Source organism: Molossus molossus, unplaced genomic scaffold (assembly GCF_014108415.1).
Source record: "Molossus molossus isolate mMolMol1 unplaced genomic scaffold, mMolMol1.p scaffold_m16_p_22, whole genome shotgun sequence".
NCBI classification, from domain to species: Eukaryota; Metazoa; Chordata; class Mammalia; order Chiroptera; family Molossidae; genus Molossus; species Molossus molossus.
Genome location: NW_023425358.1, coordinates 33,936,625 through 33,994,539, shown reverse-complemented (window position 1 = coordinate 33,994,539; position 57,915 = coordinate 33,936,625). Strand labels below are relative to the sequence as shown.

At 40.8% G+C, this 57,915-nt stretch overlaps 5 protein-coding genes and 1 non-coding gene across 8 annotated transcripts; 2 read left to right on the top strand and 4 right to left on the bottom strand.

Moving 5' to 3' along the window:
• Nucleotides 1-1,605: 1,605 nt before the first annotated feature.
• On the bottom strand, nucleotides 1,606-13,765 carry ARPC3 (actin related protein 2/3 complex subunit 3). Its single transcript, XM_036277162.1, has 7 exons — nucleotides 13,663-13,765; nucleotides 9,984-10,083; nucleotides 6,403-6,479; nucleotides 3,799-3,867; nucleotides 2,849-2,975; nucleotides 2,400-2,494; nucleotides 1,606-1,907 (listed from the first exon to the last, which is right to left on the bottom strand). Exons 1-7 carry the CDS (start codon nucleotides 13,666-13,668, stop codon nucleotides 1,845-1,847), a joined length of 537 nt encoding a protein of 178 aa, XP_036133055.1. The 5' UTR covers nucleotides 13,669-13,765; the 3' UTR covers nucleotides 1,606-1,844.
• Nucleotides 13,766-15,107: 1,342 nt separating this feature from the next.
• GPN3 (GPN-loop GTPase 3) lies at nucleotides 15,108-19,884 on the bottom strand. The gene is made up of 8 exons (XM_036277189.1): nucleotides 19,785-19,884; nucleotides 19,171-19,279; nucleotides 18,889-19,056; nucleotides 17,839-17,963; nucleotides 17,146-17,261; nucleotides 16,898-16,994; nucleotides 16,263-16,391; nucleotides 15,108-15,426 (listed from the first exon to the last, which is right to left on the bottom strand). Exons 1-8 carry the CDS (start codon nucleotides 19,830-19,832, stop codon nucleotides 15,364-15,366), a joined length of 855 nt encoding a protein of 284 aa, XP_036133082.1. The 5' UTR covers nucleotides 19,833-19,884; the 3' UTR covers nucleotides 15,108-15,363.
• A 308-nt stretch (nucleotides 19,885-20,192) lies between these two features.
• Nucleotides 20,193-29,947, top strand: FAM216A (family with sequence similarity 216 member A). The gene is made up of 7 exons (XM_036277191.1): nucleotides 20,193-20,685; nucleotides 22,350-22,390; nucleotides 24,766-24,887; nucleotides 26,923-27,052; nucleotides 27,132-27,315; nucleotides 28,219-28,301; nucleotides 29,594-29,947. The coding sequence occupies exons 1-7, from the start codon at nucleotides 20,594-20,596 to the stop codon at nucleotides 29,707-29,709; spliced, it is 768 nt and encodes a 255-aa protein (XP_036133084.1). The 5' UTR covers nucleotides 20,193-20,593; the 3' UTR covers nucleotides 29,710-29,947.
• A 1,266-nt stretch (nucleotides 29,948-31,213) lies between these two features.
• Nucleotides 31,214-39,852, bottom strand: VPS29 (VPS29 retromer complex component). 2 transcript variants are annotated; one of them, XM_036277158.1, is made up of 5 exons: nucleotides 39,760-39,852; nucleotides 37,713-37,724; nucleotides 34,521-34,712; nucleotides 31,581-31,816; nucleotides 31,214-31,334 (listed from the first exon to the last, which is right to left on the bottom strand). In XM_036277158.1, the coding sequence occupies exons 1-5, from the start codon at nucleotides 39,760-39,762 to the stop codon at nucleotides 31,217-31,219; spliced, it is 561 nt and encodes a 186-aa protein (XP_036133051.1). In that variant the 5' UTR covers nucleotides 39,763-39,852; the 3' UTR covers nucleotides 31,214-31,216. The 2 variants fall into 2 exon arrangements, with proteins under 2 accessions (XP_036133051.1, XP_036133052.1); XM_036277159.1 differs by lacking the exon at nucleotides 37,713-37,724 and having other exon boundaries at nucleotides 39,760-39,821.
• Nucleotides 39,853-40,428: 576 nt separating this feature from the next.
• Nucleotides 40,429-57,264, top strand: RAD9B (RAD9 checkpoint clamp component B). Of its 2 annotated transcripts, none has more exons than XM_036276884.1 (9): nucleotides 40,429-40,541; nucleotides 42,958-43,107; nucleotides 43,315-43,429; nucleotides 47,175-47,274; nucleotides 50,211-50,317; nucleotides 54,547-54,653; nucleotides 54,740-54,804; nucleotides 55,641-55,763; nucleotides 56,788-57,264. In XM_036276884.1, the coding sequence occupies exons 2-9, from the start codon at nucleotides 43,057-43,059 to the stop codon at nucleotides 57,041-57,043; spliced, it is 924 nt and encodes a 307-aa protein (XP_036132777.1). In that variant the 5' UTR covers nucleotides 40,429-40,541; nucleotides 42,958-43,056; the 3' UTR covers nucleotides 57,044-57,264. The 2 variants fall into 2 exon arrangements, with proteins under 2 accessions (XP_036132777.1, XP_036132776.1); XM_036276883.1 differs by having other exon boundaries at nucleotides 40,469-40,539; nucleotides 43,335-43,429.
• LOC118640446 lies at nucleotides 44,382-44,489 on the bottom strand. The gene has a single exon (XR_004961369.1). It is a non-coding gene; the product is annotated as a U6 spliceosomal RNA (small nuclear RNA).
• Nucleotides 57,265-57,915: the final 651 nt, after the last annotated feature.

Here is a 57,915-nt window from a genome sequence, read left to right as displayed (position 1 = left end):
AATATTTTCATAACAACCAAAAAGCAGAACCACCCAGATGTCCATCAACTGATGGATAAGGGCACGTAACTCGGTTGCAGTTTGTCCCCGGCCCTGGTTGGTCGTGCAGGTGGCAGCCACTCGATGTGTCCCTTCACGTCGATGTTTCTCTCTCTCTCTCTTCCTCTCTCTCCCTCCCGCTCTATCTGTACAAAAAATGGAAAAATGTCCTCGGGTGAGGATAAAAAAAAAAGGACAAAGGATTTGAACAAACATTTATCTAAAGAAGCTATACAAATGAACAATATCCATATGAAAAGATGGTCAACATTAGTCACTAGGGAAATGCAAATGAAAACTACAATGAGATACTGCTTCAAACAGACTAGAATGGTTATAAGCAAATAACAAGTGTTGGTGAGGATGTGAAGAAATTAGAACCCTCACAGCCACAGTGCAAAAAACAGTCCGGCAATTCTTCAGAAAGTTACACATAGTTACCATGACTCAACAATTCCACCTGTCGGTATACAACCAAGAGAAATGGAAACATATGTCCACACAAAAATGGGTACATGAATGTTCTTGGCAATATTTTCATAACAACCAAAAAGCAGAACCACCCAGATGTCCATAAACTGATGGATAAACAAAATGTGCTCTATTCACGCAATGGACTATTCAGTCTGATACCTGCTACGGCACAGATGAAGCTCTGAAGACATTATGCTAAATTAAAGAAGCCAGACACAAAAGGACAAATCTTGTTTGATTTCAATTATGTGAGGTGCCAGGCATAGGCAAATTCAAAAATTGAAAGATTAGAGGTTATCAGGAGTTGGGTTACAATCACCAGGGGTTTAGTGATCAGAGTTTCCATTTGGGGTAGTAAAGTTTTGGAAATAAATAGAAGTGATGGTTGTACATTATGAATGGAATGAATGGAATATAATTAATGCCAGTGAACTAACTGTATACTTAAAAATGGTTTGGCTCAGTGGTTAGAGTGATGGCCCGTGGACCTGAGAGTCTCGGGTTTGATTCTGGTCAACAGCATGTACTTCAGTTGAGGTTTGATCCTGGGCCCTGGTTGGGGTTGTGTGGAAGGCAACCAATCAGTGTTTCTCTCTCTCCCTCCCTCCCATTCTGTCTGAAAATCAATGGAATAGCTTTGGGTGAGGATTTGGAAAAAAAAAAAAGGTTAAAATGGTAAATGTTATGTGTATTTTACCACAATAAAAAAAAAAAAAAAGGAATGAAGTTATAACATGGATAGATTTTGAAAACATTATTCTAAGTGAAAGAAACCAGACATAAAGTCCACATGTTATATGATTCCATTTATGGTGAAATGTCCAAAATAGGCAAATCCAGAGACAGAAAGAAGGTCAGTGGATGCCAGGGACTAGGAGGAATGGGTTGGAGAGCAATGGGGATGGGGGGGGGGGGGAGGCGGGACACACAGGTACATCTTTTTGGGGTGGTGAAATATTCTGGAATTAGTGGCAATGGTTGCAAAACTTTGTGTGTATACTAAAAAGTGAATTTACACTTTAAGAGGGTGAATATTATCTCACGGAAATTAAGTGAATGCCAAAGATAAGGAATAATGCTTTCTCGACAAACTGTTAGAAATTTCTTTATTATTATTTATTAAGCACCAGCTTAATAATGCAGAAAATTTCAAATCACCCTTTGACAATTCATTCTCCCCCTCACAAATTCTTGATAATGAACTTTTCAAGTAAAGACACATTCTCTTCTCTCTTCTGTATAAAACTTTATGAATTAAAGGCAAAGAACTGTGTACATCTTGCTGTAAAATGCTGCCAACGGCTGTGAAAACAGCGTCTGCCCAGTTCTCCTTATTGTCCTGGTCCTGAAAGACTCTTGTTCATGAACTGTCTCTTCACAAAGCAAGTCCACCACTAACGAGAGAGGACAAAACAGAATGAACAGTGGCGGTCAAATACAATGCGAGTTCAAGATAAGGCCAGAATAATTTAACATTAAAATTTAATATTAGTATGGCAGCCCTTATGTTATACACACTCCTTGGAAGCATGTAAAAATGTAAAATTCTTTTTTTTTTTTTAGTGACTTATACGTTACTCAAAATTACAAAGACAAAACAGATGTAACACATTCAAGATATATCATGCAAAAAAAAAAAAAGTGTTCTATGAGGTTTACAATGCCCTGATATAAGAACAAACCAAAATTTTTTATTATATGCAATCGTTATTCACTGTGATTCAGTGAACTCTTAGTATATATACAATGCACATGCTCAAAGTTTGCAACACTGCGACGCAGAAACTAAAAGTTTTCTTGCAATGAATGACCTTAGTGTTTCATTTAATGGAGGTTATAGGATAAAAGGTGACTTATCAACTAAACAGGCAAAGAAGAGGTCTTACCTTGCTGGGTTTATCATTCTGAGGGTCAAAAACTTTCTCACAAAGTCTCACTCCAGTCTCTTGCCTTAGCTGCTGTAAATAGGCCCTCATCACTTCTAAAATAGGGAGCAGGTAGAACAATACAAAAAAACTGAATTTGAGAACGCACCACAAACGTGCCCATTGCTGATCTGGACACTGACGTTCGTAACATATTTCTATATCTTCCAACAGGGTAAGAAATAGAAATGACAGTCTGAAGGATTTTATAAGTACATTCATTTTGATCCAAAAGATTCTCTAACATGTTATACTTGTTACCAAGAATCTTTTGTGAGAGTGGCTAATAAGATAATGTATGTACTACTCATTCCACTCTCAGTATTATACCAATCAGGCAGGAAGAGGAGGGGATACAACGTCAAGTGGAGAAGCCTTGTGCCAGAGAGAGGCAGAGCCCCTGTCCTTACCGTCTTCCTGTTTGTTTGCAGGTTTCGCATAAATCGCGTTAAGTGGAAAACCAGGCTCTCCAGGAATGGGAAAATTAGTAATTCCCAGAGTATACATTTCTTTCTCGCCTTGGCTTTTGGAATTGCACTGAAAAAAAAAAAAAATTATGCACACACATGTATTTTACGGGGAAAATAATAATATCCAATTTGTGAATTTTTAGTCTAAATAGCTATGGCTGGGGTTAATGTTTCTGATGACCCTTGGCAATCTGGTGAAGCCTGTAGGCCCTTCTCCGAATAATGTTTTAAATAAATAAATAAATAAATAAATAAATACATAGAATTACAAAAGAAACCAATTATACTGAAACATAATAATTATAATTGTAATAGTGAAAAAACAAATGTATGTTATAGTCATACATGTGCTTCTCTATTCATGCACTAAATACAAGATCTTGCAGTGGTCCTAACTAACTAAATTCTGAAGTAGAAATGATTGTAAACAATATTGCAAAACATCTTCCACTCTAAATGCAAAGTAGTGTGATTTCTATTGGTGAAAAGTCACAACTTTTCACACTGTGGGTTGTTGTTCATGTTAATAAAAAAATAAGTACTAAATTTCAGTTACAGGTTAGTAAAAAGAAAGATGGAATCTTTTCCCACTCAAGTTCATGGACCCCCTGAATTCTATCCTTGCAGACTCCCAAATTAAGAACCTTTGAGCCAAGAGCTCAAAAAGGAATTTTTTGCTCAATATTTCTATCTTGGGAAAATACAGGCAAAGCGTATCCTCTGATTAGTCAACTACACTGTTAAGTTTAGAGATTCATATTCAGATATTTCTCTCAGGTCCATGCTCTAAGTCAGAGGAAATATTTTCTGCTTGCCCTTAGAGTCTCACCAAGTCCCAATACCTATTAGCAATTTTTTTTCCTGGGAGATGATCATCCAAGTTTAATTACCTTTTGGAGTTTCTTTAGACACTCGGAAATATAGAGAGTTATGTATATCAAGGTTCTATCAGCTTCATTCTACAGGGGGGAAAACAACACTTAAAAACAGTCCTGAACAAACATAACAATTATGTTCAATAAATGAATTCAGTCTTTGTCTTTTGATTATCAACTGAAAACTGCATAAGTATAGTTCTTATAGCATCAAAAATTCCCATTTCGGTGAGCTCTCCCTGCCCAGAGCAGCCCACCCGAGCCTTTCCTGTCCTTCTCGTCTTTCCCCACAGGTGTGCATCTCCTAAACTCTAAGGGACCCTAACAGACTGCAACTAGGGGAGCAGTGGGCAGCAGCAGCTCGTCCTGGGCTAAACTCCTGAACGGTCTCCAAGGGCCCCCTTTCTCTGACTTTCCCGTGAGCTGACAGTAGCCCCACCTTAGCTCACTTCTTTCCTGTAACATCTCTCGAGAGCCAAAGCAGCCCTGCCCACGCTCCTGTTGCTTCGTCTATCCTAGGCTTTTCCTAGTTTCAAAATGAAACTAGGAAAAAAATTAAAAAAAAAAAAAAAATCCCCACTCTCCAAATTCAGTCTTCTCAAGCCCACTTTCTGTCCACCCTGAGCTGTGTGGCTACTTCTGTTGTTTCCGGCTCCTCTTGTCCCTGGGTTCCCAAGGATCTGTGCTAACAGCCCTCACTCTGTGTAGGAAGCAGAATTCACTGAGCTGCCGGGGAAATCTGAGGTGCACCATATGGTTGGCTACTCTTTAAGAAACTCTTTCACTTTAGGAACTCTGCCGAGAACAAATCATTCATGACTCTAAAAGAGGAAGCAATTATTTCATGTGGCGTGTTCTTGAAGAGCTCCGTAAGTCCGACTCTTAACCTAACCAAAAGGAAAATGTGGAAAAGGCCAATGGGTGTTGATCAAATGTGGCATGTACTTCAGGTCAAACAGATTTTTAGAGTTTAAAAACAAACTACACATTTCCCTCTATTTAAGATCATATGTGATATTCAAGAAAGAATGAAATGTGGCAGAATTCTAATATTTATTTACACCTATAACAAATACACCATTTCGACCATGTATTAGATACAGGAAACACTCTGCTAATATCACAGGATGTTTAGACTATTTGTAGACCAAGAGTCTAAATAAAAATTTCAGACCGTTTGATTCCAAAGTCAAAGTTGGGCAAGGAGTTCTAGAATATTATCCACAAAATATGTTGACATTTCTTTTTTTTTCTTTATCCTCATCCGAGGACATTTTTTCATTTTTTGTTCAGATAGAGCGGGAGGGAGAGGAAGAGAAAGAGAGAGAGAGAAACATTGACGTGAAAGGGACACATCGAGTGGCTGCAACCCACACGACCAAACCAGGGCCGGGGACAAACTGCAACTGAGATACATGCCCTTAGTGGGAACTGAACCCGGGTCTCTCTGGACTGCAGGCCGACGCTCCAACCGCTGAGCCAAACCAGCCAGGGCGACGTTTCTTACAGCTTGCTCATAGCGAGAGTTCTGAAACTTCTTTCCACTTCCCTCCTCCTTCTCTGCCGCCTTTCCCTCTACCTGATCCCTACCAAGAACTAAGAGAAGGGGAGAAATGGTGCTTGAAGGAAGGGTCAGGGTTGTTGAAGTTTCTTTATTTCTCCAGCTCAGGTCCAGGACACAGAAGTATATAAAAAATAACACTGCACATAGGATTTTTAGTTTTAGACAGGCATGTAGCAGGTGCTTAGCTAATGTTGAATAAAGAAAAAAGGACCAGGCCTGGCCAGTTTTGCTCAGCGGTTAGAGCATCAGCCTGTGGTCCAGAGAGACCCGGGTTCAGTTCCCGCTAAGGGCGTGTACCTCGGTTGCAGTTTGTCCCCGGCCCTGGTTGGATTGTGCGGTGGCAGCCACTTGATGTGTCCCTTTCACGTCGATGTTTCTCTCTCTCCCTCCTACTCTATCTGAACAAAAAAATGGAAAAATGTCCTAGAGTGAGAATAAAAAAAAGAAAAAGAAAAAAGGATCAGATAATAAATATTTCAGGCTTTGCAGGCTGTACAGTTTTTTCTTTATTGATTTTTAGAGACAGAGGAAAGAAGAGGGAGAGAGATAGAAACATCAGTGAGAAAGAACATCAACTGGCTGCCTCCTGCATGCACCTCACTGGGGATCGGGCCCACAACCTGGGCATTTGCCCTGACCAGGAATTGAACCGGCGACCTCTTGGTGCATGGGTTGATGCTCAACCACTGAGCCACACCTGCTGGGCCAGGCTGTATAGTTTTTATTACAACTGCTAAACTTGGCTATTGTGGTGTGAAAGCAGCGATAGACAATATATAAACAAATGTATGTGTCTGTGTTCCAATAAAACTTTATTTACAAAAAGAGGTGGTAGGCCAGATTTGGCCCTCTGGCTGTTGTTTGCCAACCCCTGGTGTAGACTTTGGAGGAGAATAAGACATTGATATCGCTATAAAGTCTAACATTAAGTGCTGTTTTGGATTTTTTAAAGTACATAATCTCATTCTATATACTCCTTGGGGCAACCTTGACTGCCAGCTAGAAATTTTTCCAATCGGAAAATTAATTAGATATTAAAAAGCTCTGTACTTTACCTTAATTTCATAGTTTTTGAAGAAGACATTGGCCTTGAAGTAATAGATGGCTTCATCCACAATATCTGTATCTTTTGCTAAGCAGGACACAAGGGGAGGGGGCAGAGATCATTAGCTTGATGCAAAACATAACATCTAAAAGAGGTATAAAGAAAAATAATATCCCAGCTCAATGGTAAGGAGATTTGGAGTTGAATAAAATAAAATTAGGCCACTAAAATATAAAGTCTTTAGAAACAATTTCTAGAAAAATATATATTCTTATATCTTTATTGTTTTTATAAAAATTATACATGCTCAGCCCTGGCCGGTTTGGCTCAGTGGTTAGAGTGTCAGCACGTGGTCCAGAGAGACCCGGGTTTGGTTCCCGCTAAGGGCACATGCCTCGGTTGCAGTTTGTCCCTAGCCCCAGTTGGGGTTGTGCAGGAGGCAGCCACTTGATGTGTCCTTTTCACCTCGATGTTTCTCTTTCTCTCTCTCTTCATCTCTCTCCCTCCCACTCTATCTGAACAAAAATGGAAAAATGTCCTCGGGTGAGGATAAAAAAAAAAAATTATACATGCTCATTAGAAAAATTAATTAATCAATACCAAAAATTTTTAATTGTTACCCTAATCTCACTTCCCAGAAATAACTACTGTTAACACTTGGAAAACATCGTTCCAGACATCTCTCATGCATTTATAAATTATAGAATGGGACACAAACAGACTAAATTCAACAAAATGATTTAAAAAGTATTCGATACAATTTTATTTGAATCTATACACTAAGTTGCAGGGGGGAAAACCTCTCAATTGTCATTTAGGAACCCATTGGGGTTTTCATACACATCTTTCTGTTTATAAAAACTATGACTTCAGATGTATTTGTACAAGCTGTTCTAGGTGGCTAGAGACTGAAAAAAGCCAGAAATACTGTTGTGACAAAGATAGATCTCATTACACAATTTCTTTGGCAATTTTTGTTTTCCTTTTTTTATTTTAAAAAGGTCACAATCCCATGGTCTTGGTATCCGGCAGCTGGTTTCAGCAACCCACAGACAGTGATTTATATTTCTTGTCCATGACTGCGATCCCTCTCACACAGCAGAAACGTAAAGTAATCCTGAAGTTTTAATATGCTGTAATTCAGTTGTCTTTACCCCTGCTCATTCCTCCGCTAAAGAATTTCAACAGAATTTGCACTCTAGACTTGTGTTCCTTGATCTATTTTCCTATCTGCATATAGGAAACTTCCTCAAAGGATTCAACAAAAACCAGCTAGTTCTTTTAAATGTCACCATAGGTGTATGTGTGGTGGGGAGGCTACAGGATTCAGAATCTAGAAGTGTGTATGGCACATAAAATGTGTTCAAAAGACGTGTTGGGCCCTGGCTGGTTTGGCTCAGCGGTTAGAGCGTAGGCCTGTGGTCCAGAGAGACCCGGGTTCGGTTCCCGCTAAGGGCACGTACCTCGGTTGCAGTTTGTCCCCGGCCCTGGTTGGTCGTGTGGGAAGCAGCCATTCGATGTGTCCCTTTCATGTTGATGTTTCTCTCTCTCTCCCACTCTATCTGAACAAAAAAAATGGAAAAATGTCCTCGGGTGAGGATTAAAAAAAAAAAAAGAATTATAAAGTGGTAATTAGATTTACTCCTTGGTCAATTGCATCTTCTGATACACCATATGGTATTTCGCAATGATCTGAAAAGGGTTCTTCTCAAGGAATCTGAGCCAACATTGACTCATTTTTTTCTTTGCACTGTAATTCTTTTACATCATTTTTCTTCCCTTTGTTCTGCTTTTCCACCTATCTGTTCCTTTTTCTTCATCTCAGAATCAAGTAAAGACTGTAGTGACTCATCAGATTTATTAAGTTTATTAAGCTTTCAAATGACATTAAATACAAAATTAAATTTAAAAAGGTCAAGTCAGGCAGTCTGGCAAAGGAACGAAGATGGCCTCAATACAAAATCGTTAATTAAAACCACAGTCGTGGAAACCATGAGTGGAACTCAGTGCAGACCCCTTCTGGGTGCAGGAAACCATGTCTAATATAATACAAATTACACTGTTGGCAGAATATCTCAGAATGTGTCAGAAGAGTCTCAGATAATATCTGGAAAGAATGGGGCTTTCTGAACAGTAAAAAGTGGTTCCCAAAAAAAAGAGTGTGAGTACAGCCCTGGCTGGTTTGGCTCAGCGGTTGGAGCGTCGGCCCATGGAACGAGTCTCACGTTTGATTCCGGTCAAAGGCACGTACCTCAGTTGCAGTTCGTCCCTGGCCCTGGTCGGGGTCGTGTGGGAGGAAGCCAGTTGCTGTGTCCCTCACATCGATATTTCTCTCTCTCACTCTAACTGAAGATAAATAGAAAAATATCCTCGAGTGAGGATTAAAATAAATAATGTGAGTACCAAGAAAGAATGCAAAGATATAAAACTCAGAATTAGTGGCTCAGTTGGTTGGGTGTCCTCCCATGAACCTAAAGGTTGCCAGTTTCATTCTCTGTCAGGGCACATGCCCAGGTTGTGGCTTGATCCCTGGTAGGGGGTGTGCAGGAGGCAGCCGACTGATGTTCTTTTCCCACATCAATGTTTCTCTCTCTCTCTACAAATCAATAAAAATCTTTTTAAAAAAAGATTTAAGCCCTAACTGGTTTGGCTCATCAGTTAGAGCGTTGGCCTGTGGTCCAGAGAGACTCGGCTTCGGTCCCCACTAAGGGCACGTATCTCGGTTGCAGTTTGTCCCTTGCTCTGGTTGGGTCGTGCGGGTGACAACCACTCGATGTGTCCCTTTCACGTCGATGTTTTTCTCTCTTTCTCTCTCTCTCCCCCTCCCACTCTATATGAACAAAAAATGGAAAAATGTCCTTGGGTGAGGATAAAAAAAAAAAGATTTAAGATTGCTAAAAATGAAATTCACAAAGAATGGATAAAGTAGATTTATATGGGGAAGAGGTTAAAATGTTTTTTTCCAGCTTGGTAACAGAGAAGGGGTGGGGAAATGGCATTCTATAGAAGTAGTTGCATTAGATTGGTTTGTAAGAACTGACAGTGACGATAGAAAGAGTGTCAAGCCCTGGCCAGTTTGGCTCAGCGGTTAGAGCGTCGGCCTGCAGTCCAGAGAGACCCGGGTTCGGTTCCCGCTAAGGGCACGTACTTCGGTTGCAGTTTGTCCCCGGCCCTGGTTGGTCGTGCGGGTGGCAGCCACTCGATGTGTCCCTTCACGTAGATGTTTCTCACTCTCTCTCCCTTCCACTCTATCTGTACAAAAAAAAAAAAAAAAAGGAAAAATATCCTTGGGTGAGGATTAAAAAAAAAAAAAAGAGAAAAGAAAGAGTGTCAAGATTTAAGCACATTTTCTCTTTCCCCTCAACAAAATAGCCTGGAGAAATTAGTAGCAATAATATAACTTCCTATTAGATACAACACGTACTCGTGATCTTGAAAGGTTTAAAAAGCAATATCCACCAAGTAAACAAAATACAAGAGCAACCAGAGGCAGAGGACTGAACTAAGAATTTCCCCAACTTGATAATGTCAGAGGGTTGCTAAATGTTTCATACCAAAATCTGAAAATAATGGAAAGGGGTTTCGACTTACTCTCTCTAGGGGCGGGTCCTTTGAACTGACTTCTGATGGGCAACAGTGCCATGTTTCCAATGAGTTTGGTGTCCGGGTCCATGAGAGAAGAGTGGTAAGCCTGTAGTGGCAAGGTGAGAATTCAGAAACAGAAGGAGAACAAATGTCAGTGGGCCAGACAAGTCTATTTCTCCAAAGGAAAAAAAGAGTAACCTACCCAAGATTAACTAGGGAATGTTAAATTTTCAGGAATTTTGAAAATTTTTGAGCCAAGCTGGTTGTTGAACACAGTCATTATTAAAACTTAAATTATATAAATTTGTAATCAATTATATTAAAAATAAAGGTAATCAAGTCTCAAAATTCATTACTTCCTATTTTTAAAAATTATTTTACTCTTGTCTATGATCTTAAGGTTATTTATGTCTTTTGTATCTTTACGGTGGAAATACTCCATAATGGGGTGTTACTGTGCATCTCTTCCAATTCCATGTTCAGTGACACTACACTGGTGATGGGTGGGTGTATTTACACTACAGAAAAAGGCAAATACTGCCCAACTGGTGTGGCTCAGTGGATTGAGTGTCATCCCATGGACTGAGTGGTCCTGGTTCGATTTCAGTCAGGGCACATGCCCAGGTTTGGGGCTCGATCCCCAGTAGGGGGCATGCAGGAGGCAGCCGATCGCTGTATCGCCCTCACAAAGATGTTTTTATCTCTCCCCCTTCCTCTCTCTCTAAAAAAAAATAAAAAATATATATATTTAAAAAAAATAAAGAGCCTTGACTGATTTGGCTCAGCGGTTAGAGCGTCAGCTCGCAGACCCAAGAGTCCAGGGTTCGGTTCCCGCTAAGGGCACGTACCTGGGTTGCAGTTTGTCCCCGGCCCTGGATGGGTCGTGTGGGAGGCAGCCACTCAATGTGTACCTTTCACACTGATTTCTCTCTCTCTCTCTCTTCCTCTCTCTCCCACTCTGTCTGAACAAAAAATGGAAAAATGTCCTCGGGTGAGGATAAAAATAATAATAAAAATAAAGAAAAAGGCAAACACTATAAAAACCAGGGGTACCCACCCCTCAGATGTTGTTAAGCCAGAACCCAAGCACTGGTTTTTCAGTTCTGCCACTTCCTGGCTTTATATCTTTGACCAAGACATCACTTTTCTCATCTTAGCCTGTTTTCAATTTTGTGAAATGAAAAGATATATACTGCCTTCAGTGGGTAGGTGTGAGTTAAAGGATTGGGGGGGGGGGTCACATTTATGAGAACAATTTGTATGAGTCCTAGTTCTGCCTTTTATACAAATGTCTGGCTTTTTGTAAGACAATATAGGCCCCATTCATATATTCATTCATTCACCAAACAATAACTAAGCCCCTTCTAAGTGCAAGGCATAGTGATCTAAAGGTCAAGACCAGTATAATCTCCATCCCTCAGGAACTTTCAGGCTGATGGACAAGACAGATATTGCCCGGTTGGTGTGGCTCAGTGGTTGAGCGTCGACCCATGTACCAAGAGGTCACCAGTTCCATTCCCGGTCAGGGCCCAGACTGTAGGCCCGACTCCCAGTGAGGGGCATGCAGGAGACATCCAATCGATGTTCTCTCTCATTGATGTTTCTATCTCTCTCTCTCCCTCTCCCTTCCTCTCCCTCTAACGTCAATAAATAAAAAGATAAAGACATATTAAATAAGTAATCACAGGGAAAATCCAGGGTGTTCTATGTCCAACTGAAATCAGCACAAAGCTATAGAGTCCTGGCTTAAAGCCTGGCTTACCAAGGCAAAGCTTTTGCATTAGTGTGCAATCTTGGGCAAATTATTTAACTTCTCTCAGCCTGTTTCCTCCTCTGAAAAATGAGAAAACAATAACATATCTACTACTTCATAGGGTCTTGTTCCCCATTTATTTCCTTCATAGCATTTGTCACTACCAGAAATAATCTCCTTTATTTTATTTACATTTACATGTTTATTGCCTGCCTCTCCATTAGAATGTAAACTCCTTTTTTTTAAAAAATTATTAATTTTTGTTACAGATGTTTCTCCTTTTCCCCCCACTGATTCCCCCCTCCCCCTGCCTAGAATGTAAACTCCTTAAGAGCACGGATTTGGCCCTGGCTGATTTGGCTCAGCAGTTAGAGTGTCAGCCTGCAACTGAAGGGTAATGGGGTGGATTCTGGTCAAGAAGATGTAGCTGGGTTACAGGTTTGATCCCCAGCCCCAGTCAGGGTTGTGCAGGAGGCAACCAATCGATGTGTCTCTCTCACATTGATGTTCATCTCTCTTTCCCCTTCCCTCTCTTCCACTCTATCAGAATTAATGGAAAAATATTCTCAGGTAAGGATTAACAAACAAAAAAAGAGCAGGGATTTGCTGGCCTCATTCACTGTTGTAACCATGCTTACTTGGCATGCAGTAGGTGCTCAGTGATGTCTGTTTTTGTTTTTAAATCCTCACCTGGGATATTTTCCCATTTATCTTCAGATAGAGTGGGAGGGTGGGGGAGAGAGAGAGAGAGAGAGAGAGAGAGAGAAACATCAATGTGAGAGAGACACATAGATTGGCAGCCTCCAGCCCGGCCCTGGTTCGAGGATGAACCTCAACCGAAGTATGTGCCCTTGGCTGGAATCAAACCGGCAACTCCTTGGTCTGTGCGCTGACGCTCTAACTGCTGAGCCAAACTAGCCAGGGCTGATGTTTGTTTTTGAATAATTCCATGTTGTTGAACCTCCTTTTCTAATTTGCAAAATGGAGTCCTACCACGATGGTGATAAATTTACTCCACAGACTGGCTTTCAGAAATTAAGAGAGCCTGGCTGGTGTGGCTCAGTAGATTCAGCCTGGTCCCATGGACTGAGAGGTCCCGGTTTGATTCCCAGTCAGGGCACAGGCCCGGTTTCAGGCTCCATCCCCAGTAGGGGGCATGCAGGAGGCAGCCGATTATTGTTTCTCACATGGATGCTTCTATCTCTCTCTCCCTTCCTCTTTTGCTAAAAAAACAACAACAAAGAAACAAAATAACAAAAACCTATTTTTTAAAAAACTGGAATGGCCATATTAAAAAAAAAAAAGGAAAGAAATTAAGAGAAACCAGACCACCACTAATTTTATTCCTATTCTGATGCACAATAAAATAGGAGCATTTGGAAACCAGGCGCCGACCTTGAGTTTGCCTTGGGGCCCCAAACCCAGCGGCTCAGGGGTGGCCGCCAAAGCGGGGGCCACAAGGGAGAAGGTGAGGTCTGACAGATGACAAGAAGCGGAAGGAACCCGCCCGCTGGGGCGCAGAAGGAAGTGAGACTTCACAAAGAAGCCGGACCCTCGACTTGAAAAATTAAAAACAAATAAAAATAAAAAGCGCAGCCCTTGGCTTCGCGGCTCTATTGAGGCTTTGGGGACCCTGCCGGAGTCGGGGGGTGCAGAAAGGGCAAAGACGGGCCAGGAACTGGAAGAAGGGGCCAGAGGGCCGAGGCAGCCTGTTCTGCACGCCCACTCTGACCTACTCCGCTGCTCCCCGCCCCCGTGGCCGACACCCCCGGGCCGCCCCAATCCTACGAGAACTGGCTCCCTCCTCTTCCCTACGCTAGATCCCGCTTTCCCTCCGATCAGCTTGGCCCGCTCCGCTCCGCGCACGCACAGTTTCGCACCGCTCTCCCCAATTCTCGCCATCACCCCACACCCCTGACTCGGGCTCCTTACCGGCATCTTGATGGTCCCCGAGTTTCAACTCGATGAGCAGGATCCGGTTAAAGAGCAAGAGAGCGGCTGGTCTGGCGCTCGGGCGGGGCAGGCGGAAGTGAACCGGAAGAGGCGGGCGAGGGGAGGACGTGCGCTTCCGGTCTTGCGGGTCGGCCGCGCGCCGCCGCGTCTGCGCGGTTCCGACGGGGCGCCGAGGGGCGTGCCAGCCCGGCGTGGGGCCTGAGTGTCGCGCGCGCGTGAGGCGTGGAGCGGGCGCTGGGTCTTCGGGTTACAAACCCCCGGGGGAGCATTCCACGGGTCACACTGTTTTCAATTCATCCCCATTCCACCCGCGTGGCTCATCCTTCCTTCCCTCTTATGTATCTTTTACTTAAGTTGACTTTTGGTGTGTATCATCCCATTCGTGGGACCATCAAAAAGGAGGGGATCGTTGTCCGTTTTGTTTACTGCTGTGTCACAACCCCCTCAGCCCCCAGGTCTAAAAAGGTGATGGCACAAAATGAGCATCAATACATTTTTGCTAAGTGAATGAACCCAACTGGACTCCGGGTTTGAATTCCAGCCCTTCACACTCTGGCTGTGCAATTTGGGGCTGGAGTACTTTGTCCTGTGTTCCCACAACTGATTTCTCATTTAGGTCTCTGGCCAGACAGCACCTTTTAGGAAGAGCCGTCTTTGATAACGACTTCAAAGCTGCCCGTTACCACTTTCCCTTTCATTACTGTTTCTTCCTCCCATTCCTTTTCTGGTGCCCTTGTCTATGGTTAATCTCAAGGGCCTCATCAAGGCCGCTCCGTGAGCATAAGGTTTTGTCTGTCCTGCACATCCATTTTATCTCGGGGCCAGGCACCCACCAGCAAATTGAGCAATGTCAAGCTCTCCTATTTGGGAAAAGTTATTAATTCCAAAATTTGCCCTGGGTATTTCAAATTCTGAATGGAAAACATAAGTGTAATGAAAGTTTGGTGCTATTTCTTTTATTTATATACATACATATCTTAAAACAGTCATTTTCCAGTTTGTAATTATACAAATAATACATTTTCAATGTAAGAAAATTGGAAGACAGATAAATAATGATCTATATCCTGGCGGATTTTTATCTTTGGACACATATATGTAGTTTTGTTACAGTAATTCCTGTACCTCCAAAAACATTAAAAAATAACAAAAACCAAACAGAAAAAATAAAGGTAGACTGGTCTTAACTGTTCCACAGGTACTAATTTACATTATATACAAATCTATGTGCTTTCATTTCTTTTTTTTTTCTTTATTGATTTTAGAGAGGGAGAGAGAGAAACATCGATGAGAGAGAACACTGATTGGCCGCCTCCTGCATGCCCCACACTGGGGATTGGGCCCACAACCTAGGCATGTATCCTGACCAGGAATCGAACCACTGATCTCTTGGTGCATGGGTCGATGCTCAACCACTGGAGCCACACTGGCCAGACTATGTGCTTTCATTTCAATTCCAATTTTAAAATCTAAATTGATACTGTAAAAATATAACACTAAAACATTCCACTTTAAACAGCAGCAGCTTCAGAATAACTAAGTTGATTGAGGTGTGCTGCAGATAAAACGCCAAATATTTGTTCATTAAAATACACAGCTTTCTAGTACTGCATCCTTTGAGAAAAATGTTTTGCTGGTTCAGCCACAAGCTCTTCATGTATATATTTTTTAATAAACTTTTTATTCATTCTGATGTTCTTGAAAATACTCATCAAACATTGACGATGACTCATCTTCATGTTCCTGACAGAGGAAACAAAATAGAAAATAATTGACTTTCCCCTCAGTTAGACCTAGTATGTGTTTACTTTTCAGGGAATGCTGTACAAGGAGCTAACACCCAGCATCAGCTCCTGGTGTTGCTCATAGGTAACAGTTAATAGTAACAAAAGGCATGACTGATAGAATATTTCCAGACAAATGATAAAGTGCTTACATCTCATTAGAAGCATTCCTTTCTTTTTTAAAAAATCCTCACCTGAGGACATTTTAATTGATTTTTAGAGAGAGGGGCAGGGAGAGGAACAGAGAGAGAGAGAGAGAGAACCATCCATGTGACAGAGAAACATCGATCAATTGCCTCCTGTACAGGCGCTCTGGGGATCGAACCTAAAACCTAGGTATGTGCCCTGATCGGGAATTGAACCTGGGACCCTTCTGTGCACAGGGCAACGCTCCCACCAACTAAGCCACACTGGCCAGGGCTAGAAGCATTTCTTATGTGACTTTACACTTATGCCAATTCTCAGCTAAGTTACTGTGATAGTACCCTACTGACAACTATCATTAGTGTTTCCTGACATATGTAAGGGCAGCCCAAATTTAATTGGATTTTACCTCCTTTTAGCATCTGAGTACAAAGAAACATAAATCAGTAACATTGCCTCGATAAAAGGTAGAGTAAAACTGATACTGCTCATTGAGTTCAGGTGTCAATTTCAGAGATCACCCAGAAAAACCCAGGTTACTGCCACTGCTAAGACAAAAATTAATTTGAGTTCCCAGGATTATGCAGGAGACCAAGAAGTGCTGAAAAACATTTTTACCAAAGCCAATAAATACCCTAAACCAGAAATTACCTTGGGTTCTTTAAATTCCAAGTCTTCTCCATACTGAATGGCAAAATCAATATGCTGTAATACAATGTTCATGCTTTCTTCATCTGACTGATCGTAAGGCAAAAATCGAACCATGCTGTAGTCGTCAATCTATAAGTTGGGGATTTCAGAAAGGGTCATTCTGAAATTGTGCAACATGCTTAATTTTCAACTTATACTGAATTTTATAACCATTACTACTGATTAATCCATTTGTAGGGGGTTAGGGATAGATAGAGACAGAACAGAAAATCGGTATTCATTGTTAGGGTCTAACTTAATAGAACACTTACTAAGTAATAAGTAAATAACTTACTACTTAACTAGATACTGTTTCATAGACATTTATCTGAATTCAACAACCACTGAAAATTTCAACAAGGCACAGATAATTCTGAACTCACAAAATGACTTGGAATTATGGACATTTCAATTAATTTACTGGTTATTGCTAATAACTGTTTCTAAATTAAACGGCTAACTGGTCAGCTCACAGCCTCTTATCACCATCTCTCCCCTTTGCAAGGAAATATGTGCTTCCCATAATGGTGGCCACTGACCGGACATCAGTGAACACCTGACCAGGTGATTAAAAACAAAAAACTTAATAAGCTTACCAGTCCACAAATAGCTTTCGTCAATTTTTTGAATTTTTTACTTCTTAAGTCACTTGTAGAATCATCTAATAAAGAATACATGTCTGGATCCAGAAACCTTTAAAAATGAGAGAAACTGATGAATAAAAGGAATAATAAATCAGGAAACTAGATCAACAGACAGACAGAACCTCACATGTAAATAAGTAAAGCTTAGAAAATTTATCTCTGAAATTGAGATCTGATGATAATGGATGATGTGAACTCACTTCTCAATTTCCTTTTTAGCTTTCTTACTCAGCAGGTCCATTTTTGTCATGATGTTAACTTGTGGAATTTCTAGAGAGATCATAGCGCTCAGGGCTGCCAAAATGCCAGAAATAAACTGGAGGAGGAAACAGGAAAGGGAAAATGAATCAATAGGTGCCAACAAAGTTCCCTGGTCTCTGAATGAAAGAGAGGGTTCTGCACCTCACTGGGGAATTGGCCTAAATCAAAGAAACAATAATCCTAAAGAAAAGACAGTCCACTAATCAGATGATTGACTTTTGGTTTCCAAAGGTGAGAAAAATGATAATGTAGATTTAATCTACAGTAATCACAAATCTCAACTGAGATAATATCTTTAACCTGCCTTCCCAATGAAAATTCTTTAAGAGCTATTAATGAGAAATAAAGTTTTAGATAGTTCATAAACTAGACAAATGGTGCCCCAATACTTCTCCAAAATCTATATATCATAATTTACCATTTGAATTAAAAATAGATTATAATACTTCTCCAAAATCTATATATCATAATTTACCATTTGAATTAAAAATAGATTATAATTTAATAATAAGGAATACTAAATAACTCTAAAGTACAGTTTGTGAAATGTTCAAAATTGTACAATAACTAAAGGAGATTGTCATCTGCTTGTACCTATGACTGAAATAGCAACAATGGATTTATCCTCGAACCTTGAACGACTCCACCATAAACTGGGAATCAACCAGGAAAACTCCACAGACTCGGAACTCCCACTGTTCTAGTTGCTGGATTAGTTGTTTCATCACAGGCAGGTGCGTATACAACTCAATCTGACCTACAAGAAGAACATTACAAGACTATTACAATTAGGAAAAATATTAAATCATCAAATTACAGAAAAAAGTTTCCGTATAAAACGGTTAAAAAAAACAAAAGTCAACCCCTGCAAGTAATACATTCAGTTTTAAGGGGTCCTACAGCCTCTTGGAGCAATTACAAAACCATGAGGTTCACCACACTTTAGTTTTTGCCCATCAAAAGTGTGTGCTCCAAAGGTGTTGCAGTTTGGGAATGTTCATTAAGCTCTACCCTTATGACATCTGCACCTTTCTGTGGGTGTGTTCAATTCAAAGCAAGGGGGAAAAGTGAGAGCCACAAATGTCCAAGTTAGGTTAAGCTCAAGTTTAAAATTCACAATTTGGCTTAAGAAGTCATGTGCAATTATCTGTCCCCTACCCTCTTTTCACATTTCTCTTTGTGCACTGTGTGCTTCAGCCACACCAACATTTTTGGTGCCTCAAACTCATCTCATTCCTTCCTGACCCTAGGCCTGCAGCATGCTGTGACTTCTGCCTGGACCACGGTCTCCCTCCCCTTCACGGCCCAGCTTACAGGCCGCTGGATCAGAAGCCTCCTCTAGCCTCCGGGCTGTGGGATGGTCTGTGTTACTCCTGTGGGGCACCAGTCACAAATGAATATTAAATAACATTTGGGTGATTTTTGATTATACTGTCTAGCACTGGCACTTGACTATGAGCTCCATGAGGGCAGACCATGGCTGCCTGGCTCTCTATGGTATTCCCAGTGTACAAAGTTAAGCATTCAGTAAACTCAACAAATGAATTAGAGCCAGTAAATAAGAGCTTTTTACCTTACCGCAATCTGTCTAGAGAGCTCGGAATGCTCACTCTACTTTCTCTCACTGAGGACAGAACCCACATAGCTTCAAGGAAAACGACACATTCAAATTGCTGACCTACCTGGACAGTCAAAAAGGATGTAGTCGTCCTCTACGTGGCCAAGACAGTTCTCTAGCCAGTCAAAGTTATTGGCAAAGTACTCCATGCAAAATACTAATCCTCCATTGGGACCGAATCGCAGAGAATCGTCCTCCATCACGTCATCCACCTCGATCAGTTCCCGGATGTCTGAAACGGACAGGCATGACCCAGAATAGAAAAGCATCCATTTGAAAATTGTTATCCTCACTAGTGATGATTAACAATCATGTAAGAAGGGGGAAGGCTCTTCTCAGGACTCACCAGCCATCACGGAGTAGTTGAAGTGTTCTGCTGCAGGATCAAGGTTCACAACTTGAACAGAACGATTGAGGGCTTCACAGTGCTGTACCATGGTGGCACAGTAAGTGCTCTGTAATGTCACAACAAAGGGCGACAGCAAAATAGTATTACCTCTTGCATCCCCAGAAGGACTTTACACCCCTTGGGCTGTGTCTACTAAGAACAAAACTAGGCCTTCATCGACCCCTGGAGCTAGACAGGGCCTGATTCTCGAATTAGACAAAACTGGATTTCAGCCACCACTTACGGGCTGTGATAATAGGCACAGAACCTTTCTGTGTCTCATTTTCCTTTTCTGTAAAATGGGAATAATAGGGCTTATTCTAGAGCTGTTGTGGAACTAAATGAGGCTTTCAGCACAGTGTCTGGGGCATAAACATACAATAAATATTAGCAACTGTCATTACTCCCTTTCAAAACAACAACAAACGGCACTGAAGCCCAGACTGCAGAAGCAGCTGCCCAGGATCTCAGAGTCCCCAAGACAAACAGCCGCCGGTCCCCTCCTCAGGACCCGAACCTCCCTGCCTCCCACGAACTCCGACTTTTCCCTCCTTCTTCCGCCAAAGCCTCACCTTCCCGCTGCCTGCGGGGCCCATGACCAGCTGCGCATACCGAGGCATGTCGGCTCCAGGTCCCGGGCCGGCGCCGGCGCCGCGCTGCAGCTACTGAGAATCCGACTGCCACGCTCCCGTCAGCTTTCTCGCGACGCCCTGAGTCCCGCGAGCACGAGGTGCAAACCAATCACAATCCACATTCCGTTTACATTTCTCTTCTGCCACACCTCCGACTACGGAGTATCCCGCAGGTCAAATCCCGTGTGAAACGCGTCCGCAGAAAACGCCAGGGAGGAAGGGATGTCGTTCGCGCGTGCGCAGAGGGAGTCGGCGGCAATCGGTGCTGGGAAGAGGGGCGGAGCCTGGTTGCCGTGGTGATAACTGTTTATGGATAACGTCTAACACTCGGCATTCCTGCGCCGGGTGATTTGGTCCTTGGTTTGTGTACTGACGTTTGACATTTATGGTGACACTCGAGATTTGCATATTGCTGAGGGTCTGGAATACTGAGGTGTAAGGCACCTCCTGTTTTAGGGTCTTTCCTTTCCGTGACGCATCCGTTCCACAAAAAGATGCAAAAGAGCAAACGTGCAGTCAACCGAAAGACTCCCGCTCCTCCCCCCGTGTAACTCCGGGATTGTGGATGTGCCCTGCCCGCTCTCCCGAAGCTATTCGGGCAGGGTCCGGGGCGCAGCGGAGGGGGCTACCAGCCGGCATCCGCCTCTTCGCCCCCAGTATCGCCCGACCTGACGCAAGCGTGCCGACCCCGGGGGGGAAGCGGGGAGAGCTTCCCGCACCCAGCTCGCCGTGCCAGCACCAGGGAGGCGATGCTCGGCCAGGGCCCGGTGTCCGCCTGGCCGGACTGCAGCTCTTCTGCCGAGCCGCCTGCAGTGGCCAGGACCGAGGGTGGAGGCGGCGGGTGAGGCTGCGGGCACGGAGGGGTCCGGGAGGATGGCGACCGCCCCGGGTGGGGATCCCCCTTGCAGAGGAGGGGTTGGGAGCTGGCTGCTCCAATCGACTGGTCCCCAGTGCACTGAAGTGAGAGAAGGGGAGAACCTTTGTTGTGGCGGAGATGGGAAATATGGAAGCCGACTCACCGTTTCGGGGAAGGGTTTCTGAGGAGGAGGGTTTGGGGCAATGACAACGCGGTGACTGCGGCAGTCGCCTGCGTGCATCTTGCTGCCCCGAGGGGGCGCTGCGAAACCTGCTAGAAAAGCGGTCTGGCCCCGGACCTCCACCTAAACCCGGCTGAGGGAGAGGGGGACACTGCGGGAACAGTCCTTGGCTCAACCGAGGGCTTCCACGTCAATAGATCGGTTCCGTGTGTGTGTGTGTGTGTGTGTGTGTGTGTGTGTGTGTGTGTGTGTGTGTGTGTGTGTGTGTGTGTGAGATTAGCTACCTTTATGTCAAATGGGGATTCATAATCGTAATGAAACTGATGGCCGAATATTCGAAGCCCTTGATCTGGACGTTTTCTTCACACAGAAGTTCCTTTCTTCATAAATCCATTTTATTTTGAGCAGGTTGTTACTAATATTTTCTGGATGCTGAAGACAATTAGTTGCTGAAGTTACTGCTGAAGGCTGTCCCTTTCCCTTCATCCGTTTCATCAATGATTCCCTTAAACAGAGAGCTGCCGGCTGTCCCTCTCCTGCTGTAGCCCTGGCCTTTTTTAAACAAAAAAGGTGGTGGATGGAAGACAAAGATGGGATGGGGTCCTGTGTTTCTTTTCTGTTCATCACAGTGCTTCGTGCCGTGCTGGATCTTAGTATATCAGGAGAGGAATGAACTCCTGCTCACTGAATAAATAGAAGGAGGAAGGAAGGGTTTTTGCCTTAATTTGAGAAACGAAAAAGAACTTGTGCCCTGGCCGGTTTGGCTCAGCGATTGGAGCGTAGGCCTGCGGTCCAGAGAGACCCGGGTTCGGTTCCGCCAAGGGCGCGTGCCTCGGTTGCAGTTTGTCCTCGGACCTGGTTGGTCGTGTGGGTGGCAGCCACTCGATGTGTCCCTTTCACGTGGATGTTTCTCTCTCTCTCTCTCTCCCTCCCACTCTGAACAAAAAAGGGAAGAATGTCCTTGGGTGAGGATAAAGAAAAAAGAAAAAGAAAAAGAACTTGTACAAAATTAGAAATATTCCAAACCAATTTAGTTCTAGTACACTTTGACTACATACAATCAAAACAAGATAGCCTTTTCCATAGACATAACTTTATTAAAAATAAAGAGAACAAGAAAATATTATGGATAGCAAAGAAGCCCAAACTACTTTATTAAACTCAATGCAGGAATTAGATTAGGAGGCTATAAAACTAAGACCAAATCTGGCTTAAAGTAAGTCCTGTCTAATATGGTAAAAATCTCATATAACTCACTTTGAATAAGTCTGGAGCCATTAGGATATAACCAGAATTACAAGAGAAAATTTGCAAGACATCTGTCTGATGGAAACATAGAAAGTATAAAGCATATGCAATACTGTCCTTTTTTCATTTAAAATACTTTCTCTTTAATGCTTATAAAGCTGTAAATTATTACCTACTATTTACATCTTTTTTTTTTTTTTTTTTTTTTTTTTTTTAACAGATCAGCTGGACAGTCTCATTACCAGAATTCCAAAGGTACTGGTGAGTTGAGCATATAAAACACATAATACCTAAAAATAACATGGTTCAGAGAAGCCAATTTTGTTATAACTACTCACACAATGGAGTTTTAAAAATAGACTTTAATAGCCTCTTTGGTGAGCTTAGTCTTTAAGATTTTTCAGAGCAGGTTCTTTGTCCCCCGTTAAGTTATCTTACATCAATCATTTTAAAACAGTACTTCAAAATAGCAATGAATCTGAAAACTGTGTTTATAACTGATGTTGGTTGAAAAGCACAGAGCACTGCCTGGAGTTTATACACAGATTGAAGGAAAAATTTTAAATTAAACAACTTCAAAGAACATAAAATATTTCTTAATGCTGCTATTTTCCTCTCCCTTGGAGTAAGGGATAGAGCTGCTGCAGTTAAGAGGGTGAGACGGGCCCCCAAAGGTGTCTCATTAATTTTTGGGAGAGAACAATTTCAATTCAATGATATATAAAACTGTATTCACTTTGTTTTTTCTTGGAAATTTAATAGCCCTGACAGTTTAGGAAAAACACATTATCTGTATATATGTAGATATAAACACACAAACACACACACACACACACACACAAATAATGTGGTTTTTAAGTGGAACTGCTGAATTATATCTCCATTCTATGCTTAATATTTTAAGGAACTGCTACACTGTTTCTATAGCAGCTGCACATTTTACATTCCCACCAGCAATACACTGGGTTCCAATTTCTCCACATCCTTGCTAACACTTACTTTCTGCTTGTTTGTTTTTTAATCCTCACCCGAGGATATTTTTCATTTATCTTCCAAAGAGAAACAAGAAACATCAATGTGAAAGAGACACATCGATTGGTTGCCTCCCGCGTGACCCCAATCAAGGCAAGGGACCAAACCACAACCGAGGTATGTGCCCTTGACTGGAATGGAACTCTCGACTCTTTGGTCCTTAGGCCAATGCACTAACGGTTGAGTCAAACTGGCCAGGGCTGCTTTCGTTTTTTTTTTTTTATGATAGGCATCCTTATGGGTATCTCCGAGAGATTTTGATTTTGATTTCCCTAATGATAAGTGATAGCATCTTTTCATGAGCTTATTGACCATCTGTGTGTCTTCTTTGGAGACATCTAAAATCTATTCATGTCCTTTGCCCATATTTCAGTTGGGTTGTTTGTTGTTGAGTTTAACTATTATTTTTATTTATTATTATTATTTTTTAATATTTAATTTTCTGTAAAGAAATGTATCATGCTTTTGAGAAATTAAATTTTAGACCAGGCTATCATATGCATCTCAGAAATATTTTTTATTTTTCTTGTTTTTTTTCCAGAATATTTATTAGCAGGAATACAAAAGATATATTCTTAGATAATTAGTCCACATTTATGACTAGAGAAATAATTTTTTAAAATAACTTTTGAAGTGTTGAACTAGTATTCATTTTATTATTACAGTTTCCAAATTATGGTTTAAGGGTCATAAAAACAATTTCCAGATGATTTTCTATTTGTTGGCAAACTGGTTAGTCTTTCAGTATGCCATATCTGATTTGCCCAAATCTTAAATAACTAAATTTAAAGTTTAATATGTAAAATTATAGTGGTTTTTATAATCAACAATATTAAAACAAAATGGTGCATATTTAATTCACTAAGTAAAAACTTTTAACTTAAAATCTGTTCTGCCAGCTTTATTGATAATAGCCCCAAACTGAAAACAACCCAAATGTCCATTAACAGGTGGGTATATAATCAATTAGTGGTTTATACATACATGCAATGGAATATAACCCAACAACAAAAAAACTATTGTTATACTTACATGGATGGATTAAAAAAAATTTTTTTTCTTGCCCTGGCCTGTTTGGCTCAGTGGTTAGAGCATTGGCCCACCAACCAGTTGGTTGGAGTGTCGTACAGTACACCAAAAAGTGGTTGGTTTGATTCCTGGTCAGGGCACATACCCAAATTGCATGCAGGAGGCAAGCATCCAATGTTTCTCTGTCACACTCTCTCTTCCTCTCTCTAAAATCAATTTTTAAAAAAATTGAGACTCATGCTACTACTACAGAATAATCACTGACACGTGTAAATACATAGATCTTTTCTTTTTCTTTATTGATTTTAGAGAGAGAGGAAAGGAGAGGAAGAGAGAGATAGAAACATCGATGAGCGAGAACATCAATTGGCTGCCTCCTGCATGCCCCCCACGGGGATTGGGCCCACAACCTGGGCATGTGCCCTGACCAGGAATCAAACTGGCGACCTCCTAGTGCATGGGTCGACGCTCAACCACTGAGCCACACTGGCTTGGCTAAATACATAGATCTTAATAATTAATTTGTTGAACTGATCTTTCTCATGAAATTCACATAATAATGTCCTTGCCTACAGATGGAATCAAAGATGGACACAAAATGAACTCACACGTAGCCAAGCTACAAGAGTTATGGAAAACTCCTCAAATTCAAACAATTCACATCCCTAAACCAATGACAGATGTGTCCTTTCTAAAGGTATGCCAACTACCTACCAATACTTTATTTAAATACCAATACTCTTTGTATTCCAAGCTGAACTTTTTATTGAAGATAAGCTACTTAGAGCAGTGATTTTCAACCTTTTTCATCTCAAGGTACATATAAACTAATTACTAAAATTCTGCAGCACACCGAAAAATATATTTTTTGCTGATCTAACAAAAAAAAATAGGTATAATTTTGATTCAGTCACATCAGAAGGCTAATGTTGTATATAGGCTGTTGTCGTTTTTTAATTTAACAGTTTAAGGGAAAAGAGGTCAAGCCCTGGTGGGGTAGCTTAGTTCGTTAGAGCATGGTCCCAATACTCCAAGGTTGTGGGTTGGATCCCGGGTCAAGAATCAACCAATGAATGCATAAATAAGTGGAACAATAAATTGATGTCTCCTTCCCCGCCCCTCAAATCAATAAATAAAAATTAAAAAAAAAAGAAAAGAGGTCAGTGCCCCCAACTAAATAGTCAGATATTGCACATTTTAAAAATTCTTGCGGCACAGTGGTTGAAAATTGCTGACTTAGAGGGTAAGGTAGAAGACAAAGTACACCCAGCTTATTATATATATCTGTTGGGTAAACCCATGAATGAATGCAAGAATTTTATCATTATAGATTCCTTATCATAAGAGTGCTTTCAGGACTTTATGACCTTCAGATCTGAGTTAACTTTAAGCAGGAAACTCAACACCCTATATTACCCATTAAAGATAATAGCTGGCCCTGGCCGGTTTGGCTCAGCGGTTAGAGCATCAGCCCGTGGACCAATGAGTCGTGGGTTCGACTCCAGTCAAGGGCACATACCTCGGTTGCACTTCATCCCCGGCCCTGGTTGGGGTCATGTGGGAGGCAACCAGTCAATGTGTCCCTTTCATATCAATGTTCCTCTCTCTCCCTCTCTCCCTCCCTCCCGCTCTATCTGAAGCTAAATGGAAAAATGTCTTCGGATGAGGATAAAACAAGAAAAGAAAAGATGATAAAAGATCATAGCTGCCAGAGTATGCTCTCCAGAGCAATGCAAATTAGGCTTACTAAAGAAAACTGGTAGTTTCCTGGCCAACCTTTTGAATTTCCTCTGGATTATTACCCATCCAGTTCAGTAAATCCTGTGTGTGTGTATATACATATACATGCATATGTAATGGACTCTTGCATTTTAGGTAAGTGTTAACTTCTAAACATCAGCAAATACAGTAAAAATCTTAGTCTAAATTACTTATATCAGAGACCATCAGACTATCGCTCAGTCTGTCCCACACAGTTGCTTTTCTGGTCCTAGAAAAGACTTTATTTAGTTAAACTAAGTAGAGTAATTGGGTTTCTTTTAGATACTACATCGCATGGAAAGCGAGATGCCCACACTCACTGAGAAGCATGTGGGAATTAAGACTCCCTGACTGGCCCTGGCCAGTTTGACTCAGCGGTAGAGCATTGGCGGCAGACCAATGAGTCACGGGGTTTAATTCTGGCCAAGGGCACATACCTCAATTGTGGTTTGTCCCTGGCCCTGGTTGGGGTGGTGCGGGAGGCAACCAATCAATGTGTCCCTCTCACGATGTGTCCCTCTCACGTCGATGTTTCTCTCTCCCTCCCTCCCACTCTAAACATAAATAGAAAAATATCCTCGGGTGAGAAAAAAAAAGATACAATATAATATACAGATGATGTATTATAGAATTGTACACCTCAAACCTATGTAATTTTATTAACCAATGTCACCCCAATAAATCCAATAAAAAAGAAAAAAAAGCACCATAGCCAAAGACTCACTGACAACAGCGAGTTCATATTTTCCTTATTCTTCTAGGGCAGTGGTCCTCAAACCTCACTGGGCATCTGACTCACACGTGGAAATGGCAAGCAGAGTCACTTGTACTATTTAAATGGCCATTTCTGTCTCTCTGTTCTTGGCCAAATTAACATAGTTGAATTTGCTTAAGTAGTGTACAGATGGTACTACTCTGCTGAACATTCATCCTTTCAGATAAAAGCCTATAAATCTTGTTCTGTCTTTTAGCATCCAGACCTCACCATAGGCCAGAAGCATAATCTGCGCAGCATTGCTAAGATCTGTAATGTGAACTATCTGAGGGTGTTAATGAAGAGGCAGTACATGCATATGATCCAGCACAACTCTCACAAGCCAGGCAGGTGCACCTGCAATTAGTTTAACTAGTTGCCACAAGAATAGAGAAGGTCCTCTAACTGAGGCAATTTGTGTGACAGGTGTCCTCGTTCATCACAGGAGCCACCTCAGTTCTTGTCACTCCCAGAAGCAGCATTACCCCTGCACTACATGGCGACACCAACTGGAGAGAGGGGACTCGGGGTCTTCCAACACCACAGCTGCATCTGCACCTGAAATGATCATACAGCACTCCCTTTGGCGACCAGTGAGAAACAAAGGAGGGTCTGTTTCTTATTGTTTAAATGGAGGAAAATGCACCCCAATTTTATCTGAAGGGTGGCTAAATGATGTTAAAGCTTGTGTTCCCTAATACATTCATTTTGCTAAGTTCAGAATAGGTTGGACAAAAAGCACAAAAAGATGTTATGGTCTCTTTACTGAGCTGACTGAGATATGCCAGATCTTTTATTTTATTTTATTTATTTATTTATTTGGTATGTGCCCCTAGCGAGGGCCGAACCCAGGAATCTCTGGTCCACAGGTCAACGCTCCAACTGCTGAGCCAAACCGGCCAGGGCTATGTCACATCTTTTAGAACTTATTTTGTGGAATTGTCAACATTTCTTGATCAGCTAGAGCTATGGAAGACTACCGTTTTCAGTGATTGCCACTCAAATTCAAAATAATACAAACACTTGCAAAAGGAGAAGCATATGGTTGCTTCTGCATAGGGGGGGAATACTATAAACAAAAAAGGAGGTTAAAAAGAGATAAGAATCTGCCTGGCCAGTGTGGCTCAGTGGTTGAGCGTCAACCCATGCACCAAAAGGTCGCCGGTTTGATTCCTGGTCAGCCCACAAGCCCAGGTTGTGGGCCAAATCCCCAGTGAGGGGCATGCAGGAGGTGGCCAATAGATATTCTCTCTCATCAATGTTTCTATCTCCTCTTCTCCCTTCCTCTCTCTCAAAAAATCAATAAAGAAAAAAACTGTTTCTTAAAGAGAAAAGAATCTTAATTATTCAACATGCACAATAGTTAGCTTTGCATTTCAGGAGAATTCAGGGGCTGAAAGGGTCTCTTTGGTGATGCTGGCAACTTAATAAAGAGAATTCGTGTAGTCTTCCGTATGCATTAGGCAGCTGTTCACTTTGCTGGTTCCAATTAAGATGCTTCTTTTTCTTATAGTTTAAAAACTGGATATGCGTCTAAAACAAGATGTAAGTCGCTGAAGATTTTTAGAAAACCAGGCAGACTGTTCATGCAATCAGGTAAATGTGGAATTTAAAAAACTATGCATTTTTAAAGATCTTATGCTTAAATAATATCAAACCCAACTAGATTAATTTCTATTACAGAAGACATTGAAAACTTAGAATGTGATTTGCTTTTATTGCTCCAAATAAAACTAAACATGAAATATAGTTCTTGTTTTATTTAAAAGAAACACTGCTCAAAGGAGTAACATTCAAGGTATTTCTAATTCTAAATAAAAATGTAATAACAAGGTCAGAGACTTAATAGAGCATTTATCAGGCCCCAGATTCACAAAAACATGACTTTTTAAAGCCATAGCACTTATTTTATGAGTTAGTGCCATTTTTGGATAGACAGCATAGTTTGTATAGCATCAAGTAGTTCATAAAGGGCTAATATCGCCGATACCATTTTAATATTATTCAATAAACTAGTGGGAAGCAGCCAAGCAGGTGACAGAGCAACTCAGACAAACCCAGACTTGGTAAGAATTGGCATAAAGGATCCTTCTACCACAATTGTAGAATAGCACAAAATGGCCCTGGCTGGTTTGGCTCAGTGGTTGAGTGTTGGCCAACGGATAAACGGGTCTTGGTTTCCATTCCTGGTCAAGGGCATGTACCTGGTTTGCAGGTTCGATTCCCGGCCTCAGTTGGGGTCAGTGGGAGGCAACCAATCGATGTGTCTCTCTCACATTGATGTTCTTTCTCTCTCCCTCCCTCCCTCCCTTCCACTCTATCTAAAAAAATCAATGTAATAATATCCTCGGGTGAGGATTAACCAAAAAAACAAAAAAGCAAAGGGAAAATAGGACTTAGTACCAGGGAATTTGCTATACAATAACTCAGCTAGAATACAGAACTGGGTATCTTATTTTAAAAAGTAAGAGATTTGGCCCTGGCTAGTTTGCTCAGTGGTTAGAGTGTGGGCCTGAGGACCAAAGAGTCTCGAGTTAGATTCTGGTCAAGGGCATGTACCTTGGTTGCGGTTCGATCCCTGGCCCTGGTTGGGGCCGTGCAGGAGGCAACCAATCGATGTGAGCACATTGATCTTTCTCCCCCTCACTCCCACTCTATCTGAGAATCAATGGAAAAATATCCTTGAATGAGGATTAAAAAAAAAAGTAAGATATTTGGGGGAAGGGGGAATTAGTAAGTTTTGAAATTTGCAGGCAATCTGTGTTTGCTAAGTTTATTTAAGGTAGGTCATTTTGAAGGTTGTTCTTATATACAATCTCAATTTTCAGGATGAGATACAATTTTGTTTCCAAAACAGTTATTATAAACTTTTTATTTTTTGTCTTCAGTTTCTACAAATGATTTTGAATCATTCATGAATGAAGAAAAAAAGGAAGATTTACTAAGTAAGTGTATGCAATCAATGTCAATTGAAGAACAGGGAGAACATCTGATGTTAACTTGACAATCTCGTCTTGTGTATTAATGATGTGCCAAAGGTAGGGGTAGGGGTTGTGAATTGTGTCCTCTACATTTAGGATAGTATTGTTATTCACCATTAAATGATTAAATAATTTTGGTTTGTTCAGAAACTTTTACAACAATGTAATTTATGTGATGTAGTTCCATGTTCCAATGATATTTGTGGAATAAAGTCTGTGTGTAAATATATGCTTTTATTTCTAGATTCAATTAAAATTTTTGTCACTTAAAATTGAATTTTTTTCTTTAAATGTGACAAATGCATTGTATAATTTTCTCTCTGTTTACAAGTCCTAAAACAACAATATTCGAATATCCAAGTATTTTCTTGATTGGGCTGAGGAAAATTCTTGAAATATCCTAATACGGCATAGCATTTACTAAAGATAACACTCTGGTTTGCAAAGATCATGCTTAATAAATATTTGCTGTTTGAATACAACTTAAAAATGGAAATGTCAATTTGCCCTATTTTATTAAAATTGCCACACAAACATTTGGCCTCTCAAAATAGATTAAGTTGGGAGTAGTTGTACTAATGAGAGTCGAACTCTTTACATTACATATTGACTCTAGTGTGCTTCCCTTCTAAACATGAGTGTTTAAATTTTTTTTTTTTGGCCCAGCTGGTGTGGCTCAGTGGATTGAGCATCTTCTCATGGACTTGAGAGGTTCCAGTTTGATTCCTGGTCAGGGCACATGCCCAAGTTGTGGGCTTGATCCCCGGTAGGGAGCATGCAAGAGGCAGCTGATTGATGTTTCTCTCTCACATCAATGTTTTTCTCTCTCTCTCTAAAAAAATCAATATAAGCATATAAAATATTATTGTAAAAATTTTTTTTGTTAAAACTTGAAAAATAGGAATAGGGCAATTTAAAGCACCGGTTTGAAGACTGCTGATTTAACATGTCCATGTGGCATACTATTTAGAAAATGGAATCTGAATCCAACAGTATGACCCAGGATGTTCTAAGAAATGAGAGAGCTCTGAAGGTCATCTCATCCATCTCATCTCTTTAATCCTTGTCCACAGTTTCATTAGGTCTCATTTTGGTTTTTAAAAATTAAAACAGAGTTTATCAAGAAAGTATAAATGAAAGGCAACTTTATTACTGGAGAAGAGAAAAATGTATACAAGAAAGTCCAGATTCTTTTTCCTCATGCACTACTTTTATAATAAAGTTCTAAATATCAACTTTGAAGATATTTACAAGGATAAGTTTTTCTTAACGTGACCATTTACTGTGTGGTGGACATTTTTTCATAGAAATCATATATTTAAACTAAATAAATTCTTATAGTTTACAAGAAGCTTAGACATTGTATTAACAGAAGATGATGTATTTTACTGAAAAATATTATAAAAGTGATACAATGTTGTGGCTCTTAAATGTTTAATTACTTGAACAGGGGAATTAAAAAACAAAACAAAACAAAAAAAACAGAACAAAACAAAACAAAACAACAGAAAAACCAAGACAGGCCTGGCTTTAAGATTTTTTGTATTCGATTCGTTCTACTTTCACGTCATCTCCAATTAGCTGATACACATAAGTGACAACTGTAGAAGCCTGGATATCCATCAACACAAATGAAGGAATAATGTTTCTGGAAGAAAATATAAGTAATGTCAGTGTTTTATACTAAAAAGCCACAGCACTATAAATTTCAATTTAAGATGACAATTTGGATTCAAGGAGATATCTGGTTGTTATATATAAAAAGAATAATCACCAAAAGAAGATGGCCAGAAGGGCAATAATTATTTAATGGTTGCATCTCTTTTATGAAATGTCACACATGCAATTACTAAATTCATAAAACCCCCAAATTCCCAAATTACATACTACTCACGTTTCCAAGGCATTATACGCTCCAGTGGCAGAACCTGGGTTAATGTAGAATTTATTTTCATGCTCAAATGCTTCAAATTTGTGTGTGTGTCCTGAGATAAGAATGTCCACATCAAACTGCCTCTGCAACAGGGCTAAGCTGGCCATATCTCCCCATGGAATGACTTGATGTCCATGGATCAAACCAATTTTGAATTGCCCAACAGTCACAACTTTCTGTTCTGGATAATTCAGATTCTAAAATAAGAAATAGACATACAATGTTTACAAAAACAACCTGCTTTTAAATATTCTATCTCATGTGGGTGTTTTGCTCCACAACAAACACATTTATTAAATTTTTATTTCTTCTCAGTCTCTAAGGCTGCAGCTATGCTCAAAACATAACTGGAATTTCTCATGCAATCTCTTATTGTGTTTATTTTTATAGATATGGATTCTTTTGGGCATGTTGTAGAAAATAACAATTCCTCCAAATGTGTGTTTCTTCTAAGAATCCTAGGCATATGACCTGTAAGCTAGGGTGTGTTTAAATTATACCCCAGGCTTTAATAGTTATATTAGATGGCTTAAAATAATTATAGTTAAAACACATAGTACTTAGTATGAACCAGGCACTATTCTAAGGGCTTTATAAATATCAACCTACCTAACACTTAAAATCCTAAGAGAAAGATTCTATTCTGACCTCCATTTTATGGATGAATAATACTGAGGCATAGAGAGGTTAAAATAACCTGTTAAAAATCACAGGTTAGCCCTGGCCGGTTTGGCTCAGCGTTTAAAGAGTGTCGGCCTGCAGACCAGAGAGTCCCGGGTTCGGTTCCTGCTAAGGACACGTACCTCAGTTGCGGGCCGTGTAGGTGGCAACCGGTCAATGTGTCTCTCTCACATCAATGTTTTTCTCTCTCTCTCTTCTTCCCTCTTTCCCTCCCACTCTATTGAAGATAAATGCAAAAATGTCCTCAAGTGAAAATAAAAAACAAAAAACATCACAGGTTAGCCCAATTGGTGTGGCTCAGTGGTTGAGCGTTGACCCATGCACCAAGAGGTTGCTGGTTCGATTCCTGGTCAGGGCACATGCCCTGGTTGTAGGTCTGATCCCCAAAGGGGGCATGCAGGAGGCGGCCAATCGATATTCTCTCTCATTGATGTTTCTATCTCCCTCTCACTCTCCCTTCCTCTCTCTCTCTCTCTAAAAATGAATAAAGAAAAAAAATCATAGGTTAGTAAGTGGTTGAGCCAAGATCCAAACCACGGTAGCATGGCTCCAGGGTCTGTGAATTTGTAGCAAAAAATTTGAATTCTTGCTATGAAACTATCTTTACCATAACACAAACAGAACTCCTAATGTTTTTAACAAATCAAACCTATATTCTAATTATTAACTAGAAGTTTGCCCCTTTCCTTCTCATCTCCACGTGTTTCACCTCTATGCCCCCTCTAATTTACCCAAACTATTTTTAAATTCCACTTTAAAAAAAAGAAGAGAACACTATGGTCATTCAGTTTGGTATAAAGGAGCCCCATTAAAAAGCACCAATGAAGTTAAATAATTTATGAAAAAGCTTATATTCCCAGAAATACAAAATAAAACTTTCATACTAGAATCAGATTTATCATTTTAAATCATACAATGCTAGTATAGGCAGGGGTCTTAAAAATCATCTATTCCAATCTATTTGCATAAGTGAAAACTAAGGCCAGAAAGAGGATGTATTTGCCTAAAATCTTATCGTTAATTAATGGGCTAAGTTGGAACCCCAGAACTTATTTTTTTCTTTTAAAACGTCAGGTTTATTGAAGTATAATTTACATACAGTAAAACTGTCCCTTTTAGTGTACAATTCAAGGGGTTTTGACAAATGTGGTCATGTAAGCACCACCACAACCAAGATATAGAACAGTTTTATGATCTCCTCAAACCTTCCTCGTGCTCCTTTATAGTTAAGCCATGGTAGGCTTTCAATTAGTGATGTGATCCTCACTTAAAAAGGATCACTCTCGCCCTGGCTGGTGTGCTCAATGGTTAAGAGCATTGGTGCATGACCCATGAACCAAAGGGTCAAATGTTCGATTCCCGGTCAAGGCAAGTGCGGGAGGCAACCAACTGATGTGTGTCTCTCATGTGGATGTTTCTCTCTCCCCTCTCCCCACTTCCCTTCAAGCACTCTCTCTAAAAATCAACAGAAAAAGTATCCTCAGGTTGTAGAACAAACTTTGGAGGGAGGAAGGGTGGAATCAGGAAGTTGGAGTATAGGACAATAATACGATCCTTGGAGCACAGTGGTAGAAGTGGTGGTGGTAAGTTCATAATAAAAACTTTGTAAGTTAAATGACAGTACTACAAAAAAATAGTGACAAAACCACTTTTATTCCGTATCAATTTAGTTAGAACAAATATTTGTTTATTGAGCAATCTAAAATCAGAGACGCCCTGGCCGGTTTGGCGCAGCGGTTGGAGCATTGGCCTGCGGTACTTAGAGACCCGGGTTCGGTTCCTGCTAAGGGCACGTACCTCGGTTGCAGTTTGTCCCCGGCCCTGGTTGGTCATGCGGGTGGCAGCCACTCGATGTGTCCCTTCACATCGATGTTTCTCTCTCTCTCTCTTCCTGTCTCTCCCTCCCGCTCTATCTGAACAAAAAATGGAAAAATGTCCTCGAGTGAGGATAAAAAAAAAAAAAAAAAGCTAAAATCAGTGATTTGGGGGGGAGGGGGGGATAGGGAGGAGGGTGTCTGGAGGGAAAAAGGAGAAACATCTGTAACAAAATTAATAAAAAAATAAAATAAAATCAGTGATTTTCAAACAGGAAGGGGTATGTGTAGTAATTTTATATTTGGGGGAAAAAAGACCTTAACAATTGAGAAACTGGTCTAAAGGATAAAACTTTTTATGTGAGAATCAATAAAAGGAAATAACTGGGAAGGAGAAATACATCACCTCATCGAAGTCTCCTCTCACAATGTGAACATCACCGGCCAGAGTCTTGAGATAGTCATAACTCTCTTTGGTGCAAAGATTTCCAGTGCAGAGAATATGCTGAATCTTTCCCGGTACCAGCAGTTTTTTGAACTTAGCTGGCAAACTGTTGCACCGGTGTGGGATGTGCAGGTCTCCTAATACCAACACCAACTTTAAAGTGTCAAGGTGAGACAAGGTGTAATGTTAAACATGATGTCAAAATAAATACTTTCCTCTAATAACTCCCCTTTTAAATTAAACTAATCAGAGATTCTAGAACACAAAAGAGCAGAAGTTATTCATACAGTTCCTTATCATGACCATTTAAACAAACACACATCACACATATGGTAACGTGCTCTGCTTTAAATAAATATTTTTAAAATTTAATCACAATGCCCTGGCCGGTTTGGCTCAGCGGTTGGAGCGTCGGCCTGCGGACCAGAGAGTCTTAGGTTCGATTCCCGCTAGGGGCACGTACCAAAAAAAAAAAAATTTAATCACAAGCAGATATGCCACACAATACAGATCGTTCTATTTACCAAGAATAAAATGAAGCTTTCTAAAGTGATTCATTTAGGGACCTATAAATTACTGAATAACAAAACTGAAAAATGAAAAATACACTACTGGGCCCATGGAATTTGGAATTTTTGAAGACTGATATGGTAATTCATACTTCTGCAGTTATAATGTAAAATATCATGCACTGATTCCAGGAACATTAATAAAGAGAATTGTTAAAAATGTAATGATAGAGCCCTGGCTAGGTGGCTCAGTAGGTTGGAGTGTCGTCCCATACATCAAAATGTGTTGGGTTCATTTCCCAGTCAAGGCACATACCTGGGTTTTGGGCTCTATCCCCAGTCGAGGCACATATGGGAAGCAACTGACTGGTGTTTCTCTCTCTCTCTCCCCCTTCCTCTCTCTAAACACATCCTCAGTAATGACAGAGAACAAAATTAATTCTACAATTTATGTTTACTAGACTGACAACTATTTGGAGAAATAATAGCCAAAATTTACAATGTTTGCTACTTAAAACTATTAGCTACATATTACAGAGGAATAAAAATAGCCTACATTTTAAAAAGTTTCAGTAGAGCAAACGTGTACTTTTGAAATATTATCTTTATCTTCTCTTTCATTACTAAAAATCCTCAGTCATATATTAATTGTCTACACCCTCAATTTAGTTTCCAAATTTAAAACGACATTTTTACAATCTTTCATGTGCATTAGAACATTAAAAAAAAAACAGCTAAGTAAGTGATAGATTTAGTAAGAAGTGGATTAGAGTCTCAGATGACAAAAAATGTGCACTTAAATATAAAAAAATAAAAATCCTGTAAAATTTTCATTTTAAAGATTTTACACATAAACATCATTTAATTCAGTCATTTAACAGAATATTGTCCCCAAAAAAGGTCACTTAAAAATAATATCTGCCCTGCAAAGGACAACAATCAATTTCTTCATGTTGATTAGTATAAGCACTTTCATTCTATGACAGCATGTTTTCCCACACATGCGTCCCATCCATAAATGTACATGCCTTTTAACTGCTTTTTAAAAAGGCAAGATTACTCCTTATTATCAAAGAAAACATTAAATATCTAAAATAAGATAAAACAGAAAATAGTTTTGTCACTACTGACTTGGTAAATTGAAATTAATCAAAAACAGAATGTGTGAAATTGAAATTATTAAAATTAAATTAAAATTATTATGCAACAAGTATCCAAATGATTACAAAGGACAGGAACTTATCAGGACATAGAGTAACTGCATAAAATTAGCGCACTTTAAAAGAAGTTGTTAAGCCCTGGCCGGTCTGGACCAGTGGTTAGAGTGTCCGCCCCGCAGACCAATGAGTCGCAGGTTTGATTCCAGTCAAGTGCACATACCTTGGTTGCAGTTCGTCCCTGGCCTTTGTTGGGTCGTGTGGGAGGCAACCAGTTGATGTATCTGTCTCACATCGATGTTTCTCTCTTTCTCTCCTTCCCTCTTTCTCCCTCCCACTCTATCTGATGATAAACAGGAAAATATCCTCTGGTGAGGATTAAAAAAAAAAATTTAAAAATAAGTTTCTTTTTCTTTTTTTAATCCTCACCTGAGGACATTTTTTCATTTATCTTCAGATAGAGCAGGAGAGAGGGAGGGAGGAAGAGAGAGAAACATCGATGTGAGAGAGACACATTGACTGGCTGCCACCCACATGACCCCAAGTGGGGTCGGGGACAAACTGCAACAGAGGTACATGCCCCGAGCGGGAACCGAACTTGGGTCTCTCTGATCCACAGGCCGACACTCTCACCGCTGAGCCAAACCGGCCAAGGCATAAGTTTCTTCTTTATATACAGAGTAGATTCAGCTGGTATTTGTTCAATGACTTATATTGTTTCAGTACAGATGGATAAAACATCTGTAAAACTAAAAACCATCATAAGTTTTCAACCTTCATTTGTAATCAATACAAAAGTACCTGGAGATACCTTCATCTTTAGAGCGGGAAATTTAGAGATATGGATTGAAGTACATATTTAATGTGGGAAGCTGGCATTTGAGAAAAAGGTAAAAAGTAGATTTCTTTATTAAAAACAAAAAAAGAATAACTTTAAACTCATAAAAGGGTATCTGTCTATAACAGGCTGAAAATGTTTGGGGCTAATAATGAATGAGCTGTTCAATCTGAATGAACTAGAAAGAACAATAGTAAGACATGATACTTTATAATGACTGATAACCTAAATTCCATAATGTACTGTGGATTATGCCCATGTACCCAGGCTATCAGCATTCTAAAGATATAACTATATGAATGACCACACAGAAATTATTTCAAATTAATAAGGATCCTAACTAGGGCTCTGGTTTCCTGCAGGTGACAAAGTAATAAGGGAAACAGGGTCATATAACAAATATTATACTTTGAGGAGTGTCCTTGCCCAAATTCCATACTTTGACAGTTCAGGTTAGACACAGATTATATAGTCTTTTAAGATAGCAAGAGATCCTGGAAATATCAGTCTTGTTAGATTCAAATAAAGAACCAACCCAATCAAAGCAAAGGAATTTGGTTATTTCCTATTTGATAGACTGTAGAAGGGTGAAAACCCCAGTAATCAGACATCCAACCATTATTAGGAGGAGCTAAGAGAAGAAACTTACTCTGTGCCCAGCCTTAGTGGAATGAAGAAGTTGATTGCAGACAGGGGGAATGAAAAAAAAGGGTGAAACATGACCAATGTTAAAAGAAAGCAACAAAAAGAAATAAACCAAAAAAAAAGAAAAAAAGAAAAAATTCATATCAAATGAATATGCAAATAATTGTTAATGATTTCTGAGTGTTATGAAAGAAAATGTTAAAAATCAGCTTTGCTCAAAATACCAAAGGAACCATTTGCTATCTTTTAAACGTGACACATACACACATGCACACATACTTGAAAAAAATTTTGCCTTGTCAATTTTTTCTTTTCCTAATCTTATTCTCCACATTGACTCTCATCCCTTTCATTTCCTGCTTGTTTCGAATTTTATAAGACAATTTGGAAAATTCACCATAGTTTTAATAAAAGCTAACATTTTCTAGATTCTTTGATCTAATTATTCCTTGAGTATATTGATTTTAATCCTGTATGTTAAAAAATTCCAGTTGTAAAATTATGTTGCACTTTGGTCAGACGATCTAACACAGCACTATGAATACATTATCAAGCGATAAGTCACCAACTAAAGATGCTGAAAACAAAAGCATCTCCAGATAAAAATGGACCCTCTCCACACCCGAATTTGCTGCCTGTAGACTCTTGCATACTACTACGTGTTCAATGTTTCTAGTCTCCTTTGCCAAACAAAATGCGTTTAATCGTAAAAGAACGAGCTAGTACTAAATTTTACCCGGTTCTTTCTATTTCACATGGAAAGTGATGCGCCAGGACAACTGCCCTCAAAAAGTGTTCACCTCTCAAAAAAACAAACAAACAAAAAAACTTAAGAAACATGTCAAGAAATGTTGTCTTCTCCCAGGAATCACTGTCTCAAAAATCACTGTAAAATGAATTGCTCTAAACTGGAGCCTGTTCAGAAGCAGACCACCAAGGGTGAGCGAGATGAAAGCTCTGGACGCTACACAGAGAGGCATATACCGCGAACCTTGGTCGCGTCTATGGGCCACCTGGAAAGCTCCGTTTGTCAGGGAACCGTGATCATCTTAACCGTGCCACGGCTCCCCACCAGAAAGCAAAGTTCCTTTAGGGTTGAACCTCATCAACACAAACATCGAGATGATCAGAGCTCCTTTCGAAACTGCTGCTAACTTGTCAGGGGGTCAGGGGCACCTATGGAAGCTGATACATAGCCAGGAGGCCTCCTCGCCAGCAGCAGCTCGGAGCGCTTCGGCCCTAAGGTCTTAGGGTAGCAGACCGATGGGCGGGAGAGGGTGGCGGGCCAGCCCGGCGGCAGGCTGGGGCAGTCTGATGAAGACTAAATTAAAGTAAAGCTCCCCGAACGACCTCATTGAGCACCGACAGTGGCCCTTCGCCCAGAGAAACGTGGCACGTTCTCAAAATTTCCTCGGCACCTTCGAGGAGTTTCCAGACCCGGAGGAACGCTGCCCCGCAAGGTCGCGCAGCCCGGCTATTCCCAGAGCCCAGAGGCGGGCGATGGCCGCTGCACGGTGCTGCAGGGACCGTCCTCGCCCCCTCTCCCCAGATGGCAAACCACGCCGGCTAAGGGACTCCGCTCGCTACTTCCCGCTTTGCACCCGGGAGGCCGGCTTTCACCAACCGGGGGTGGTAACCCGGACACCCCAGCCAGCGGGAGGTGCTTTCCGCGGGGAAGGAACAGGGAAACGGCTGCAGACCGAGGGGAGCCCTGCCCTTTCCTCGGGGACGGTCCAAGCACAGGCCCCAAGGCCTTTCCCGGCTCGGGCGTGTGGGTCTCGTGACAGGACTAGCAGATGAGAGGGCCCCCTTCCCCCTCGGACGTCCTCGGCCCCCGGGGCGCGGTCGCAAGGCCAGAACCGGCTGCACTCGAAGTGGCCGCTCCCTCACCTCCCTTGCCCTCCCCCTGGGCCTTCCAGGCCCGGCCTGGGCCGCGCCCACCCAGCCTTCCCGGATCGCCCCAACCCTCGCCCAGCGACTCCCAGCAGCTCCCTACGACGCAGCACCCCAGCCGACAGCCAGGCCTCGGTGGCCGCAGCTGCCATCCTCACCATCCTGTCACTGGGCTCCGCTCAGTCACCACAACCGCCGCCGCCCTCTTCCTCAGACTTCTCGGAGACCCGCCCACCTCGCCCACAACCAATGAAATAGAAAGTCCACAGGAGATCGCTCTACGGTGGCCCACACAGGCCCTTCCCCGGCGTAAAGCGAAGCTGCTTCCGGCGATAGAGTGGCAGTGGAGGGGAGGGGTGGGATCTCGAAGCTTCTAAAGGCGGCGCGGGCAGCATCCGGGAACCTGGGACGTCGAGTGGAGGCGCGCCTTGCCTCGCGGCTAGTCAGGGCCTTTAGTCATGCTGAAGTGCGGGATGAGCGGCGGTCAGGTTAAAGGTGGAGCTGCTGTTCTTCCCTTCCTGCGGAGAAAAAGGGAAAGCTTGAGGTCCACGGGGCGTTCCGCCATCGTCTTACTTCATCCCCTTTGTCTTTTTTATTGTTTTGGGTACTTGTCCCTAGCGGGGACCGAACCCGGGACTCTCTGGTCTGCAGGCCGTCGCTCCAACCGCTGAGCCGAACCGGCCAGGGCCATCCCTTTGCCTGGAGGCCTCGGGGCATTTTGCCCAGGGTATTACACTGTATTTCGTAAAGCAATGTGTAGTATCAGTCCATGAACACTTTTTATGAGTTGTGAATGCTGAAGCAGTCCTAGGCTTTGTTTTCATTGTTCGAGGGAAAGAGTTTCAGCAGCATTTTCTTTTTCTCGGTAGTATTTGGGAAAGCAATCCAGGCTCTATCACGAATCAGTGACGAGTTGTGGCTCGACCCCTCTGAAAAAGGTGTAAGTACGAAAGTGAACTCCCGGATCATCTCCTGCGACAAAAGTCTTTCTTTGTTTTTTCAAATGAGTGGTGCTTTTATTTTTTTAATTTTTTTTTTCTTTATTGATTTGAGAGAGAGGAAGGGAGAGAGAGAGAAACATCGATGAGAGAGAACATCGACGGGCCGCCTCCTGCAGGCCCCCCACTGGGGATGGGCCCGCAACCTGGGCATGCGCCCTGACCCCGAGTCGAACTGGCGACCTCTTGGTGCAGGGGTCAATGCTCAACCACTGAGCCACACCGGCTGGACTTTAAATATGTTTTTATTGACTTTATTAGAGAGAGAGGAAGGGAGAGAAACAATGATGTGAGAAAGAAACATCAATCGGCCGCCTCCTGCACGCCCCCCGCCAGAGAGTGAGCCTGCACCCTGGGCATGTGCCCTGACCGTGAATCGAACTAGCGACCTCTTGGTGCATGGGTCAATGCTCAACCACTGAGCCACACTAGCTGGACTTTAAATATGTTTTTATTGACTTTATTAGGGAGAGAGAGGAAGGGAGAGAGAGAGAGAAACAATGATGTGAGAAAGAAACATCAATCGGCGCCTCCTGCACGCCCCCCGCCAGAGATCGAGCCTGCACCCTGGGCATGTGCCCTGACCCCAAGTGGAACTGGCGACCTCTTGGTGCATGGGTCAGTGTTCAACCACTGAGCCACACCAGCTGGACTTTAAATATGTTTTTATTGACTTTATTAGAGAGAGAGGAAGGGAGAGAGAGAGAGAAACATTGATGTGAGAAAGAAACATCAATCAGCTGCCTCCTGCACGCCCCCCTCCAGAGAGCGAGCCTGCACCCTGGGCATGTGCCCTAACCCCGAATCGAACTGGGACCTCTCAGTCCATGGGACAACAAGGACAAAAGAAGTTTAACATTCCAGTCCAGATTGTATGTTAACTAGGAAATCCAGAAATTGTAATTATTCCTTTTCACTGTTCATCTTTATGGTACATATCTTAATATATTTAGAGCAGCAATTTTCAACCTTTTCGTCTCGTGGCATACATAAACTGATAACTAAAATTTCGCAGCGCACCAAAAAATATATTTTTTGCTGATCTGACAAAAAAAAATAGGTATAATTTTTATTCATTCACGTTAGACAGCTATTGCATTGGCAGTTGTCATATTTTTACTTGACGATCTAAGAGAAAAAAGGTCAGTGCCCCTGAATAAATAGGCAGGTATTGCATGTTTTAAAAATTCTTGTGGCACACTGTTTGAGAATTGCTGATTTGAAGCATAGTAAACTTTAACCTTGGCCCGTGTGACACAGTAAAGTGGCGACCTTCGAACCTAGGGATCTCGGGTTCAATTTCCCATCAAGGATATGTACCTAGGTTGCAGGTCCCAACCCCCAGCAGTCGGGCAGCCTGAGGCAAACAACTGATGTCTCTCTCATATTGATGTTTTTTTCTTTTCTCTCTCTCTCTCCCCCCACCCCCTCCCTCCCTCCCTTCCACTCTCTAAAAAAAAATCAATGGAAAAATATCCTCGGGTAAGGCAAAAAATAAAAATGAAACATAGTAAACTTTAAAATCACACAGACGGTGTGGCTCAGTGGTTGAGTGTTAACCCATGCACCAAGAGGTCACCGGTTCAATTCCCGGTCAGGGCACATGCCCAGGTGGTGGGCCAAACCCCCAGTGGGGGACATGCAGGAAAGCAGCCAATCGATGTTTCTATCTCTCTCCCTACTTTTCTCTCTAAAAATAAATAAAGAAAAAAAATCATGCAGATAAACACAGTTGATTTAAATCAGAAGTCACAAATTGGTGGTCAAGAGGCTAGATATGGCTTGCAGGATTGTTTTGTGGGGATTGCACTGTGGTTTTTAAAATATTGAAATCCTTTCTGACAGTAAAAATTGGGAGAGTCCACATAAAAATCTGAATTTCCTGCTTCTCTTGAAAACTCTGAAGATCTGACAGTTTGGGGCCTGTATTCTCAAGTGGAAATAGTTGGCTGATGCTGACTACCGTTTTCTCCCCTTAGACAAGACCAGAGATCACCATTCTGCTACGATCTCTTTTTACTCCCTTTTATATCGCCTTTTGCCACTTTGTGCATTAAAGTTAAGGCCCCTGTAGGCATTTGCAGTTTTACAATCTCAACATGTAAGATTTTAGATTTAATATCTATATGTATTCCATATAGATATGTACACATATGTATATGCATATGCAAATTCAGTATACACTGTATAAATGCAGTCCATATAATATACATTATAATTCATATGATAATGTAGCTTTATTGATAGACTTATTTGAACACAATTTAATTGCTAAATTAAAAAAAAATAGAATTTTTAAAATTAATCATTTAAAGAAATTCGATTTATTTTTAAATAGCTATTATTTTATTTTTTCAGCTTGCTTTAAGGTCTGTGAATTCTTGTCGGTCAGCATATGGATGTGTTCTCTTCTCTTCTGTGTTTTTCCATCATTATCAATGGTCATCCTCAGGGGAAATGAATGATAATGACACAAAATCAAATTTAAATTGCAAATTGGGAATGAAGGTAAATATAAGTGGCCCTGGTTTTCTCTTATATTGTGGAAATATTCTGTATGTAGGACATAACATCTGTTCTGTACTTAAATACTTGGTTTAAATGGCACACAGGACAAATCTATTCATTTATGAATATACATCTTTTTTTTAGTTTTTAAACTAATTAAACGACCATTTTGAGTATATGCTGTTCTATAATCTATTTGTATTACAGTCACTTCTGCCCATCTTTAGATGTCTGAATTCCCTCGAAAGAAATGTAGAGATGTGCAAAATATTAACCAGATCTGATAAGTGCAAAGTAGTCATTCAATTCTTCTGCAGACATGGTAGGTATAATTAAAACTACTTTAATGTATTGTGTGTTTTTTAAAATATTTTTCATATTTAGAATATTCATATGGCATGTCAAGAGTTCCTATTGCATTATTGCCTAGAATTTATGTAGTTTTGTGGTAGGACAGTTGTAAGTACCTGAAAAATATCTCTTACTTGTCTCTGTGTAAGTATTGTGAAACGATTGGTATTACTTCCTTTTTTTGCTTGTCAGTGACACAAGCTTTGCCTGCATATAAACCCATTTTTTTAATTAATTTATTTTTGTTACAGATGTTTCTCCTTCTTCCCCCCAGTGACACCCTCCTCCCCATCCCGTCCCCACCCCGTCCCCACCCCGTCCCTAGCTTTGTTGTCTATATCCAAAGCCTTCATTCATCGGTTATACATACATGCATATAAGTTCTGTGGTTTATCCCTTCCCTCTCCCCCTCCCCCTCTTCCAAGGATTGTCAGTCTGTACCCTACTTCTATGACTCTGGGTCTATTTTGTTCATCAGTTTGTTTAGTTCATTATATTCCAGAAATAAGTGAGATCATGTGATATTTGTCTTTCTCTGCTTGGCTTGTTTTGCTTAGGAAAATACTTTCCAGGTCCCTCCATGTCATCTGAAAGGATAAGAGATTTTTCTTTCTTACAACTGCATAGTACTCCATTGTGTATATGTACCACAGCTTTTTTATCCACTCGTCTGAGGATGGACACTTGGGCTGTTTCCAGATCTTAGCTATTGTAAATAGTGCTGCTATGAACATGGGGGTACATATATTCTTTCTGATTGGTGTTTCAGGCTTCTTAGGGTATATTCTTAGAAGTGGGATCACTGGGTCAAATGGAAGTTCAATTTTTAATTTTTTGAGGTAACACCATAGTGTTTTCCATAGTGGCTGCACCAGTCTGCATTCCCACCAGCAGTGTACTAGGGTCCCTTTTCTCCACACCCTAAAAATATGGAACTTTTTCACGAATTTGTGTGTCATCCTTGCACAGGGGCTATGCTAATCTTCTCTGTATCGTTCTAATTTTAGTATATGTGCTGCTGAAGCGAGCATCAAACCCATTTTTAATTTAAACAATGGGTTGTTCTCAAATTAATTGGCTGCTTGATATTCTGTAAGAGCGCCTTGGTTTGAGTGTTCTTTGGTAAAAACAGTAAAGAATAATTCCCTCTAGGCAGACAGTGTTATAACTGGGGCTGAGAGAAGCATGGCAACTGGCCCAAGGTCACAGAACCAGTAAGTCCACAGAGCCTGGATTTGAGACCTGCCCCACAATAGTAGGAGCCAAAACCTTCATTCATTGTCTCTGCCACACCAAGCTGTAAAACAGATTTTCTGCCTCTCAGCCTCACTTGGTCAATATTCAAATGTTGTACTCATAGGACTTTTACATGCCTAAATATGTATAGCTTGGTGATTAACAGCATGAGCTCTGGAGGCCATAAGGTCTAGGGTGGAATCCTTCTCTGCCCTTTCCTTGCTGAGACCTTGGGCAAATTATTTTATATTTCTTTGTCTCAGTTTCCCAAAATGTAAATTGGGGATAGTGTTAGTACCAGCCTTCTAGGGTTTTTGTGAAGATTCATTGAGTTTTAAGAAGTTGTAGTTCTCAGCTGTTTAAAAGAATGCCTGGGCCCTGGCCAATTTGGCTCAGCGGTTAGAGTGTCGGCCCACGGACCAGAGAGTTCTGGCTTCAGTTCCCACTAAGGGCATGACCTCGGTTGCAGTTTGTCCCTGGCCCCGGTTGGGGATGTGCAGGTGGCAACCATTCGATGTGTGTCTCTCTCTCACATCGATGTTTCTCTCTCTCTCTTCCTCCTTTTCTCCCTCCTGCTCTATCTGAAGATAAATGCAAAAGTGTTCTCAGGTGAGGATAAAAAAAAAAAAAAGACTGCCTGGCCCCTGGCCAGGTGGCTTAGTTGGTTAGTGTCGTCCCAATATGTCAAGGTTGTGGGCTGGATCCCCAGTCAAGGCACATACAAGAATCAACCAATAAATGCAATAAATGTATAAATAAGTGGAACAACAAATCGATGCTTCTCTCTTGCCCTCTCCTCTCCCCCTTCCTCTCTCTGTAAAATCAAGAATAATAATAGCCCAGCTGGTGTGGCTCAGTGGTTGAGCATCGACCTATGCACCAAGAGGTAGCAGGTTCAATCCCCGGTCAGGGCACATGCCCAGGTTGTGGGTCAAATCTCCAGTGGGGGGCATGCAGGAGGCCGCCAGTCAGTGTTCTCTCTCATCGATGTTTCTATCTTTCCCTCTCCCTTCCTCTCTCTAAAATCAATAAAGAAAAAAAAATTTTTTAAATAATAAAAAAAAAATCTGGCACATTCTCTGTTCTAGATATATTTATTATGATTGCTAGTATTTTATTTGAAGTTAGGGGGTAGAATAATTGTATGCTTTAAAAAATCTTGTACTTGTGATATTGGTCCAAATATGTTTTTGTAGTAAGTGCTCAGTAAATATTTAAGTTAATAAATGTTGTAAGTTGAGAAATATTGTCTCTAGTGAGACCTTTTTAAATATTTTTTTTAAATTGATTTCAGAGAGAGAAAGGGAGAGGGAGAGAGAGATAGAAACATCAATGAGAGAGAAACATCAGTTGTCTGCCTCCTACACACCCCCTACTAGGAAACAGGCCTGCAACCCTGGCGACCACCTGGTGCATGGGACAATGCTCAACCAACTGAACCACACTGGCCCAGCTAGTGAGACCTTTTGATTCACACTGCAACATTATTATGCTGTAGAAAGTTATAGCTCACCTGGATTTTGTAGCATGGGCTCTATATTCAAACTTGGATTCAAACTCAGCCCTGGCTGGTTTGGCTCAGCAGTTGGAGCGTTGGCCTGCGGACCAGAGAGTCCCGTGTTTGGTTCCCGCTAAGGGCATGTACCAAAAAACAAACAAACAAAAAAACCCTTAGATTCAAATTCTAACTATACAGTAAGTCCCCACTTAACATCATTGATAGGTGAAACAACGTATAACAAAACCAATTTTACCATAGAATAATTGATATAAACGATATCTAAGTTCCTACGTCATCGCTTCCACTTTATAATGAAATGACTGAATGAAACAACGTTCCAGGACCTGCTGTGATTGTTAAAAAAGTGTAGCCTTGAAAAGTCATTTAGCCCAGGCCGGTTTGGCTCAGCGGTTGGAGCATCGGCCTGCGGTACAGAGAAAAGTCATTTAGCCTCACTGAGCTATTGTTTCCTCTTCTGAGATTAAGTACCTACCCCGTAGGGGTATTGTGTAGATCGGAGGTAATGTATCCAAAATTTATACCACAGTTCCTGGCACATAGGGTCATATTCATTATTGCTACACTTCTTTCCTCCTTTTATCAGAAGAAAAGAATTCACAGGACAGACGTTCAGCTTTATATTCCAAAGGTCCCATTCAGAAATATCAGTCCTGGATGACAGATGCTGAAAGAGAATCACAGATATCTGAGCTGTAGTGGGCAGTCACTATTTTACACACAATTTAAGAAATTACCTGTATTTCAATAGCTTGGTCAGAGGATCTGTCATGCTGCCTGGTGACCACTAGGGGGCGGTAAACACACTCATTAAGGAATCGTGCTTCTCCACACTATGTGCACCTGCTACATATTAAATATAACTTTACTTGTATTGTTTTAATTTGACTGTGAAACTTAAAGACTTTTTAATCTGTTAATTTTGCACTTAAGATTAACAGGTTGCTTTATTCTTTTTAAGGTATTAAAAGGACTCATAATGTGTGTTTTCAAGAAAGTCAGCCTTTACAAGTTATTTTTGAAAAAAATATGTGTACTAATACATTAATGATTCAACCAAGGTAATGAGTTCTCTGTTGTTTATTTTTCTTTTTCTGAATATAGTACGGTTATAGAGTGAAGAATTAATGTCCTAGAGCTTTTAAATGGATTACATTTTTTAAAGCTACACTGGACGTGTAGAAATCACTACAGCATCAAGAGGAAACCTTGATAAAGATAATAGTAGATCAGCGCCCCAGTGGGGGGCATGCAGGAAGCAGCCAATCGATGTTTCCACCTCTCTCTCCTTCTCCCTTCCTCGCTCTAAAATCAATAAAGAGAAAATTTTTTTTTTAAAGATAATAATAGATCAGCAATTTTCAACCTTTTTCCTCTCATGGCTCACCTAAACTAATCACTAAAATTCTGTGGCACACCAAAAAATACATTTTTTGCTGATTTGACAAAAAAAGGTATAATTTTGATTCATTCACACCAGATGGTTACTGTTGTGTTGGCTGTTGTCATTTTTTAGATTTGACAGTCTAAAGGAAAAGAGGTCAGTGCCCCTGACTAGTCAGGTCAAGTATTGCCTGTTCTAAAAGTTCTGGTGACACACCGGTTGAAAATCACTGTAGTAGATCATAATCTGCCTAATGGGGGCAATAAAAATTTAGTGGCCATGAAAGTTCTTAAAATAGTCCATTGGTAGCTTTCTTCATCAAATGAAATCAAGAGAAAACTCTATTATCTAATAATAGTTTGCATTTAATGGTGCTCTCTGACTGAGTCTTAAAATACACAGAATAAGGAAATTTCAACATTTTTTTATATGAACTGATTTTATCCTTAAGTGTTTCCATGTTTTTCTCTAGAGAATGAGTCACTGAAAGGTACTCAATTTTTCAGTTAAGCAGTAACATTAAACATTAATTACTTTGTGAGCCCAAATATATTTTATCTTTATTTTTTAAAATATGTTTTTGTTGATTTTTTAGAGAGAGAGGAAGGGGGAGAGAGAGAGAGAGTGAAACAATGTGAGAGAGAAGCATCAATTGACTCTCCTGCACGCCCCCTACTGGGGATTGAACCTGCAACCCGGGCACATGCCCTGACCAGGAATGGAACCAGGACCTCCCAGTCCATGGAACAACACTCAATCCACTGAGCTACACCAGCTGGGCTGTCCTTGTTTTTAAATTACAAAAGAAATACATGCTCTCGAAATACATGTACAATTTATAGAAGATTTCAGATTAATAAATGAAAGTCTTTCTTCTACCTGCCCCCTATAACCCACTGGCAGGGGTAAGTATCTATTAATAATTTGGTGTATATCATTCTAGCTCCTCTTTTTATAGCTATTTTGTTAAATTTATAGCTAATCTCTCTGTAACTCTCCCTGTAATTATTGTGATCTTCTCTTTCTGCCACATTTCAGATTTATATCACATACTAGACAAGTCTTTATTATACATATATATATATTTTTTTTTTTTATCCTCACCCGAGGACATTTTTCCATTTTTTGTTCAGGTAGAGTGGGAGGGAGAGAGAGGAACAGAGAGAGAGAGAGAGAAAAATCGACGTGAAAGGAACACATCGAGTGGCTGCCACCCGCACAACCGACCAGGGCCGGGGACAAACTGCAACCGAGGTACGCGCCCTTAGCGGGAACCGAACCCGGGTCTCTCAGGACCGCAGGCCGACGCTCTAACCGCTGAACCAAACCGGTCAGGGCTATTATACATAGTTTTTTAAATAATATATATTATACATAGTTTTTTCAAAGAAAAGGTCTCACTATTATTATCATTTGGCAACTTGCTTTTTTTTTCTATGTCGGTTCACCTAAATCAATCTTATTCTTTTAAATAGTTGTATAATTTTTCATTGTATGATATGACTGAATGGTAATTTACCCATTACCCTGCTATAGTACCCCCACCCTGAGTTGATGCCTGAAACTGTGGATAGTACCGAACCCATATAGACTATGCTTTTTCCTATGCATACAGACCTGTGGTAAAGTTTAATTAGGCACAGTAAGAGATTAATAACAATAACTAATAATAAAATAGATCAATTGTAACAATATACTGTAATAAATGTTATGTAAATGTGGTCACTCGTTTCAGGGGCCCCCTTGCTCAGGTCTTTGCACAGGCTCAGTGCTTTCTGGTGCATTATGTTACCATGAGTCAGAACATGTCTTCTGCTCATGTTGTCCACTCACAAATTTAATACCTTTTCTATCTTTTTAAAAAAATTGTTTCTTTCTTCATTGATTTTTAGAGAGAGAGAAAGGGAGAGAGAGAGAGAAACATCGATGAGAGAGAACATCAATCGGCTGCCTCCTGCACGCCCCCCACTGGGGATTCGGCCCATAACCCAGGCATGTGCCCTGACTGGCAATTGAACCAGGACCTCTCAGTCCATGGGATGAAGCTCTATCTACTGAGCCACACTGGCTGGGTGAAAGACATTTTATTCTAGTGTTCGGTTTCTCCTGTAGCTTTCACATGTTTTACTAAGAATATTTTACTGTTCTCTTGACCTTTAAATGAAGTTATAGTTTTCAAATATACTAAAATATAGCAGCTCACTATGGAAGAAAGAAGATAAAGTCTTTTGGGTAAATTTTTATAAATCTAGGCCAACTAACCTATTTACTTCTAGATTAAAGAGTTGAGACCCTCCCTGGCCAGTTTGGCTCAGCGGCTAGAGCGTTGGCCTGCGGTCCGGAGAGACCCGGGTTCGGTTCCCGCTAAGGGCACGTACCTCGGTTGCAGTTTGTCCCCGGCCCTGGTTGGTCGTGCGGGTGGCAGCCACTCGATGTGTCCCTTCACGTCGATGTTTCTTCCTCTCTCTCCCTCCCACTCTATCTGTACAAAAAAATGGAAAAATATCCTCGGGTGAGGATAAAAAAAAAAAAAAAAAAGATTTGAGACCCATTAGAAAGCTGTTTCTTTCTGTTTGTTTTCAAATAATGTAATTTTTAAATTACATTTCACAGAGTGCTTGCTGAGGCCATGGTTCTTTTCACGTCTACTCAAGAGGAAGTCACTCTTGCTGTCACTCCACTGGAAGTTTGCATTAAGAGTTCTAATGAGGAATCGATGGGTAAGGGGCATATCTGTCATGGTGCTTTAATGTAATATCACTTCCTGGTTTTCTTGATTACTAACTATTCAGTAAATATTAGTGGATAATATTTACTTTTCTCTAAAAAGCCAGTAAGATGTGGAAAGATCATTAACATTTTTTAAGAGATTCAGGAAATTTACACAATTAGTAATTACAATACTTGGCTTTGAAATTCCAGTTGTTTTAAAATTAGGAGAACAGTTACTGAGAAGAATATTTTTAAAATTAAGATTTTAAAGTCTATTTCTCATCCTTTATCATACTTTGTATTTAGAAAAAGAAAAATAAAGAGGCCAGCAATCCAGTTGAGATATCTTTGACTACATAAGAAAATGTATATTTGAATTGGAAATGTAAGATATTCCAGATGGTAAATATATAGGACAGAAAATGTGAATACTTCTTACGTCAGCTCTTCCAAGAGTTATCTAAATGGATTGAGAAACGAAGGCACGGTTACATCAGGAGTTTTAGTATCAAGTTGATTGAGACTCTTCAATCTTGGATAATTTTTTGGTGATAGCAGTAAAAGAATACTTATACTGGCCAGTTTGGTTCAGTGGTTAGCGTGAAGGCCCGAAGACCAAAGGATCATGGTTTCAATTCCTGGTCAAGGGCACATGCCTGGGTTGCAGGTTCAATCCTTGGCCTCAGTTGGGGTCCTGTGGGAAACAACCAATCGATGTGTCTCTCTCACATCAATGTTTCTCTCTCTCTCTCCTTCCCTCCCACTCTAAAAAAAAAAAAATCAATGGAAAAATATGCTCAAGTAAGGATTAACAAAAAAGAAAGAAAGAATACAAAGGGAGGAACTGTATTATTTTAAAACGAAACAGCGGTAGAACCAGGGATTTAGTTGGGTCACATGACTTTTGTAGTGTTTAGTTTGTGCCAGGTTCTGTTCTAAATGATTTTCATTTCTTTTCTTTTTATTTTTTAATCTTTATTGTTGAATGTATTACAGATGTTCCTCATTTTTCCCCCATTGACCCCCTCCTCCCCACTCCCGCCCCCCTTCCACCTTTTCCTACACTATTGTCTGTGTCCATTGGTTATGCATATAAGTTCTTTGGTTTATTTCTTCCCACGCCCCCAACCCCTTTCCCTTTGAGGTTTGTCAGTTTAACAATGAATTTGTACTTCTTAATCCCCTCACCTTTTTCACCCATTCCCCCAACCCCCCTCCCATCTGGCAACCAACAAAATGTTCCCTGTATCTATGAGAATGTTTCTGCTCTGCCTGTTCATTTTGTTTGTAGATTCCATGGTCGATAGATATGTATTCATTGCCATTTTGTTTGTTCATATATTTTATCTTTTTCTTCATTTCATATAATAACGGTTTGGTAGTGATGAACTCCTTTAACTTTTTCTTGTCTGGGAAACTCTTGATATGACCATTGATTCTAAATGACAGCTTTGCAGGATAGAGTAATCTTGGTTGTAGGTTCTTGCTTTTCATCACTCTGAATATTTCTTGCCACTCCCTTCTGGCCTGCAAAATTTCTTTTGAGAAATCAGCGGACAGCCTTATGGGAACTCCCTTGTAGGTAACTAGCTGCCTTTCTCTTGCTGCTTTTTAGATTCTCTCTTTGTCTTGAACCTTTTGCATTTTGATGAGATGTGTCTTGGTGTGTGCCTCTTGGGGTTCATCTCGTTTGGGACTCTCTGTGCTTCCTGGACTTGTATGTCTGTTTCCTTCACCAAGTTAGGAAAGTTTTCTGCCATTATTGTTTCAAACAGGTTTTCAATTTCTTGTTCTCTCTCTTCTCCTTCTGGCACCCCCAAGATGCGAATATTGGCACGCTTGAAGTTGTCCCAGAGGCTCCTTACACTATCCTCATTTTTTTGGATTCTTTTTTCTTTTGCTGTTCTGATTGGGCGTTTTTTGCTTCCTTATATTCTAAATCAATGGTTTGCTTCTTGGATTTACGTACTCTACTATTGAATCTGTGTAAATTATTCTTTATTTCAGTTAATGCCTCCTTCATTTCTGACCGTGCATCCATCATTTCCGACTGGTCCTTTTTTATGCTCTTGAGGCCCTCACTAAGTTCATTGAGCATCCTTATAAGCAGTATTTTGAACTCAGCATCTGTTAGGTTGCTTATCTCCATTTCGCTTAGTTCTTTTCTTGGGGTTTTGTTCTGTTCTTTCATTTGGGACCTGTTTCTTTGTCTTCTCATTTTGGCTGCCTCCCCATGTTTGTTTCAGTGTATTACTTAATGAGAGATATGGGGCTAGCTGAGACCAGATGCTGCTTGTTTGAAAGAATTTAGGAAAACCTGAAGCGGGATCCAAAACAGGCCAATCCTATGGTTAAGCAACTGGTAGCAGCTTGGGTGGGCCTGAAAGTTGGATGGGGCGGGGCCTCAGGGAGTCAACAGGGCGGGGCTACCAGTGTGAGCCAGGTTGCTGGAGTCCCAGATATGGCAGCTGTCTGCAGCCCCAGGGAAGGGCCCACCAAAGGAACAAAGGCCTCTGACAGCACTTTTGTCCCGGAGAAAGCCCCCTCTCCAGCCCTGGCTGCAGTGCCAAACAACTCAGTTCTTCCCTGTATGTCTCTGGTGCCCCTCGAGCTGCCTCCCCTCCAAGCTTAGAGGGAGAGAGTCCGATAAGTCCGTGTGCGGGCCCTTTAAGGAGCTGCCTGGGATTCCAGCCGCGTTAGCCTCCCTGAGCCTCAGTTCCCGCTGGTTTTCCAGCCAGAAGTGATGGGGATTCTCTTCCTGGCACTAGAACCCTGAGCAGGGCGCCTGGTGTGGGACAGGGATCCCTTAGTCCTCAGGGAGAACCTTCACAGCCGAGGTATCCTCCTGATCTTTATCCGCCACACGTGGGTGTGGGACCAGCCCGTCCCCTCCGCCCTCCTACCAGTCTCGATGTGGCTGCTGCTTTAATTCCATAGTTGTAGGACTTCCATTCAGCTTGATTTCAGGCGGTTTTGAGTGATGGTTGTTCTGTAGTTTAGTTGTAACTGTGATGTGGTTGTGGGAGGACACGATACTGCGTTTACCTACCTGCCATCCTGACCGGAAGTCTGGTTTTCATTCCTAAATTGATTTGATCTTCGTAACAACTCTGTGCTGTAGGTACTATTATGATCAGCTGCCTCCTGCACACCCACTACTGGGGATCGAGCCCAAAACCTGGGCGTGTGCCCTGCCTGGGAATCCAACCAGCAGCCCTGTTGGTGCACATGATGCTCAACCAACTATGCCACACTGGCCAGGACAAGAAAATAATTTTTATTTTTATTTATTTATTTATTTTTATTTTTTATTTTTCAGACACAGCAGGAGGGAGAGAGGGGAAGAGTGGAGGAGAGAGAGAGAAACATCGATGTGAGAGAGACACAACGACTGGTTGCCACCCACGTGACCCCAACTGGGGCCGGGGACAAACTGCAACCGAGGTACCTGCCCTTTGCGGGAACCAAACCCAGGACTCTCTGGTTCGCAGGTTGATGCTCTAACTGCTGAGCCAAACTGGCCAAGGCAAGAAAATAATTTTTTAAAAGCACTAATAAAAAAGTCACTTGAAAAAAAAAGTCACCTAAAATCCTACTATCCAGGGATGAGCACTTTTTTTTTTTTTTTTTTTGTTTTTTTTTTTTTATCCTCACCCGAGGATATTTTTCCATTTTTTGTACAGATAGAGTGGGAGGGAGAGAGAGAGAGAAACATCGATGTGAAGGGACACATCGAGTGGCTGCCACCCACACGACCAACCAGGGCCGGGGACAAACTGCAACCGAAGTACGTGCCCTTAGCGGGAACCGAACCCGGGTCTCTCCGGACCGCAGGCCAATGCTCTAACCGCTGAGCCAAACTGGCCAGGGCCAGGGATGAGCACTTTTAATACCTGCTTCTGTACTTCAGATCTAACAATAGGGGATTTGTTGAATGAAAGTAATGACACACTATGAAGCTATTAAAAGTAATCTTGCATGTGTGTATGTACACACTCGTTTCTCTCTGAGAGTGTATATCAAAGATATTTATTGAAGCTAATTTTGCAGTGGAAAACACCCAGATTCTGTGAGAGAGGATGTAGACATAGACCCCACCACTCAATGAAGGAATGTCAAAGAATGTATGGCTATGTTTAACCTACCACTTGATTATATTTTTATATTCAAAAATGTAAAATTTAAGAAATACCTCTGGAACTAATTTTATTCTTTATATTCCTATGATTTTGAACAGAGTTGAACAGTTCTGTATACAGTGAGATGTCTGTGGGTCCAGATGAATTTGACTTCTTTCAAATTGGAGTTGACACTGAAATAACATTTTGCTTTAAAGAATTGAAGGTAAAGAAAAATTTGTACCAAATTAAAATTTTCACTAGTAGTTTTTAAGAAAGATTTCACTTTTTTTTTTCTTCTTTTCTTTTCAGGGAATGCTGATATTTTCAGAAGCTATACATGCTCCTATATCCATTCATTTTGATTTTCCTGGGAAGTAGGTCCTTGGGAATTTTTCTGAGTTTATTTCTTTTTCTTTTATTATATATTAATAATAAAGACATTTGAATCACTTTGAAATTAATTCACACCTCAGGAATTCCTTAACCTTACTAGCAACACTTATCAAACTAAAATTTTGAAAGATGCCATAACATGGTTTTGTTTTTGTTTTTTTTAATATGTTTTTATTGATATTTTTTAGAGAGAGAGGAAGGGAGAGAGAGAGAGAAACATCGATGTGAGAGAGAAACATGGATTAGCCACCTTCTGCATGCCCCCTGCTGGGGATCAAGCTTGCAAGCCGGGCACATGTCCTGACTGGGAATTGAATCGGGACCTCTCAGTCCATGGGAGGATGGTCAATCCACTGAGCCACACCGGCTGGGCAACACGATATTTTTTAATTGGTAACTTTAAAAAATTTTATTTATTTTTTCTTTATTGATTTTTTTTTTTTTTTTTAGAGAGAGGAAGGGAGAGGGAAATAGATGGAAACAGCAATGAGAGAACCACTGGCCGCCTCCTGCACGCCCCTCACTGGGGACTGGGCCCACAACCTGGGCATGTGCCCTCGGACTGGGAATCGAACCAGCAACCTCTTGGTCATGGGTCAGTGCTCAACCACTGAACCACACCAGCTGGGTCGGATAGATGTTTTATAAAATTAGATCTGATGATCAGCTCTTAGGACTGTGTTAATTCGTGAGAAGACTAAAAGGACTTCCACTTTTACTGTTTCTTTTTACTCCTGAATTAAGTATCATTTTCTTATGTTTTCTCCATATCCATCAGAAAATGATTGTGATCTTTGCTCTGACTTTGCCTTTTTAGACCTATGGCTTTAAGTATTGATGATATGTTATTGGAAGCTAATTTTATTTTGGCTACATTAGCTGATGAGCCAAGTAGAGCATCTTCTCCCCAGTCATTGTGTCTTTCACAAAAACAAAAAAGGTAAGGCCATATTTTAACATCTTTCTTGGTTGGGAAAAAGCCATTGCAGTTTATTCTGAAATAATTCAGTGTTCATTCAGGAAACAATTGAGTAAAACATCAGGTCAGAAATTTTGCCGGAATCAGAAAGAGCTATAGTAAAACCTAACTGAAACATAGAACTATCATTAATCTCGCTCTAGATATTTGCTTTTTCTCTTCTGATCAGAATTTAACAAGATTCTCTAATTAATCTCTCTCTCTCTCTCTCTCTCTCTCTTTTTTTTTTTTTTTTTTTTTACCTAAAACTCATTTCCATTTGTAATAGTTGCTTTTTAGGAGTGATATAGTATTAAGGTTCACAGGAAAGTCTATTCATACCTAGAATTCTCTTTCTCAGACATAGGGACAGCCATTGTTTTTCTTTTGTTTCTTAATAACTCTCTTTGGTGGTAGTGGGGGTGCTTCAACTGTAAAAGTAACATAAAGTTACTATGGGAAATTTGGAAAATACAGAAAAGTACAAAGAAGAAAACGACATTGCCCACAGTGCACTACCTAGAGATAGCCACTGTCAATACCTGGTTTACCATGTTTCCTCTCAGACTTTATTAGGCATATACTTGTGTTTTTAAACAAGATTGAGATCATATAGCATGATTAGTTTTGTATCTTGTTCCCCCCCCAAATACTGTATTGTTAACATGTTCCAATATCAATGATTATGACTTGGAAATATGATTTTTAAGACTGTATAAATTTCATTATGCAGATGTCTAGTAATTTATTTGACTTTTTTTCTAACTTGGCCCTGTTATATCACAAGATTGTCTCATGCATACTAGGTTATTTACTGAAAAATTCAAATCTGTAGATAGAATTTCTTAATAATTATACATGTAAATGTTAACTTTGAAAACAGTTCCATATTATTTCAGTATATTCCCTGGTGTTAGCATTGTCATCCCATATTGTTTTATTAGTTATATAAAATATATATTTCAAAGTAAACAGTTCATTCATTTAATCCCTATTAATACCTCAGGTCAGATCTGGTATGTTCGAATTCAAAGGCTGGAACAAAAGATAGCAAGGCCACGGAGTGTATCTTGAGAAAAGTAGCGCCCAAAAGGCTTTATCCTGATGAGACTCTCACGAACATCTCTGCGCTGGAGAACTGTGGCGGTCCTGTAATGACAAGAGTGAATGGAGAGATTAGTGAAGTACCAGAAAGCAGCGTCAGCGACACGGAGGAAGAGCCAAGGTCTCCAGATCTCAGGAAGGTAAAAGAAAAATGGTGAGACAACCATATCTCAGTCAAGAATTCTCATCCTTGTCACCTTTGCAGCCTCTCTGCTCCAGCCCACCCTCGAGATCCTCAAAATTAATTTTCTTACTTTTTGACAGTGGAGAGGTGACCGTCTGAGATGGAGACAAGACTGATTTCTAGAATGTTAATACAAAATAGTTAAGTTGCTCATTAAGTAATTACCTTTTTGTAAAATTTCTTTTTCTTTATGCCTTCGCCTGAGTAATTTCTAACAAAGTATATTCAAATAAAGATTTGGCTTGCTTGTTTTAAAGAATAATTTATGATCGCTTATAGCATACTTATCTTTGAATACAAATAATATGCTAGTCATATAATTTGTTTTCTAAAATAAATGTTCTTCTAATTTTATTTTTCAAATGTGTTTGGAAAATGCTTTATTCATAGTTGTACAATATAAATTTTATCCCCAAAACATCACAGATTCCTTCATAGTAGAGTCACATATCAAAATATCAACATTTTATTAGATTGATGATAAGCTTTGCAGAATGCTAACATTAAACCCTATGAAATCTATTTTTTTAAAAAAACTTACCTTTATTGCTGAGTGTTCCTCCTTTTCCTCCTCCCTGCTCCTTCCTGCCCCTCTCCTGTCTTCCCCACACTATTGTCTATGTCTGTTGGTTATGCATATATGCATATAAGTTCTTTGGTTTATCTCTTCCCGCCCCCCCCCGCCCCACCCCACCCCCCCGCCTCCCCGCCTCCCCCCCCCACCCCGCCTCCTTCTCTTTGAGGTTTGTCAGTCTAAAAACCAATTTGTACTTCTTAATCCCTTCACCTTCTCCTCTTTCACCCATTCCCCCAACCCCTCTCCCATCTGGCAACCAACAAAAAATT

What these genes read in the sequence shown, in the direction of transcription:
- RAD9B (XM_036276884.1), top strand. Translation starts at nt 43,057, where the DNA reads ATGAATGATAATGACACAAAATCAAATTTAAATTGCAAATTGGGAATG. An exon ending in TTCTAATGAGGAATCGATGG is followed by an intron (nt 50,318 to 54,546) that starts GTAAGGGGCATA and finishes GATTTTGAACAG; the next exon opens with AGTTGAACAGTTCTGTATAC. An exon ending in CATTTTGATTTTCCTGGGAA is followed by an intron (nt 54,805 to 55,640) that starts GTAGGTCCTTGG and finishes TTGCCTTTTTAG; the next exon opens with ACCTATGGCTTTAAGTATTG.
- FAM216A (XM_036277191.1), top strand. Translation starts at nt 20,594, where the DNA reads ATGCTCGGCCAGGGCCCGGTGTCCGCCTGGCCGGACTGCAGCTCTTCT. An exon ending in ACCGAGGGTGGAGGCGGCGG is followed by an intron (nt 20,686 to 22,349) that starts GTGAGGCTGCGG and finishes TTTTTTTAACAG; the next exon opens with ATCAGCTGGACAGTCTCATT. An exon ending in CAGACTGTTCATGCAATCAG is followed by an intron (nt 28,302 to 29,593) that starts GTAAATGTGGAA and finishes TTTTGTCTTCAG; the next exon opens with TTTCTACAAATGATTTTGAA.
- GPN3 (XM_036277189.1), bottom strand. Translation starts at nt 19,832, where the DNA reads ATGCCTCGGTATGCGCAGCTGGTCATGGGCCCCGCAGGCAGCGGGAAG. An exon ending in CATCCTTTTTGACTGTCCAG is followed by an intron (nt 17,964 to 18,888) that starts GTAGGTCAGCAA and finishes TTCTTCTTGTAG; the next exon opens with GTCAGATTGAGTTGTATACG. An exon ending in TGGAATTTAAAGAACCCAAG is followed by an intron (nt 15,427 to 16,262) that starts GTAATTTCTGGT and finishes TTCCTCTGTCAG; the next exon opens with GAACATGAAGATGAGTCATC.
- VPS29 (XM_036277158.1), bottom strand. An exon ending in TGAGAGGAGACTTCGATGAG is followed by an intron (nt 31,817 to 34,520) that starts GTGATGTATTTC and finishes TTCTTATTTTAG; the next exon opens with AATCTGAATTATCCAGAACA. An exon ending in GCGTATAATGCCTTGGAAAC is followed by an intron (nt 31,335 to 31,580) that starts GTGAGTAGTATG and finishes ATTTTCTTCCAG; the next exon opens with AAACATTATTCCTTCATTTG.
- ARPC3 (XM_036277162.1), bottom strand. An exon ending in AGGACCCGCCCCTAGAGAGA is followed by an intron (nt 6,480 to 9,983) that starts GTAAGTCGAAAC and finishes TGTCCTGCTTAG; the next exon opens with CAAAAGATACAGATATTGTG. An exon ending in AGAATGATAAACCCAGCAAG is followed by an intron (nt 1,908 to 2,399) that starts GTAAGACCTCTT and finishes CTCTCTCGTTAG; the next exon opens with TGGTGGACTTGCTTTGTGAA.